At 39.3% G+C, this 71,776-nt stretch overlaps 5 protein-coding genes and 1 pseudogene across 7 annotated transcripts in view; 4 read left to right on the top strand and 2 right to left on the bottom strand.

The window, feature by feature from the left end:
- Positions 1-5,266: 5,266 nt before the first annotated feature.
- LOC103695570 (probable phospholipid-transporting ATPase 4) lies at positions 5,267-10,325 on the top strand. The gene is made up of 10 exons (XM_008776934.3): positions 5,267-7,334; positions 7,431-7,541; positions 7,701-7,977; positions 8,066-8,154; positions 8,239-8,326; positions 8,445-8,654; positions 8,728-8,853; positions 9,033-9,131; positions 9,221-9,412; positions 9,533-10,325. The coding sequence occupies exons 1-10, from the start codon at positions 5,479-5,481 to the stop codon at positions 10,217-10,219; spliced, it is 3,735 nt and encodes a 1,244-aa protein (XP_008775156.2). The 5' UTR covers positions 5,267-5,478; the 3' UTR covers positions 10,220-10,325.
- A 3,396-nt stretch (positions 10,326-13,721) lies between these two features.
- On the top strand, positions 13,722-14,138 carry LOC103695571. The gene has a single exon (XM_008776935.2). The coding sequence runs from the start codon at positions 13,722-13,724 to the stop codon at positions 14,136-14,138; it is 417 nt and encodes a 138-aa protein (XP_008775157.2).
- A 5,555-nt stretch (positions 14,139-19,693) lies between these two features.
- On the top strand, positions 19,694-48,685 carry LOC103711222 (putative hydrolase C777.06c). Its single transcript, XM_039125330.1, has 12 exons — positions 19,694-19,910; positions 23,661-23,788; positions 23,939-24,051; positions 24,534-24,575; positions 27,682-27,737; positions 31,048-31,124; positions 35,003-35,122; positions 45,288-45,364; positions 45,451-45,514; positions 45,620-45,670; positions 45,766-45,814; positions 48,371-48,685. The coding sequence occupies exons 1-12, from the start codon at positions 19,745-19,747 to the stop codon at positions 48,487-48,489; spliced, it is 1,062 nt and encodes a 353-aa protein (XP_038981258.1). The 5' UTR covers positions 19,694-19,744; the 3' UTR covers positions 48,490-48,685.
- A 7,501-nt stretch (positions 48,686-56,186) lies between these two features.
- LOC103711158 (protein indeterminate-domain 7-like) lies at positions 56,187-59,260 on the top strand. The gene is made up of 3 exons (XM_008797189.4): positions 56,187-57,052; positions 57,170-57,566; positions 58,054-59,260. Exons 1-3 carry the CDS (start codon positions 56,887-56,889, stop codon positions 58,943-58,945), a joined length of 1,455 nt encoding a protein of 484 aa, XP_008795411.1. The 5' UTR covers positions 56,187-56,886; the 3' UTR covers positions 58,946-59,260.
- A 4,255-nt stretch (positions 59,261-63,515) lies between these two features.
- Positions 63,516-63,632, bottom strand: LOC113463004 (annotated as a pseudogene).
- A 6,170-nt stretch (positions 63,633-69,802) lies between these two features.
- Positions 69,803-71,776, bottom strand: part of LOC103711159 (developmentally-regulated G-protein 2) — a 13,997-nt gene continuing 12,023 nt past the window's right edge. For all 3 annotated transcript variants that reach the window (XM_008797191.4, XM_008797192.4, XM_017843820.3), the window contains exons 9-12: positions 71,188-71,358; positions 70,861-70,974; positions 70,583-70,753; positions 69,803-70,332 (exon numbers count right to left, since the gene is read on the bottom strand). In XM_008797191.4, the coding sequence (XP_008795413.1) occupies positions 70,237-70,332; positions 70,583-70,753; positions 70,861-70,974; positions 71,188-71,358 (552 nt within the window). In that variant the 3' untranslated portion in view covers positions 69,803-70,236. The remainder of the gene's footprint in view (positions 70,333-70,582; positions 70,754-70,860; positions 70,975-71,187; positions 71,359-71,776) is intronic.

The following is a 71,776-nucleotide window of genomic DNA, read 5'->3' on the forward strand; positions in this document are numbered from 1 at the left end:
CGGGAGGATCTACTTCGGGAGCTCCGAGGTTCAGTGCCTGCTCCCACTCCTGCACCCACATCTTCTGAGTTGGTCCCTTCCTTGACAGCCGTAACTGACATGACGGCCCATGTACGGAAAGAGATCTACAATGTCCGGAGTTTGGTCCAGGCTCAGTCCTCCAGTATGAGTGAGGTCACGGGCATCACTCGGAAGATGCGCGATGACATCCGGAAGGACATGAGCACCACTACTCAGGGGGCCGAGCGCTTGTCGAATGTGCTCATCGACAAGCTGGACGCACTTCAGAAGTCGGTGACTGACCTCTCCACTACACATAGCAGGGCCACCTCATCCATTATCACTCAGCTCGGGCATGTTACAGATGCGGTCACCCTCCTCATGGAGCAGAACAGATTGAGAGGAGGAGCCACATCCTCGCGAGGAGGAGATACATCCTCGAGAGGAGGAGCTACATCCTCAAGGAGACCTTAGCTGTTTTTGTGTTTTATTTTGACATGTATTGTTTTGCTTTACTCTTTTGTATTCTCAAACGTATTTACATACAAATCAATACAATGAGTAGACATGTTCTCTTCAATTCCTGTGCAATTTGGTCTCTGATTGATTGTGTGTTCTGCTTACCTCCTTTTTGATACGATGACAAAAAGGGGGAGAAATACTTAATAAATCAAATGAAAATTAAAGAAAATTAAAACATAATTTGTTCTTAGAGGATTTGGTACCTCGAGGCTCATTATCTCTCTGTTGGGGCTCCTAATGGAGTAATCTCCAGAATCTATTCAAGGGATATTCGGAGATTAGCTGAATCCAACTCAAGAACAAATTGACAGATTTTTCCTCTAAAAACCAAAAATTTAAAGTCAAAAAATTCAATACCTTAAAAGAAAATTCAGAGAATCAAAACATAGTAGAATGCATATGTTGAGGGGGAGAATTTGAATTTTTTTTAAGAAAACTAAATCATTAAATATATATATAAGCCAAACAATTGATTGCATGATATGAAGGCTTATATAATTCCAATTGAAAGGGGGAGCTTTAACTCCAAAATTTATTGTTTCACACCTTTCAAACTTGGATAAATTAAATTACCAGACATTTGAATTCATTTATAGATTTTATTTACTTGGTTATTGAGCAATTTACTATACATATACTCAATGTTTTGTCATCATCAAAAAGGGGGAGATTGTGGAGTGATTGATCATAACCCTATTTGATTTTGATGAGATCAAAGCAATTGAGTATATCTATTGTTTACTAATGAATTCAATTGAGTGTTTCAGTAAAAATCTTGTTTAAGTGGTTCTAGACTTGGTTCATAATATTTTGGATAAGTTAAGAAGTCAGTTTGAACCAAAGTCTGAGACTCGAGTCGACTCCAGAGTATTACGAGTCGACTCCAAGCGTTTCAGGATCACTGGCACGGGCTCGAGTCGACTCCTGACCATTACGAGTCGACTCCAACTGAGAACAGACAGACAAACAGAAAGCATCAACTCAAAACCTGTCAACGAGTCGACTCTTGAAATGCGCGAGTCGACTCCGATGTTCACCGAGTCGACTCCGGGGTAGTATGAGTCGACTCCAAGGAGTTACAGTCAGAAAAGTCAGAGAGCGTTATTTCGACCCTGAGATTCGAGTCGACTCCTGTTGAACGCGAGTCGACTCCGATGGTTGGCAGGTCGACTCCAAAGAAAGCGAGAGTCGACTCTCAGTGGCACACAAAGAAAAAGTCAGAGAGGAGTTTTCGGACTCTGAGATTCGAGTCGACTCCCGAAATACACGAGTCGACTTCGAGGCAGCGCTCCACCAAAAAGACAGAAGGCCAAGTTTCGGAAACTGAGAGCCGAGTCGACTCCAGAGAATTTCGAGTCGACTCCAAGACTGGACGAGCCAAAAGACAGAAAATCGGGAGTTCGGGCTCTGAGCGCCGAGTCGACTCCCAGGAATAACGAGTCGACTCGAGTGGACCAAGTTCAAAAATAGATCCACGGACTCCATGGGATGAGCCGACTCCGAAAATGCCAAGTCAGCTCCAGAAGTTGGCGAGTCGACTCCGGGTCAAGTCGAGTCGACTCCCAGTCGAAGAGGCGACTTTAATTCAAATCCGGAACAGTTGCCGAGTCGACTCCAGAAAAGCATGAGTCGACTCCCGCTACAGCCGAGTCGACTCCTGATCGCGCGAGTCGACTCCAACCCACCAACGGACATATTGTCAGGCTGTGCAGAGTGTGCAGAACGGGCAGAAAAAGGTCTCTAACGGCTAGTTTCCGTGGGGGATGGTTTAAATAGCCACAGAGGACTGTAGCAAGATAGAGAGAACAACTATTCCACTCAAAGAAATCAAGCTTTCAATCTCTGCAACCTGTTCTTCAATGGAAAAGAGGGAAGAGCGGCATTAACTGCATCCAACTACTTCTTCCCAACATTGAAAGAGCCTCCTCCTGCATTCAAGTCGACCACACATTCAAGAGGAGACCCGAAGTTCGAGAAGCCCTACTCAACTCCAACTCAAACGTGTTTGAGGGCTTCTAACTTCTCTTTTGTTTATATTGTTATTTATCTGCTTTTGAGAAGCTCTGTTTTTCTGTTACTCCTTTTTACTTCCATCTTGTTTTTGCTTGGTTCAATCGGGGGATTGAATCAAGGGTATTGAGGTTGGTTGGTGAGCCGAGTGTAAAACCAACGTATAAGGGTTCGATTGTGATCCCGGAAAAACAATCGGGGCGGTTCTAGTCGGTGAGCCAGGAAAAACCGACCGAGTTCGTTGTGAGCTCGTAAAACAACAAGTTTGGTTGTGAGCTTGTAAAACAACCGGCTGTAATCCTAGGGGTTATAGTGAATTCCCAAGTGAGACTTGGGGAGTGGACGTAGGAGCAAGGGTTAGCTCCGAACCACTATAAAACATTGTGTTTGTGATTGTTTGTCTCTCTCTATCTCTCGCATTTTATTCACCGCACATAGAAACTAATTAATCATCTCGCAAAAGCATTAATTAGTTATCCACAAAAGTTTTAATAGCCAAATTATTTTAAAACCCAATTCACCCCCCTTCTTGGGTTGTCTATCTGGGCAACAAATATGCTCAACAGATCATAATGCTGGAACATACAAATCAGGTGTCAATATGCTGAAACATTGATAAATAGCTATCGGAAGGTGGGTCTTACGCCCTAGGCGAACCACAACAACTCCCTACTTGCCATATGCATACATATAATATGACACCACACCAATATGTAAATCAGAGTGTCAATATGTTGAAACATCGATAAATAACTATCGAAAGGTGGGTCTTACGCCCCAGGCGAACCACAACAACTTCCCAAATAAACATGAATGATACATCATGAATATGCTCAACAGATCATAACACTGAAATGTGTAAATCAGGGTGTCAATATACGAAGTCATCACTAGACAACTGTCGGAAGGTGGGTCTTACGCCCTAGGCGAACCACAACAACTCCTTACTGTCACATGCATATGCAGGATAAGACACCATACCGATAATGTAAATACTGGCCAGGATCCAGAACAGAAATCCATAGAAAATCGTGAGACTCATCTCACATCTGAATACTAAATGGCACCTCGCGGAAATTCTACATCCGCAGAAAGTCATACTGCACCTCGCGGGGTCTTACTATGCCCGGCGGCAAGCAGAATATGAAAGTGAATCCTAGGTTCTTCGGTGTTAAGCATGCTGATTTTTTTTTTTTTTAACCATGGCTGAACCTGATTGGGTTGCCTACGTACCCCTTCATAAGGGGGATCAAGCCATACGTAGTTCTTTTTAAGTTTTAAAATGCAGCGGAAAAATCGAATCAAACAATTTAATTCATGCATGCTTACAAGATCAAATCTAGAAATCAGCACCTTAAGAACACATAGGATTATGCCGGAATCGTTTAAACAATTATGCTAAAACTTTCATGCATGATTAACTATCAGATCTGAAACTTAAGAACTCTATTTCGATTAATCTCCGAATATCCATCGAATGGATTCTGGAGATAACTCCGTGAGGAGCGCCAAAGGAGGGTAAAACCTCGGGGAATCAGACCTAGACCCTGACTCCAAAATAAAATATTGATGTGGGATTAATACCTTTTATGATGGAAGAAACTTATGGATCTGATCCTTGACTTCGCAGCCACGCACACGAATGGCCTCTATGAGAAGTACACGCGAAGCCCTAGGTAGATCGTCTTCCGCGGGAGTGCTAGCTCGCACACGAATGCAGATTGCTAGATTCTTCTGTTCAGCAACCAGCTTTTCTTCCCATTTAGCAATGCAACAATTGGAATGTAAAACAATGACAAGGAAATGTCATGAATCTAAACAATGATAAACAAAGAAAGAAGGATGAATACGAACTATTATGAAGAAAACTGAACAACCATCGCTAAGAAAAAAAAAAAAGAACAGTTATCACAGTACAAACACATTTCACAACAATAAATTAACGTTGGCTCCATCATCATTCCTATCAGCCAAACAAAAGTAGCAAGGAATTCTTCATTTTGGCCTCTATTAACAAACAAGCAAGATAAACGTTAGAGATACTAAATTTCCTTTTTTTTTCCTAAAAAAATATTTTTTATTTTATTAACCATAAATCGTGTCCAAGCCAATCCTCAAGTTAGCCCTGATCTACAACACATTTACTCTCTTTCCGATCCAAGGAGTGGGAACTAAAAAAAAAAAAGAAGCTAAAAATAGAAAAAAAAATAATAGAAATATTAATTGTGAAAAAAAAGTTTCGAAAAAAATTAGCAACCAATACCGGAATTTCCTGGCGTCGTTTCGGGACGAACCGCGCGAGCCGCGAAAGCTCTCTCCTCCTTGCTCCTTCTCCCTCTCCTCTCTTGCGCACGAATTCCGAGGCAGGTCAAGCGATGCGGAATTCTCCATGGATGACCAGGGCGGGCCCCGTCCCGTTTCCTCATGATTCTACGTACATTTTAGATTTGTGTTTTCGAAGGATGTCAGGCTGTTAATTTAAGGTATTTTATTCTAATTTTTTCCGCGTTTATTTGCCGTCTTTGTTGATTCCCGATCAATTTGGTCGATTTTCTTAGTTTTTAACATACTTTTCTTTCGTATAAGTTTACGTTCAAAACTCCAAATTTCTAGCCCAGATAATGCATGCATGTGTCGCTGAGATTAGATCTCCAATCGTATGAAACCCTCAATACCTCGTGGATTTCAGAACTTAGTTTATTATTTCCTTTCCTAATGAATCGTCTTGTTCTTGGCGTTGGTTTCAGCAAAACTCGAATCCTTTCTTGTGATTTCGGATTCTTGAAGGCATTTCCATGCATCAAAACCAAGCCAAAATTTCCATGCACCAGTTTGCCCGTCCTTCGAATGCCCCTCTGAAGGAATAAATCGAAGGTGACGGGAATAGTTTTCTTCGGTTTCGAGTCGGAAGTGAGAAAAAAACCAAGAGAAGAGAAGGGAAGAACAATGCCGAGGACGGGGAGGATACGTGAGAAGCTCCGATGGAGCAAGATCTACACCTTCTCCTGCATCCGCCACCCGGAGTCGATAAACGCCGATGCCGGCCCCTCCCTCTCCCTCTCCCTCTCCCTCTCCCTCCCCCTCCCGGGTCCCGGCCACTCCCGCATCGTCCGCTGCAACCAGCCGCGCGCCCACAAAAGGAAGCCCCTCGATTACCCCACCAATTATATCTCCACCACCAAGTACAACATCGTCACCTTCCTCCCCAAAGCCATCTTCGAGCAGTTCCGCCGGGTCGCCAACCTCTACTTCCTCCTCGCCGCTTGCCTGTCCGTCACCTCCATATCTCCCTTCTCCCCTGTCAGCATGATCGCACCCTTGGCCTTCGTCGTCGGGCTCAGCATGGCGAAGGAGGCGCTCGAGGACTGGCGAAGGTTCGTGCAGGACATGAAGGTCAACCTCCGCAAGGCCCTCGTTCACAAGGGGAACGGCCGCTTCAGCAACAAATTCTGGCACAAGATTCGGGTCGGCGATGTCGTCAGGGTGGAGAAGAACCAGTTCTTCCCTGCAGACCTCCTCCTGCTGTCGTCGGGCTACGAGGACGGGATATGCTACGTAGAGACCATGAATTTGGATGGGGAGACGAACTTGAAGGTCAAGAGATCGTTGGAGGTGACCTTGCCCTTCGAAGACGATCGCTCATTTAAGGATTTCACTGCCACCATCCGATGCGAGGACCCGAATCCCAGCCTCTACACTTTCGCGGGTAATCTGGAGCACGAGAGGCAGGTCTATGCTCTCGATCCCAGTCAGGTTCTTCTCAGAGATTCGAAGCTTCGGAACACCAGCTACATATATGGAGTCGTCATCTTCACTGGTCACGACACCAAAGTGATGCAGAATGCAACCGAGTCTCCATCTAAAAGAAGCAGAGTAGAGAAAAAAATGGACCGCATAATTTATATCCTCTTCACCGTCCTCGTCCTAGTTTCGTTGATCAGCTCCCTCGGGTTCGCGGTGAAGACGAAGCTCGAAATGCCATCGTGGTGGTACTTGCAGCCGCAGCGGGGCGACAACAGCCACCTCTACAGCCCATCAACGCCGGGATTATCCGGCATCTTCCATCTCGTGACAGCTCTTATCCTGTATGGATATCTTATACCAATTTCGCTCTATGTTTCGATCGAGGTTGTGAAGGTCTTGCAGGCAATGTTCATCAATCAAGATCTCCAAATGTATGATGAGGAGACCGGGAATCCCGCTCAAGCCCGGACCTCGAATTTGAATGAGGAGCTTGGGCAGGTCGATACGATTTTATCGGATAAGACGGGCACCTTGACTTGCAATCAGATGGACTTCTTGAAATGCTCGATCGCAGGCTTCCCGTATGGTCTCAGTTCTAGCGAAGTAGAGATTGCCGCTGCGAAGCAGATTGCGTCTGAAGAATCTGGTGGTTCAGTGCAGAACGGTGGCGGTATAGATTATTGGGAGAATGGCGGAAGTGGCTTTGGGTCATCGCCAGAGATCGAATTGGAAGGTGGAATTACTTGCAAGATTGAGAAGCCGCGGAAGCCTATGATAAGAGGTTTCAGTTTCGAAGATGATCGGCTCATGCAAGGAAATTGGATGTCGGAACCCAATCCAGGCACGATTCTTTTGTTCTTTCGAATACTTGCGGTTTGTCACACAGCAATTCCTGAGCTAGATGAGGAAACTGGTGGCTTTACCTACGAAGCAGAGTCGCCAGATGAAGGTGCTTTTCTTGTTGCTGCCAGAGAGTTTGGGTTTGAGTTCTGTAGAAGGACTCAAACTAGTGTATTCGTTCGGGAAAGATATCCTTCTTCTGCAGAGCCAATAGAAAGGTCAGAATATGGACCGAAGCTTTTCAGTTGCTGCTATCTCTCTCCCTCCTAAATCCTCTTGGAGTGCTCTCTGTTCTCTGACTACCAATCTTACAGGGAGTTCAAGATTCTCAATCTATTGGAATTCAATAGCAAGAGGAAAAGGATGTCGGTCGTTATACGGGATGAGAATGGACAGCTGCTGCTTCTTTGCAAAGGTGCAGACAGGTCTGTCCATATTTTTTTTTCTGGATAAGTTGTCCATGATAATTAACGCATGATTGCTTGAAATTCTTCATGCATGATAATTAACGCAATTACGGTCTTCTATGCAACTGCGATCGTAAGAATTTTAGAATTTGCATTATGTTTTTTTGGACCACACAGCATCATCTTCGATAGATTGTCAAAGAATGGAAGAATGTATGAGGCGGATACAAGCAAGCATCTAAATGAATATGGAGAAGCTGGATTGCGCACTTTGGCATTAGCATACAGGAAGCTTGAGGAATCTGAGTATTCAGCTTGGAACACTGAGTTTCTCAAAGCAAAAACTGCTCTAGGACCAGACCGGGAAGCTCAACTGGAACAAGCCGCTGACATGATTGAAAAGGAATTAGTTCTTGTTGGTGCGACTGCTGTAGAGGACAAATTACAAAAAGGAGTCAGTTTTTTTTTTCTTCACAGTTTTACATTGTTAAGTTGAAGGTTCCTTGCATTCCTTTTGACCTTCTCCTTCTCATCCTCCGCAGGTTCCTCAGTGCATTGATAAACTAGCACAAGCTGGTCTCAAAATTTGGGTTCTGACAGGTGATAAGATGGAAACTGCAGTCAACATAGGGTATGCCTCCATCCCCATTCAGTTTGCAGAAAATTGCCATTTAGCATAGGCATATCTTAAATGGGAGTTTGTTTGCTCTTGTAGATTTGCATGCAGTTTACTTCGGCAGGGCATGAAACAAATTCGTTTATCCCCAATGAACAAGGAATTAATAACCCAAGACGCAAATAAGGTACTGAGCTGCTGATCTTTGAGTCATATGTATGTCATCAGTTGCTGTATCAGCTATTTTTCTGTGCGGGAAGTTGATTTCATGATAGGCATTGGTTCTGTCTTTGGTGACTGATCAGGCTGTGAAGGAGGATATCCAGAAGCAAATTACTAATGCCTCTCAAATGATCAAATTAGAAACTGATCCTCATGCAGCATTTGCTCTGATCATTGATGGGAAAGCTTTAACCTACGCATTGGAGGAAGACATGAAGCATCAGTTCTTAAGTCTAGCAGTCGATTGTGCTTCTGTAATTTGTTGCCGCGTCTCCCCTAAGCAGAAAGCACTGGTTAGATTTTCAAGCCATTGTTCATGTTTGATAAATACCATGAGTCATACTGGAACTATATATCTTGCTGCAGGTGACTCGGTTGGTAAAAGAAGGCACAGGCAAAGTTACTCTAGCAATAGGTGATGGTGCAAATGATGTTGGAATGATTCAAGAGGCCGATATTGGTGTCGGTATCAGTGGAGTGGAAGGAATGCAGGTTGGTGGTGTGACAAATGCTTATCTAGCTACCTTCAGGATTTATTTCCCTTTTAGATGAGTTTGTGAGTTTTTCAGATGAAAACGTTTATCACATAAGGAGATGATTGGTCAGTAGGTCTTAGTCAGAAAATAGCCTACTTTGTTGTCAGCAAATTCACAGGTCTCAGCATTCTGCAGGCTGTTATGGCTAGCGACTTCTCCATTTCCCAATTTCGGTACCTCGAGCGACTTTTGGTTGTCCACGGACACTGGTGTTATAAGAGGATTGCACAGATGGTATGAAATAAACAGAATATATACTTTTCTTTTGCTTCGTTTCGTTCATGTTAGATTCATATTCCGTAAAACTCTTAAAATGCATTCAGATATGCTACTTCTTCTACAAGAACATAGCCTTCGGCCTCACATTGTTCTACTTCGAGGCATACACCGGTTTCTCTGGGCAATCAGTCTATGATGACTGGTACATGATATTATTCAATGTCCTCCTCACCTCACTGCCGGTGATATCACTAGGAGTCTTCGAGCAAGATGTGTCTTCTGAAGTCTGCCTACAGGTTGGTCTCGCGGCATAGTTTAGGGAAAGCATAGGTTCAAATGTTTTGTTTCACTCATTCTTTTAAGAGAGATCATCTTCCAATACCTGCTCATTTTTTTGCAACTTTCAATGCATGCAGTTTCCAGCTTTGTACCAGCAAGGGGCAAAGAATCTGTTCTTTGATTGGTATAGGATTATTGGGTGGATGGCTAATGGTCTTTACTCATCCCTCATGATCTTCTTCCTCAATATTGGGATATTCTTTACTCAGGCATTCCTCCGAGGGGGACAGACTGCCGACATGGCTGCCATCGGGACTACCATGTTTACCTGCATCATCTGTGCTGTCAACATGCAGATCGCCCTTACAATGAGTCACTTCACATGGATTCAAATAGTCCTTGTGTGGGGAAGCATTGCCACTTGGTACCTCTTCCTTCTGGCCTATGGCGAGTCGTCACCGCTAGTATCTGGGGATGCCTTCCGTTTACTTGTAGAAGCCCTTGCACCAGCCCCCATCTTCTGGGCTGTAACTCTCTTGGTCGCCGCAGCTTGTAATCTCCCTTATCTGATCCACATCTCCTACCAGAGGTTATACAATCCAATGGATCACCATGTGATCCAAGAGATAAAGTACTACAAGAAAGATGTGGAGGATCAGATTATGTGGACCAGGGAACGATCTAAGGCGAGGTGGGCGACAAAGATCGGTTTCACAGCGAGGGTGGATGCAAAGATCAGGCAGCTGAAGGGAAAACTGCATAGCAAAGTCTCATCTTTGAGCGGACAAACTGTGGTAGCGACACCTCCTCCAGATGTGCTTTAGTGTCCATGTTTTTTAAGGATTGAAAGATCTGGCTTCAGTTCTTCTCAAAACACTGTACAATTTTTGCAACATGCTGAATGAATCTCGTGGATACATTTGAGGTGCATGTTTGCGCATGTATGTTTCTTGTATTATGGTTTGGTACTGTTTTGTTTTTTCAGATAATAGAGAATAGAGATGGGCATCGGGCCGTGCCGGGCCCGGCCCGGCCTAGGCCCATTGGGCCACAGACCAAACGGGCCGTGCCTGGCCCGGCCTGTTACTAAACGGGCCGTGCCTGGCACGACCCGCTTAACCTTTAGGCCCGTGGGGTGGCGGGCCATGCCGGGCCCGGCACGGCCCATAATGGCTATTTTTTGGCCCATAACGGCTATTTGTGGCTTTTTACCCATTTTGCCCCTCCCAACAGCCATAAAACGGCTAATTAGAGGGGTATTTTGGAAAAAAAAATTGGCTCGCGGGTCGTGCCGTGCTTGGCCAACGAATCGTGCTAGCCCAGGCCCTTATGGGCCGTGCCGGGCTCGGCCCGCGGGCCAGAAATCCTTAACCCAGCCCGACCCCCTTTTATGAGCCGTGCCTAGCATGGCCTGTTACTGTAGCAAGCAGGCCGTGCCTGGCACGGCTCGCTTCGTACCGGATCGTGCCGGGCCATGGGCGGCCCGGCCCAATGCCCACCTCTAATAGAGAGTGATAAGTTTGTTTGTTTGCTTCCTAAGATTCACAATTTTCAGTAGTCTGGTTAGAGAGACTGTCTTTTGTTCTTTCTTTTTTTTGAGTGAAAGGGAAGCAGGGATAGCCACCCGGCTTTTATTGAAGATTTGGAAAAAAATTATAGGAGAGAGGAGGCAAGATTTAAAGAAGTTATATTACAGGTGGTATATGAAACAAGATAAAAGAAAAAAAAAGAGAAGAAAGAACCAGATATCTTGTATGTCAGAAGATCTCTAAGGAATTTCTAACCTTTGTCTGAACTCACCCCCAAATTCTGATAGAAGATCTTGGTCACATAATGTAGACCGGTCATTGAAGATGTAAAGTCCTTCTGAGGCTATGACCGCAATAGATGAATGTTTGTTAAGGAAAATCTTGGAATTTTATTCTTTCCAACACACCCACACAATAGGCGCAATAAATATAAGAACAATTGGTTGAACCTTTTTCTGAAAGTTCCTCTGAATCTAGTTGAGATGAAGGTAACTAAAAGAGGATTGACGATGCAGCACCTTAAGAGCCAAGCACACCACCTTCCAACTAGATGAGAAGAAGTGGCAGCAAGAAAAAAGATGGTCTGCCGTCTCTGTAGTCTGGTTGCACAATATGCATTTGCTAGGGTTCTTGCCAAGTTTCTTTCTAATCACCTCTTTAGAATTTAGTTTTTTCTTCAACACAACCAAAGGAAATATTTAATCTTAAGAATAATAGAAAGACTCCAAAGAGAAGATGCGAACCTGCATTTAATGCCTCTGATATTAAGGAAAATTTGCCGTTGCTGCTTGACTTCCAAATGATCTAATCCTCCTCTTGGTTTAAAGTGACTGTGGCAAGAAAACCGACAACTAGGTGAATTGTGACTAGACCAGTGAAGAGCTAAAAGAAGGTAACATGATTCTCCAAATCATTTTCCTTTGATTAAAGAGTTCAGCCATCATGCCATTTTCTTTCGACTTCTCGAACATAAGTCAGGGAAGATAGTCTGAAGCGGGACATTACAAATCTAGCTGTCTTTCTTGAATAAAGTACTTTGACCATTGCTGATTCCGAACTGAACCCTATTCCAAAATGCTGGGAGAGCACGAACTACATCTTTCCAAAGGCTAAAACATTTTTGCCTTGATTTTTAACTCATAGAGAGTTTAACTTTCTTGTGATGAGCAAACTGAATTTGTAGCTTCCATAATTCTGCATCAAAAGAGAGCAGTCTCTAGCACTATTTAGCAAGTAGAGGGCGAGGTTTAGCTGAGTGATGTCTTTTACCCCAAGCCCCCTTTATCCTTTTGCGTGCAAGCCGTTTACGAATTCACCTTGCATGAGATCCCTATAGAGCTTGAAGAACTTGACCATAAGAAAGATCTTCTATACTCATCGATTCTCTTGCACACCCAACCTAACAACTTGAAGAGGGGCATGTAGTAGAGTGGAATAAAGGTAAACACTGATTGATCAAGGTGAGTCTTTCACCAAAGGATAAGAGCGTACTCTTCCATGTAGCCAATCTAGACTCAACCCATTATAGCAACAAGGCCCTGTCTGACTTTGGTGGAGTAGTTAAGCCACATGGCACAACCTTCTCCAGCCTGGGATTATTTTCCAATGGATGAGATGGAACTTGAGATAATTGATAGAGAGTCTGAAGGCAAGCTCGAAATAGTAGAGAACAATTTTCAATGCAGCAATATAGTCTTTCTTCGCTTGGTCAAAAATGAGGGTATCATTTGCATGTTGGAGAATTTTTGTGCCTCCACTGATCCAAGGATTACTCAACCCCTCAAAGATTCCAGCAAAAGCGGCTTTGTTTAGCATCCTGCAGAGCTAGTCAATAGCGAGAATGAACAAGAAAGAAGACAATAGATCCTCATGTCTAAATCTCTGTCTGCAAGGTATCTAATCTCTTAGTTTGCCATTAACATTCACAACAATTTTTGAGGAGCATAAGAAGTTTCCACCCATCTAATCCACTTGCTAGGGAAGTTGCGCTGCGAGAGAACATTGAGAAGGTACCTGTGGATGATTCTATTGAAAGCTTTAGAAAAATCAAGTTAGCAAATGGTAGCTTCAATGCCACCTCTTCTTTGAGTGGTGCAGAATTTCATTGGCACATAAAAAGTAATCAATAATTAACCTTCCTTTGATATATGTAGTCTATGCTGGATCTATGAGCTCATTCATAAAACACCGTAGCATGTTGGCAAGGATTTTTTTATGAAAATTTTTATATGGCTGTGTATGAGGCTAAGAGGTCTGAAGTCAGATGGGGATCCGACAACCTCCTCCTTTGGAATCAGAGCGAGAAAGGTATAATTGATCCTAGATAAATCAATGTTACAAAGTTGTGTGAAAAGGAAGAGAAGGTCATTGTTGATAAGATCCTAGAAATGCTGGAAGAAACTATTGAAGTATACAGCAGCAGATCAGCCTCAGTCTCAACCTCAAGCACTATTCAAAGTGAAGCAGAGGAGCGGGAAAGGCTGAATGAACTCCCTTCGAACTCTCTTCCCCTCCTTTTCTGTTCTTTACTGTGTACTATATTGGTACTCTGTTTTTAAGTTTTTTAGTCACGTCGTTTGCTGAGCTGGAATCTTTTCAGCTGAACTGGCAGGACGTTATTTAGTTACAATCGTTTGCTAGTTAGTTACAATCTCATCCAACTCTATATAAAGCCTACCTTTGTAAACAAAAAAAGGTAAGGGGGAGAAATGAAGGAATTTCCCATGTTTGAGCTCTTTGTTTTTCTTTTTCCCACACACTTTCTTACATGGTATCAGAGCAGTGAGAGTTATCAGCCATGGCAGAAATTCCAAGAAATACAAAGCATTCCCCAACACCCAATTCCATTCAAAACCCATCACCAAATTCATCAACTACTTTTATATTTTTGAACTTCAGTGACCCTGCAAATTCTTACCGATTAGAGAATGGTGATAATCCTGGAATGACTCTAGTTGCAGATCTTCTCACCACAGATAACTATGCTACTTGGTCCAGGGCGATGTGTAGAGCCTTGAGAGCCAAGAACAAGCTTGGATTCATTAATGGAGCCATTCCCAAGCCCACGAATACTGAGGATCTATTATTTGAAGCTTGGGAACGATGTAATGATATGGTTGTTTTTTGGATCCAGAATTCTATCAGCAGCACACTCAAATCAAGTGTAGTCTTTGTTGATGATGCTTCAGAGATATGGATGGAGCTCCTGGAATAGTTTTCTCAACAAAATGGACCAAGAATTCTTAAATTGAAGAAAACTCTGGCTAGGTTACAACAGGAACATGATTCGGTGAGCATCTATTATGGTAAGCTCAAAACTCTGTGGGATGAGCTTTCAGTATATGATCCGATGCCTGAATGTAGTTGTGGAAAGTTGAAAATATTGCTCGATCGGTACCAAAGAGATTGTGTTATACAATTTCTGATAGGTTTGAATGATTCTTCTGCTAATGTGAGAGATCAGATCATGCTATTAGACCCTTTACCTCCTATGAACAAGGTATTCTCCTTGATTCAACAACAAGAAAGACAACATCAAATGATTTCAAATATACCTTCTCCTGATTCCATGGCTCTAGCTACCAAAAAAGTCAATGGCAATGCTAAACCTATTTCAAAATTTACAACTACTCAAAAAAGGGACAAACCTTTTTGCACTCATTGTAATGTTCAAGGACATCTACTGGAGAACTGTTTCAAGGCTGGAAATGCTGAAGCTCCCTTTTGCACACATTGCAAAATGACTGGCCATGTTGTGGACAAATGTTATAAACTCCATGGGTATCCACCAGGCCACAAATTCTTCAACAAAGGAAAGAGTTCTGTAGCTTTTGCAAATCAGTCGAGCATCTCTGCTCCTGCCGGTTAGGATGAAGAAAATGATACCAAAGTGGCTTTGACTAAGGGGCAATATCAGCAGCTACTAGCCTTGCTTCAGCACAAAGACTCCTCCATTGCTCCTCACTCAGCCAATCAGATCCAGCCCATTGTCACCCCCGCATTGCATACCCCAAATGTTTCCAAAATATCTAGTATTTCCATTTGCTTTTCCACCTACACACAAGCCATCAACTTCTCATGAAACTCTTTGGATAATAGATACGGGTGCCACAGATCATATGATCTGTGACACTGAACTTTTTACCACTATAACAGCTACTGTTTCTTATTCAGTTAAATTACCCAATGGTATTGAAGTGCCAGTGATGTATATTGGTACAGTCAAGGTGACAAATACTATCATCCTGAAGGATATGTTGTGTGTTCCATCATTTTCCTTCAACTTGCTTTCAGCTAAGAAAATTGCAGAATCTCTTAATTGTTGTTTTATCTTTTTCTCTAATTGTTGCTTCCTTCAGGACCTTTCATCTTGGACAACGATTGGGATGGGTGAAGTGAGAAATGGCCTATATCACCTGCTGAGGATGGAAGTTGCTTCTTTAATTTTAGTAACTACTCTTTCAAAGCTTTCACATAAATATTTTTGTCTCTGCATCTGTTATGAATGACAGATCAGTTTCTGACCTTTGGCATTATCGTCTTGGTCACTTTTTTTTTTTACGATTACGGCTTATTGATGATCCAATTGTAAAAGATTAAATGTCTTCTATCAATGAATTACCTTGCTGTATTTGTTCCATAGCAAAGCAACATCAAATTCCTTTTCCTGTTAGTCAACACAGATCTTCCATTTTATTTGAAATTATGCATTGTGGCATATGAGGACCCTGTTCAGTGGCTGCTTATGATGGTTCTAGGTATTTCCTAACTATTGTTGATGATTTCTTTAGAAGTACTTGGGTCTACTTACTCAATACCAAATCCGAAACTAGGCAGTGATTAGAAGTTTTTTATAATCTGGTTGACAGCCAATTTGGAGTGAAGAACAAAATTTTAAGGAGTGATAATAGAGCAGAATTTCAAATGCATGGGTTTTTTTGCCTCTAAGGGGATCATTCATCAAAGAAGTTGTGTTGAGACACCACAACAAAATGGTATTGTAGAGAGGAAGCATCAGCATTTGCTCAATGTGGCCAGGGCTTTGAGATTCCAAGCAGGAATTCTACTTCAATTTTGGAATGACTGCATCATGACTGCTGCCTATATTATAAACAGAACACCCACTCCCTTGTTAGCCAACAAAACTCTTTTTGAACTACTCTTCAATGCCAAACATACCTATGCATACATGAAAGTCTTTGGTTGCCTTTGTTTTGCTTCTACCTTGTCCCATGGTCGAAAGAAATTTGATCCAAGAGGTAGAAAATGTGTATTTTTGGGTTATCTTTTTGGTGTTAAAGGATATAAAGTCCTTGACATATATAGCAATACTACTTTTCTCTCTCGGGATGTAGTCTTCCATGAAACTATTTTTTCTTTTTACACTACTTTCTCCAATTCTAATTTTAAACAAAATACATCAAAACCTGTGTTTCCTATGTTCAATTCTGCTCCTCCTCCTGATATTCCACAAAATGACATTGTAGCCACTAATAGGATCACCCCTTCTCCTTCTGATACTCAATTCCCTTCAATAGTATCAGAAGATATACTCACCGATACTCCTCTAATACTCAATGATATCATTACTTCTGACTCTCTACATGTTGTTCAAATTGAACCTCTTGAACACATTGACCCTGCTATTCCTTGGAAATCTACTAGAATTTGAAAAGCACCGCAATATCTGCAGGATTATCACTGTTAGCAGGTCAATCTCACTTCACCAGCCTCTTCGTTGGACAAGATGCAATCTTCTTCTTCGGGTACACTTTTTTCTTTAGCTAATTCCTTGTCATATCAGCATTTTTCTCCTGTTTTTCAAGCCTTTTCTTCTTCCATTTCCACTCACCTTGAACCTCAAAGCTATAAGCAAGCAATTCAAAATCCTGACTAGTGCAAGGCTATGGAAGCAGAAATTACTGCTCTTGAACTTAATCATACTTGGAAAATTGTTGATTTGCCTCCAAGAAAAGAAGCCATTGACTGCAAATATGTTTACAAGATTAAATATAACTCAGATGGGACTGTGGAAAGACATAAAGCCAGATTAGTGGCAAAAGGATACACTCAACAGAAGGGGATTGACTATCATAAGACCTTTTCCCCTGTTGCCAAGCTAGTCATAGTTCGATGTCTTCTTTCTATTGCAGCAATAAAAGGATAGCATTTGCAACAGTTTGATGTCAACAATGCTTTCTTACATGGAGATTTAGAAAAGGAGATTTATATGAAAAAGCCACCGGGTTATACAAAAGAAAACCTTACCAAGTTTGCAAACTCCTCAGGAGTCTTTATGGTCTCAAACAAGCTTCTCGGCAATGGTACTCTAAATTTCTTAATTCTCTTCTTGATTTTGGTTATACACAATCAAAGGCCGACTATTGTCTTTTTACTAAGAAGGATGGTAATATTTTTATAGTTTTGCTGGTATATATTGATGATATTATTGTGGCCAGCTACTGTTTGATTCAATTTCTGCTCCGAAGCAGTTCTTAGATAATAAGTTTAAGATAAAAGATCTCGGATCCTTAGATATTTTCTTGGCATAGAAATTGCTCAATCATCTAAAGGGATTCACATCTGTTAGAGAAAGTATGCACTTGATATCTTAGTAGACTTTGGTACATTGGGGTCTAAACCTCTCAAAATTTCCATAGATCAAAACTTGAAACTCAGCAAAGATATAGGCCGGCTTCTCTCTGATCCTACTGTTTATCAAAGGCTTATTGGTAGGTTATTGTATCTGACTATAACAAGACCAGACATTAGTTATACTGTTCAAACTCTAAGTCAGTTTATGGATAAGCCTACCACAACACATATGACTGCTGCCCACAAGGTTCTCAAGTACCTCAAAATAGCTCCTGGTCAAGGCATTCTGTTCTCTTCTTCATCTACATTATAATTGCAAGCTTATTGTGATTCAGATTGTACCTCATGTCCTGATTCTAGACGATCAGTGACTGGCTACTATGTATTCTTGGGAAGTTCTCTGATTTTCTGGAAGTCCAATAAATAATCTATTATTTCTCACTCTTCTGCAGAGGCAGAATATAGGGCCATGGCCACTACTTGCTCAGAATTAACATGGTTGCGTTACATTTTGCATGATCTTCAAGTTCCTCATCCACAAGCAGCCACTCTTTCTTGTAATAATCAGGCTACACACCAAACACATCGAATTGGACCATCATTTGATCCGAGATAAGATTCAAAAAGGCAGCATCCAAACCTTTCATGTTGGAACACAACAGCAGTTAGCTGATATTTTTACCAAAGATTTGCCGTTTTTTCTTCTTCGGTCCCATTTATCCATGATGGGAATAGTCAATCTCTATTCTCCATCTTGGTTGGGGGGGGGGGGGGGGGGTATTGAAGTATACAGCAGCAGATCAGCCTCAGTCTCCACCTCAAGCTGCATTCAAAGTGAAGCAGAGGAGTGGAAAAAGTTGAATGAACTCTTTTCGAACTCTCTTCCTCTCCTTCTTTTCTGTTCTTTACTGTGTACTGTATTGGTACTCTAATTTTAAGTTTTTTAGCCACGTCGTTTGCTGAGCTGAAATCTTTTTAGCTGAACTGGTAGGACGTTAGTCAGTTACAATCGTTTGTTAGTTAGTTACGATCTCATCCAACTCTATATAAAGCCTACCTCTGTAAACAGAAAAAGTAAGGGAGAGAAACAAAGGAATTCCCTATAGATTGAGCTCTCTATTTTTCTTTTTCCCACACACTTTCTTATAGAAACATATAGGCTAAAGACCACCTTTTTTTTATATCATCCAAAGTGAAATCAGAGCAAATCCTACTAAGATCTAGAAGGGTACAAGCTATACCAGCCAAGATTCAGAGAGGTATCTATGGGCACATCAAAAAGATTTATGGTTTGGTCCTGTTTTGTTTTATTTTGATTTGTTGTTGTTGTTGTTAGTTATTATTATTGGTGGTGGTGTTGGTGTTATTCTTCCTCTGCTTCTTCTGTAGCCTAATCTATAAATTTTACAGAATTTTCAGCTTAATATTGTTTTTTTGATGTAAAGAGAGGCAAAAGGAGCCGCCCGGCTTTTATTGAAGATCAATCGAATTTACAACAAAAGTAAAGGACAGAGATGAGTTACATTGTTAAGGAAGGAGAGGAATAAATGCGAGAAAAAGAAAATAAATAGCTCCACCAAGTGTTTGATATTCAGAAAAAAAAATATTGATGCTCGAGAAAAAAAAAACAGTAGAAGAAAGAACCTCATTCAGACCAACAAGCAGGAGCATTCATTGTCTGGAAGTTCCAAAAAGATTAAAAAATTTTAACTCAATACTGTGAAAAAAATCTAAACAGCCTTTTACCCGCTTGCCTCTCCAAAAGCATAATATTGCTGTTTCTAGTAAATGGTAGAAATAAATTAATTTGTTCTTTATTATTCCTCCTCTTGATCACTTATTCTATTTCTAACTTAGTCTTTTGTTAGCTTGCTGACCAACATTTGTCTACATTATGGTCCATCGCAGCCTTGCCGTGGCAATTCCACGACGCGTTTTCTCAGCCCTACGATCCCGTTAATGTACAACGTGTAAGAAGGTTATTGTTGGCCGTGACCGTCCATTTTGGCTTGCCGGGTTTCAAACACCGCGTTTCTGGACCACGGTCTTATATCAGAGCGCAGGTACACCGTCCGATCGGTGTACTCTCCTCCAACGAACGGACGAACCATCCCGCTATCCCGCCCATACAGCACGGAATCTGAGAATCTTCGATCTCCCTCCATATAAAATCCTTTCGATCCCTCTATAATTTCCTTCCGAATTCTTGGGGCAACGGCCGTCTCCATGGGCGCATTCTCTTTGCTGCCCTCCGTTCCGGCCACCACTCGCTCCCTCGTCCCCTCCGCCTTCCGATGGAGCGCTTCGCCGCTCAACTCCGCCGCGACCGCAGTCCCTCGGCGCGGCCTTCCTCCCTCCCGTCGCCGGTTTCTCCTAGGCCGCCTCCAATCCAGTAAGGCCCCCTCTTTGTCCTCAGGTGTTCTTGATCTTCTTTTCGCGTCGTATTGAGCTGTTTGATGTAGTTCTTTGTGCGTCTGTGTCTTTGTTTTGCCCGAATTTTAGGTTCTTCTTTCGAGGATTTGATGCTCTTGCTCCTGGTAGTTGGAATGGTTCTTGATCGAACACTTCTTGGTCTTTCTTTGATGGGAGATGGGAGAATAGGTCAAGGATTTGGTTTATGCGTTGTTGTCATGCTTACCAAGGGATTGTAGGGTGTTTTTTGATTTCGGGGTATGAGTATTTCAAGAATCGGGCTAGAAAATATTTTGAAGTAGTAGAAAATTGTTGGTTTCTTGGATATTAGAAAATTATTGGTTTATTGGGTGCTAACTTCATATATATGTTTTCTTGAAGTATCTGTGCTTATCTTTATATTAACAGTTTACAGATTATTGAAAATGTTCATCAAAGATTTGCTGTTCTTGGTAACGGTCGTTCAAAAAGTTCTTGATTCTCCTATGAACGGACCTGAAAGAACAGATTCAGAACTTAGATTGTTCTTCTCATCATGTCTAGTACTATTGTAGGTTTCTTCAACAATGGTTCCTGAATATTCTTGGTTTCTTGAATGCAAACCTACTTTCTTCTTGTTCTTTCGCTTGTATGCATATATCTTACTCTCAATAGGTCATTAATTCTTGCAAGTTTTTTCTACATTGTTGGTCTGATACCTTTTGTCTATGTGTTCTACATGTATTGCTGTTTTGCATGAAAGAGCTATGTCTCGGCAATCATGGATTATTGGTTTTGAAGGAATTCTTTATCCTTGAAAGCTGGTTCTAAGCATCTAGTAATTCAATATCCTTGAAGGAATTCTTTATCCTTTCAAGGAATTGATTGTTTTTGCATTGTTGCCATCCGTTGGTATGTAGGGCATGGTTGAAGGATTCTTCATGTATTTCAGTATCGTTTTGTCAAACTCATTTTTCAGTTGATGATGGCATGTAATGGTGTACTGTCTTGATGCCTATGTTCATTTACGCACCACTTATAAAAACCACTAATTGATGCTAATTGAATATCGGGGGAATAGGAATATTTCAAAGATGAGGTGGATAATTAGAAAAATAGGAATGGATGATTACAAGAATTTGAGGATGATAGTGTTATTTGATGATTAACACAACCATTGAGGAAATATCTAATCAAATACTACAAGTTAATATGATACATCATTACTGAATTCGACACTCTCGATACATTAGAAGAATGAGATCAAGATGTCTTTCAATGATTAATAATGAGATAAAATTTGCGATAGAAAAGGGATAGTGAATTCTAAATTCTAATTCAGCAAAGTTTCAAGTGAAACGCACTCTTAAGGGCACAATAGTAATTTTCATTGTTAAGAGTATGTAGCACTACCATGGCATACATTCAAAATTGCTTGAAGTATATTTCATTGATTGTATGTATGAGTCTAACCTTAAGATGTAGCAAAGTGTGGAATGAGTCGATCCCAACAAAGGTGGAGTCGATCCTAGCACATCATGGAACTATCAGGCACACCTCTGCGAAAATGACACGGATGAATAGTAGTGGAGTCGACCCCAAGTATGGTTGAGTCGACCCCAGCTTCAAGCCTCAAGAAAACAAGTCTCTAGAATTTATTGAGAGGGTCGACCCCAACCTTTCTTGAGCCGACCCCAGATGGAGCCAACCCAAGGAATACTTGAGTCGACCCCAATGGAGTTGACCCCAACTGAACATGAGTCGACCCCAAGGCTATGTCGTTCAAAACTGTCTCTGGAATTCCTGAGAGGATCGACCCCAATGGAACTTGAGTCGACCTCATTGTAGCTTGAGTCGACCCTAGTGAAAAACAGCTGAAATACAAGGTTCTGTGATCCCTAAGAGGGTCGACCCCACTGTAGCAGGAGTCGACCCCAGTGAAAGTTGGGTCAACCCTACTGGAAGTTGAGTCGACTCCAAGTCTGATGAACAGTGGTTTGAGTCGACCCCAGAAAAGTTTGGGTCGACCCCAGCACGGGCAGAAGCATAACGGCTAGTTCTGCAGAAGTACTTTTTGACCTCCCAACGGCTAGTAACGGATAGTTTTTCAAATCTAACTAATGGGGAGTAACCTAAACATGTGGGAAAGTATTTATAATGACACTATTTATCAGAACAAAGCATCCTTTTGCAAAATATCAAAGCTTACCCAAGAAAGACAATAGCCCTAATTTTCTTTATTGAGGTGCTTCATTCAAGAGTCAAAAGAAAGTGGTTGAGCAGATCAAAAAGAGGCATTAAGAGCTCCACCAACCCTTGAAGAGTGAAGCATTCCTTGACAAAGAAGAGAAGAGCCATATCAAAGCGATAACTATATTCTAACTCTTCTTTGTAGCTTATATTTGTTATATCTGCTCATATAGGAGTTTAAACTTTCTTCTTTCTCTTTTTAATAATCTTGTAAGGTTTGTTGGTGAGCTCGTAAAACCAACGGTGTAGGTTTGTTGGTGAACCCGTAAAACCAACGGTGAAGGTTAGTTGGTGAGCCCGTAAAACCAACATAGGTTTTTGGTGATCCCGGAAAAATCAAGTGTAAAGATTTTTGGATTGTGAGCCCGGAAAACAATCCAACTGTAATCCGCGGGATTATAGTGAATTCCCAAGGAGTCGCTTGGGGAGTGGACGTAGGTGCATAGGAGAGCACCGAACCACTATACTTCTTATTATTTGTATTGTGTATTGTTCTAAGTTCACTATTTGTAGTTAATCTATATTAACCAAATCACTCACTCATCAATTAGCAAGATTAAGGAATCGAAAATCAAGAAAAACCAATTCACCCCCCCCCCCTCTTGGCTTGTCACCTTGGGCAACAGAATTTATCTACAGCAATATCATGAAGTGATGAAAAATAACGAAGATGGTCGCCCCTATGAATGGCCTTGGAGAGGGGAGAGGACTTAACTTTTTCTTTTAAGAAGTAGAAGTTGCATTTGTCACACCCCGGACTTGGACATAATTTATATCACGATCCTCTGCTGTGGCCTCTCCTTGGGCCTGGGCTGAAGTTGGCTGGGACTGCCAGCTTCAGCCCAAAATGGCCCTTGTGGGCTGGGCCTCACAGCATTTATACGATGAAGGTGCCTGATATTATCATGGGAACGAGATAAGGAATTTGAGAAATGCATCCATTCAAGGAATATTTATCTAGCTGACAGGAAGGAGAAGGAAGGATTTATAGAGCTAACTTCCAAATATATGGGATAAAGCTGTATAAATATGGTTATATGTTTGTGGCTGCACTACACTAATTTGTTAATAGAAACAGAAAGAGCTAGACTATCAGTCACCTCTGAGAAGAATGCAAGAATCCAGAGAAGAATGCAAGAATCCAGTTAGCAATTCCAATTAGCAACGAAAAAAGAGACCAGAAAGTGTAATAATTACCTTCAAATTCTTTTTGACTAAACTAGCACAGGGAAAGAGAAAATTAAGTTAGATTCCCATTCTAGCAATAGAGTCTATGATTTCATTGGCCTCCTATGACATGTTTATGATCAGGACCCTTCATCTATATGCCAGATCCATTTTGTGTTTCTATTTATCCCTTATATCGTTTTTACTGCATGGTGAGAAGGAATTAACAATTAAATGAATCTTGTGTAATACTAGCGTAATAGGTATAGCAATTACTTATTTTAATGAGTTAAATGATGTTACTATCAACAATATTATACTTCATCCATTTCAGACATTGCTGATAGAGATGGAATGGCTCAAATGCCTCTGGAACAGTCTGAAATCATTTTTTTAGGCACAGGAACTAGTGAAGGTATTCCTCGAGTGAGCTGCCTCACTAATCAATTGAAGACATGTGGGGTAAGGTTGTCATCTCTCTGGCTTTCTCTATATAGTTTACTAGATGGTGCTAATAATTTTAATTCTTAAGCGAAAGATCACAGTTAATTTTTCAAATATCCTTTTTTTTGTTATTGTGTCTAAAAGGCTGGCTCTAATTTGCCTTTTCAGGTTTGCTCAAAGGCAACTGAGCCAGGCAATAAAAATAGGAGGCTTAACACAAGCATCCTTATACGTTATACCAATTCTATTGGAAGATTTAACATTCTTATAGATGCGGGCAAGTATGCATCATATTTAATCTTTCCTCTCTCTCTCTCTCTCTCTCTCATATTTTATGATCCATGGACGGAGTTACTTACATTTAGGTTTGCATTATACAGTTTCTATTAACAATTTCTTTTCTCTGTGTGCCCTCATGTTTTTTCTCTTCTTTTATGCTTCTTCCTTATCAACCTCACTTGTTCAGAAGGATTCTGCCCTTTTCCTTTTAGACATCTATTAGTTGTACATATCCTTTTTCATTTTTATGCCTTACGTCTCCTTATTATAAGTCAAAGGGTAAGACGAGAAGAATTATCAGCTCGAAGAGTTTGGTATCAAACACTTTTTTCTTTCTTTTTTTTCCTCTATTATATGCTATAAAATTGTATTGGTTTGTAAATTAAGAATTCCTAGTTCAATATGTGCACATAATAAATATAGACACCTTATGTTTTAATTAATTATAATCTGCAAATTCTCACTTCCTGGCTATATTATGCAGATTCTTCTACCATAGCGCACTTCGGTGGTTCCCTAGTTTTGGGTAATAATTCTTTATTAACTTTTTTAACTTCTTTTTTTTCCCCATCAATGTTGTCATTTTCATTCTCTGTGATGAGATATATACATTATATTCATGATCATGTAAAGGAAATGGCAATGAATTCATAGGATTTTTATGCATGGGATGATGTTCGTACTCATCTAACTAATATTTTATGACTTTGAAGTGGTCATCATCAATTATATGTCCAATGTTTCCATGCTTCCTGAAGACAAACATCATCGAGGTGCAGCATATGCAAAATGGCATCTCCTTAGCTTGTCTTTATAAGTTCATCTTTTCTAAAATTTTTCACAATGAGGGAGTGAGTTTGATAATATCGTTATGATTACAGATGAACTAAAGCCTATTATCGAGCATGACATGCTTTCGATTGTTTTTTGAGAATTAAAAAATATTAGATCAAGAAATGGTAATTCTCTTGTGAGCTTTGTCCAAACGTGTCCTGGGCAGGAATCTGGCACATTTTAGAGGGTTAATATCAGGCTGAGGAATGGCAAATAGTCCATCCCTTGATCCTTCAAAGCTAAACATGTAGATGAGGCATGCTAGTTAATACTAAGGTTTCTCTGCATTCATACCTACATACGCACAAGCATTGTGAATTTTCAATTATTTTTTGAGAAGTAAAAAGTATTAGATCAAGAAATGATAATTCTCTTGTACGCTTTTTCCAGGCATGCCCTAGACAGAAATCTGCACATTTTAGAGCGTTAATACCAGGACGAGGAATGGTCATAAAACATTTCAAACTTAGTTAGCCCATCCCTTGATCCTTCAAAGCCAAACATGTATATGGAACAAGGCATGTTGTTTAATATTAACGTTTTTCTACTCTATCCTAGTTGAAATATTTTCCATGTTTCCTTTGTACCAACATATTCCACCAGGACCGCTTTCTTTTATAATGCATTTGACAAGATGATTTGCTTCAATTGTCATTATTAAAGATTGCTGTTTCGGTACTGGAGCCTGGGTCGGTTGCCTGGTGGCACGGTTCGGTATGCCCTCATGCTATTTCATGCCAGGCTCATATTAACACAGTAGAAAGGGCAGGAGAGAGGAAAAATGGGAGAAAGAAAAAGAGAGAGAGAGAGAGAGAGGAGGGAGGGAGAGAGAAGGAGAATACCTGCAGAGGCCGGCGGAGTGCATTGTAGAGCGGGCGGGGGAGAGGTAGAATGGGAGAGAGGAAAAGAGAGAGAGAGAGTGGGGGAGGAAGGGAGGGAGAGAGAAGGGGGGTGGCAGATGTCCGGCAGAGGGCAAGGGATTCGCATGGAGGGGTGGAGGGGTTCCCCTATGGTTCCTCTGTTTCGAACGATATAAGGATCCTGGAGAGGGGCCCTTGTTTGGAACGAAATAGGAGAACTGGAGATGAAGCCCCTTCTCCACCCTTCCGTGCGGCTCCCCGGCCCTCTGTCGGCTTCCGTGGGCCATCCGCCACCCCCTCTCTCTCTCTCTTTCTCTTCCTCCGCCCTCTCTCTTTTTCTCTCTTTCCTTCTATTGTCGGTTTCTCGATTTCATTGCCGGAACTGTCCCAATCCGCCACCAATACAGCTCGGTATGTTTTGAACCGGACGGTTTGGGATGGTTCCACCTTCTTTGGTCATTATCCTCATCATCCTAGTCATTTTAGGTCTCTTTCTTTCTCTTAGACTGAACTATCATACAAGATCATTAGATACCAAGAACATGGCCTGCTTTGCATCCCTAACTTTTTTGATCAGTTGTTCTTGCCATTCATCAATTTCTTGTTGATCATTATCTAAAGTTGGTTTTGTATGACCAAGTTTCTTGCAGATATGCTATCTAATTCCTACTCTCAAATTCCCTAGAAATTTCTCTAGCCATCTGTACTAAATTTGGTCCAATCCTGTGCCACGTTAACTACAACTTGGGTTCTACTTGGGCTCCTTTCATTTATTTCTAAAGGATTCCCTTTCAAATATCACTACCTTCATCATCTTAAGGTGTCCACTTCTTTTTCCTTTAATTGAACGCTTCAACTGTAAATGGTTATATAAAATTAACACGTATAATATCCCACAAAAATAATTGCTTTTGCTGCTATCTCTCTTCAACTGAAATCCTATGTAAAACCAGTTTCCATAAACCTTGTCTAGAAACAATATATATAAACAAAGTGTTATTATTCTACAAAATTGGGAAATTAACTTTTGATAAAATCTCTTGTGAGAAAAGATTGTGGGTTGGATAGCTTTGATTGTCCCGTATTCGAGCTTTGCATCACCTAAGAATATTGGAGGATTGGGTCTTGATGATACATAAAATTTTTGATTACGTTAAATGATTTATGGATTTTCACTCATTTGATGTTTGAGTTTTTGAAAGAGACAGAATAAGATGCTGATGGACCATGGAATTATCAGCATTCATGGAATTACCATGCTAGTTTTTGCTGCATCTTTTGAGTGGTTTCACCTATAGCATAGTGAGAAATATATCTTTGCACATGCATGCTATATGATGCCACACAGATTGATATATGTGCTTGTGCCAGAACTAGAATGAAATGTTGAGATTGATACACATGTGCCATAACTGAATTGTGACTTTTATTCTGTTAAAATTGTAAGACCACCAAACTGTATGTTTTCTTCTTCTTAGCAATTAAAAAGGTGATAACAAAAATATTGAATGCTTGTATATACGCACACACATGCACACATGCATGCACAAGAGGTCCAGAACTAGTAAAAATTGAACTACTATCTTTAGGTAAGCATAACATATGATCTACTTTAGAAAACTATATCTGCATGCATGTGTGCCTGCTCAGAGATTACTATACCTATTCATGTGATCTTGCTTCTTGACTCTTCTTAATTTAGTGTAATGAACTTGTACATACTATATATTTCTTTTGCAGATCACATGTTATGCTTATAAAAAGGCTCTAGTTTAATTTTTTGTAGTTCTAAACCTCTGATCATATTTGGTTCCTTAAAGACTGGTGATGATCTTTATGCATAGATATCTGGCTTTATTGATAATTTCCCAGCATGCTTCTGTATCTTCTTCTTCTTCTTCTTCTTTTTCTTCTTCTGACTGGCTACCTTTCTGTCAGGATGAGAACAATTGATGCAGTCGCTATTACTCATTCTCATGCAGATGCAATTGGAGGTTGTGAACTTGTACTAAAGCCCCCTTTTCCCCTTAGATATAAGCCATATATTTGGTGCAAATTTTTGCATTTATATACAAATCTGTGGATCCTCATACTAATGGTGTCATGGATAAAAGATCCTTAAAATTGTTGTAAAAAGTAAATTGTTTCTTTTACAGTTTAATCTGCTTGAAAATTAAATTGGTTGAGATTTTAGCTAGTGTCTCATTTAGCACAAATAAATTTTAGATTATGATAATAAAGATAAAAAAGGACTGATTAATAATTAAACTAAAGGTGCCTCAAAAATATAAGGCTGCTAAATAATTAATTTTGACTGGGTTTTAGTTTAGTGTCACATGTTGTGGCAGAAAAATCTCCCAGATAGCAACAAGAAAACTAAAAATAGGTAAGGTACCTTTTGAATTCATCATGGCATTAGGGGTTATATCATTGAATAACACAACTTAGTTAGACTATTGCTGCAAATCTTAACATCTGAAGTTGGTTATACTGGTAGAAATAAGTGGTAGGGGAGTTGCACTAGAATCTAAAGTTCAGTCCTCCCTCTGCACCCATTCTTTCATTCAATAAATCCCATCATTTATCAAGCACCATGCATATGATAATTCTGTTATGACCAAGGTTCAAAAACTCATTTACATTTCAGTTTTGGCTGGATTGTGGAGCTTTTGTTTCAGAAGTTTTGCTCCAATCTTTTGGAGTTTTGATCAGAAAATTCAAGGAATAAATTCAAAAATGTTTAGCAATAGGGGGGAAAAGAAGCTAAGAAAAGATATTACACAAGATTTTAAAGTATTTGTTTTGATTGTTTTAAGCTGAAGTTGACATTATGTCTAAGTGAAATTCATTACATATAATAGTATTTTGAACTATGATTATATATTATTTACTTTTTGAACTTTTATTGTTCAAAAATGTTACTTTTGAAGCTTTTTATTGATTTGTGCATTCAAATAACTCTCTTCACTTTTTAGAAGAATTAAAAGTATATTAAATTTTGGTGTTTCTCTCATTTTTTTGGGCCTAAGCAACTATTTGATCAAATGCATATAATTATAGGGCTGCATTTATTTTATATGGAAAATATCATATGGCTGTGAAACATTTTGTATTTTGTTGTTTCTTTATCTTTAAAGGTACTACAACAACTAATAAGAGCCTTTTCGGAGGTGTGGACTCATTAATGATTCTGTTTATTGTCTCTCCCTTTTCAACTGAAAAAAAGAGAGATCGTTATTGAAAATTAATTCTCTATATGCTAAAATAATTGAAAAAAAATCCCGCTGTAATATTAGGCACCAGAAAAGACATTAAAGAACTAACCTATGATTGATTTTAGTGTCGGTCAAATGGGCCGAAACAACCGAAACTAGGGGTCAATTTTGGTTCAATCTCGGCTGAAATTGATCAGCTCGGCCAAGACGGATCGGTTTTGTCCGAACCTTGTTCATGACAAATAATCTAAATTTCCCGTGAATCTATATTTTGTACATGATAAATAATTTAAATTTTTCCTTAAATCTATGTTTGATACATGACAAATAATTTAGATTTTTCCTTGAATCTATATTTTATACATTCCGTTACACATGACATACATGATTCTTTTTTGATGCAAGTGTGCTTGCATAATTGCATTGTCTTGCTATGAGCCACGCCTCTTTGTTATAGCATTCAAATCTAATGCCATCTCTATCTCCTATGGTTGCGACATCTCTAAAGGTTAGAGGCCAACTTGCATGAGGTAATTTTGGATTTGCAATAGGGATTTTTATTTTTCCTATGTTATTATGTAAAGCATTAGAGCCAGAAAACAGAGAAGAACTTGTTTGAGTGTGGTATTGATCCAGGTGTTCCCTTTTATGTATTCAAGGTTGCGCAAGCATTTCTCATTTTGTTTTATTTTGTTTTCATTTTTTCTTTATTTGTTTTACAGGACTGTTTTTAAATTAAAAGAAAAGAACAGAAAGGAAGGTGAATGTGTGCATCTTTAAGAAAAATTCATCCCTTATGGCTTAATGCAAGCATCATTATTTATTTTCAAAGTTTGTCTAGTATGAGGAGATTATATGATGAACTTATGATGGTACCTTCTTTTTAATCGAAGAGGACCTTGTTAATTCAATGGTTCAAATGCTTTCCCCCCTTTGTGATGGGGGTTCAAATGTTGTTTAAAGCATCACTATTTTTATGTTTTTGTCATATCTTGTGACTTATGAAACATGGACATGGATACGGACATGGATACAACATGATATGGATACATAGATATGACAAAAGTTAAGAAGTAAAATGCCATGCAGTTAGAATACATCAATGTGTATATATATGTATGTGTGTACATATTTATGTATTTATATCTTCATACACGCATTCCTATATGTCTATGTAAAAAGATATCCACAATGTATAATAGGCTATCAAAATAATATAGTCCATACTTGACACGATAATATTAACTTTTATACCCTCATCATTTAGTCATCATTCGAATCCTAACTCCAATCCATTGGAATTTATATTTTATATATCGGAATAATCCATTTTGTTATTAATTGATGGGGGTAAAGGATGACCGAAAGAAGAGAAATCAATTAGTTATTCATTAAGGTTTAATTTGATTCAATGACCAAAGTTAGACGAGGATATATAGCTCGGAAATGTCGATCAAAACTTCATTTATTTGCATGAACCTTTATTGGGGCTCTTAAGGCGGTAAGGCGCAGTTGAAACTTGAAGCGTGTGTAACCCATTCTAATTCTAAGAGTAAGGGGCTTAGCGCTTTGATGGTTGACTGCCTCCGCTGGGGGCACCTATCTTTCTTTTATATCATATTTAAATATTAACAATATAGACTACAAAATTGACTCTCCATCATTAAACGGTTAACATCGAAAAGGAAAGAAAATACCCTCCTGCTTGGAGGTATCGGGGAAATTTCTCAAGTGTATCCAAGAAAAATCTGGAGTTTTGTGTTTAATTTTGAAAAATAGGATAACTTACTAGAGTATTGGAGACGTATCTGAGAAGTATCCAACGAGTATTAATGTCGAACGTATCCGATATGGATATGGGAAGTGATTTGACATTCCGTGCTTTCTTGCTTGCAACATGACATGACAACTGATCTTTTCACTTCTTGTCAGACATTCTCTACAAGTACTCTTATGTAGTTAGCATACTATTTGAAGAATATGTTCTGTGCTTTTACACTACATTTGAGGATTTGTATACTTTTCAAAAGTTGTTTGGATTTTTTTTTTCTTTGGTTTGAACAAACATGTTTTTTTATTCCTGATGCAGGCCTTGATGACCTTCGAGATTGGACAAACAATGTCCAGCCACACATACCAATCTATGTAGCTAGGCGTGATTTTGAGGTTTGACTCAATAGCAAACATTTATATATAAATAATTTTTAGTTCTTGTCAGTATCAAGTGAATCATCACGTCTCTCCATGATTATCTGAGTTTTTTCCAAATTGATCACCAGGATAAAATTTTATTATCTCATTGTGAATATAGATCTTATGAGAATTGTAGGCCATACATGTCATAAAGGCTCTCTTGTTTGTTCCAGTGAACTTTTGATGCAAACTGAGTTGCATTTCTCTTACAATTTATTAAAATATCTGGTTTAAGCTAAAATCAAGGAGAACACTATTATACTTAACATATAAGGTATTCACAAGTATTATCTGAATCAAGGTCCGCCGTACCGGTACCGGTCGGCGTACCGGTGGCGATCCGGACCGGTACGAATCGGTCTCGAACCGGTCCGTACCGGTCCAAACCGGTCACGTACCGATCCAAACCGGTCCCGTACCGGTTCCGTACTGGTTGTCCAACAATAAACCACCGGTACCGGATTCCACGCTGATCCGGTACCGGTCCCAGACCGGACCGGTACGTACCGGCCGGTACGGCAGACCATGATCTGAATCTTGTGGCATTTAGTTCTTTGGTAGAGTCCTATGTGATCTAAGATGAGGAAATGGCATATTTATAGTGTTGACATTTTTGATGTCCATCTCTAGGTTTTCTTTTCTAAGACAATAATGACTACTCCAAGTTTTCAGTTATGAATTTTTCTCCAGGAGAGTTTTGCTTAGACATTTGAGTTGTGAATGCAGTCCAATAGTTGTGCAACTTATTGGTCACTAATAAGTGGTATTTGTACTTTATTTAAAAGATTTCAATTAGTCACTTTTGTTCGCAGAATGTCTTCAATCACTAGGCATCTTGTTTATAAGTAAATTTCACAACAGCTTGTACGGTTTCTCTCATATTTCTCTCCATTTTCTCACATAATTCCTACAATTTTGGATATATAACCCCTGTCTCACCCTCTCCCCCCAGACTACCCTTCTCTCTATGATCCCTCTCTCTTCCCCCTGCTGTCCTCTCTCTACTCTTTCCTGTGTGCCACTCACCCACTCTCTCTCATTTTTTAAGTTTTTAATATTCTCATACTTTCTTTATTATGTATTTTGTATTTTTTTCTATTTTCCTATATTTTCTATCTAATATTTTTTTTCTTTTGCACATTCTGTTCTTGTTTAGTTTATTTATTTCATTTAGTTATCTTTTGTGTAAATTATAATATTCTATATTGCAGTTAAGCATCTGTTTTATTTTTAATTCTAACATTTATATTTATCTTTGCTTCTTGTTTCCTATTTTTTGCTTTTATTGTGTTCCTTCTAGTTCGCGATTTTAGTTGCCTGTTTTGGTTTACATTTTTAAAATTATATAATTTGATTTCTATTTTTTATGTGTTTAATTTGACTTGTTTGCTATATTTTTTATTTGTTATTTTATGTTTTCAGTTGACTTATATTTCTCTCTCCCTTTCTGTTTTCAGATTTTTAATGTCTTCAGATTTTGATTTATGTGTTAAATTTTGTTTTAATTACTAAACCTATTACTTTTCTAGTTCATTCACGATTATTAATTTTTGTTGTACATCTTACTATATTTTAGCATCTTTTACTTTTATTTTATAACTTGAATTTTATTTTGTTTTGCTTTCTTGTCTCCTTTCCTTGTTTATTGATTTTGTCTTGTTCATTCTATCTCACACTTTTAGTTGCTTCTTTTGGTTTATATTTTTTGTTTCTATTTTTAACTCCATTTTTTGTATTTGATTTTCTGATTTGTCTTTTTGGTTTGATTTGCTTATCTTAATTTTTTGCTTATCTTTTTTTATGTTTCAAATTGACCCAACATTTCCCTTTCTCTTTCTGTTTTCAAATTTTGAATATATTCATTTTTATTTATCTTTTTATATTTTTCATTATCAATTCTATGTTTTATTTTTGTTTTAAAATTATTTATCTGTATTTTAGCATATGCTTGTATTTTTTTATAATTTTGTACTTTATTGTACTTTGGTTTTTGTTTCCTCTTTTATGACTTTTTTTGTTCTTTCTACTTTACAATTTTATTTGCATATTTTGATTTGTATTATTTGCTTGTTCATTCCATTATTTATTTTATAGTTCCTGATTTCAGTATTTTATAATCCAGCATATTATAAAAAAAGTAATAATAATAAAACATAGAATGACGTTGATTATTTTGCCACATGCCTGTTTGCTAGTGAATGTAAATTTATGAGTTGTTTTTAACCAAGTTTACTGTTAGAAGATCTTGTTTTAGTTACAAGTTTGGGTGAAGGATTCTTGGAGCTTAGGATTGCAATTTGAAGTAGCTTAAAAGCTTCTATATACTCATCTTTTGAACTCAAAACGCTCAGATTGGTCATTCTTTGGTTAGTTAGGAATGGACTCATTAAGCAGAGAAAGGGGTTTTTGCATGTCTGCATGAAGGAAGGGGAAAAGTGGGGGTGGGGGGTGGGGGTTGCTCTTTCATGAGCACAAATCCCTCATTCTGGAGCAAGTGAAAATTTAGCTAGTAATTTCAGCCCTTTTCTTTGTTTTCCTCTGTCGATTCATTCTCTACATCACTGCATCATGGCTAAGGCTACTTCATGACCATACTTTAGTAACTAAGCCTGCACATGCTTTGTTTGCCTACTAGATGATGAAATACATACTCTAAGCATGCTGAGGTGCTTGTAATTGAGCTTTCACATAAAGCTTGATCCTATCTATATCTTTTAGAGAACAGGTTTGATAACTTTAATAGGAAATAATTAATCTTATATTCAGATCAGTGTTGTCATTGCCAGTCTTCTTTAGTTAACAATGTGAACTTAATAGTTAATTCCTTTTATCAAATATCACTTTTCAATTATTGGGAAAAACCACTTAAAGCACAGGATTGTTTTTTTCTTATGAGAAGCATCCGTTGGACCTTTACTCATCTGAAAAATGCTCCTAAAAAGACTTAATATTCTATAGTTTAATTATCGTGACATGTAGAACGGGAGAAATAATTACGCTTATATACATACAATACTAGGTGAACATCTGAGTAAAGTTGGGTAAAAACTCTTCCAACATAGGTTAAGGAGAAGGAAGGAATATTATCACATTGTTTGCACCTATCTTTTAACAGAAAAGTAATCAATAATTATGAAAGTTAAACCCCAACTAGCTGATTTATGCTTGGATAAGTTGTAAAAAAGGATGTTCCAATGCATGAGGTCCCTGCCACTGTGGGGTTTGGGGAGGGTCAGATATATCTAGCCTTACCTCCATGTGTGGAGAAGCTATTTTTGTGTTTTGAATCCATGACATCTAGGTCACATTGGAGCAACCTTATAGTCACACCTAAGCTTGCCCTCTAATAGAAAAGGGTATTCCAGTGCACAAAGCTCCCGCCACTGTAGGGTTTGGGGATGTTAGATGTACGCAGCTTTTAACCCCCAAGTATGGCAAGGTTGTTTCTATGTTTTGATCCGATGAAACTCGGATGACAGTGGAGCAACCTTGCCATTGCACCAATGGATCTGCATGAATTTTTCCTTTCCCTAATGAAAACCCTTGTTATAGTTGCTGATAGCACTTTTTTATGTTTGGATAAGTTGTATATTTTATAATTCTTGTACTGCAAAGAAATTGTTTTTCATTCATCATCATCCTTATTATGGCAGTCTCAAAATTATGATTTATTATTGCTACCACTACTACCCCCAAAAACTTGTTACAACGCTTGATAATCTTTGTTACAGTTATCTTTTTTTAACATGTAAAGAAAATTCTAATATGTTCTGTTTTTCTTTTCTATTTTGTATTTTTTGTTTTCTGTTCTTTTAGGCTTGTTCTGACATCAATTCTTAGGTATGTTTCAGGTGATGAAGAAGACTCATTACTATTTAGTGGATACAAGTGTAGTTTTACCTGGTGCTGCTGTCTCTGCATTGCAATTTAATCTTATAGAGGAGGAACCATTTTTTGTTCACAATCTCAAGGTCAGTGATGTCGAGCATACTTTATACTTGGTTCTCTAAGGTTGAGTGCTGGCCATCAGCTGTTTCTCTTTGTTACAGAAGACAAATTTTCATACCTGAACATTTAGCAATGAGGATGTTGGATTTAAATTCTTTGGATCTGTAACTCTGAGTTTTCCATAGCTGCAAATAAGTTCATGTACTCCTTCTTTCATAAGCAATAATCTATCATGCTTTTATCTATGATTTTCTGTCTAGGTGTTGCTATGTATGAATCCCAGTATAATCCTTAAAACTTTAGTTGAACTATTTGTTTGTTTTACTTAGAGTTTAATATTTAAATATGTTGCTTGTATTTATAAACATTGTTTACATAGAGTTTAATATTTAAATATGTTGCTTGTATTTATAAACATTGTTTTCTTTGTAGTAGCTGCACTGTAATGCAGACAAATATGTTATATGATGTTTAGACAACGTAAGTTCATGTGCTTGAGCACAGAAAAGAGCAAAAGGGCTAGGATTTCTTGTTTATAGTTGGATAAACTAACACAGCCCAAGCCATTCATATAAAATAAGATGGTGCAGGATTCTGAGACTGAATTAGATAAAGCAGTTTTGTAGGACTAAAATTAATTTCTTTGAATTTTATAAAAACACTTACAAACCACTAAAGATCAAGAAATTTCTCTTAAGGGGAATGATGCCCTTGCTCTTCACATGCATTATCCATTAGAGAAGCACCACAAAAGTATCATATAATTTGTACAGAATGCTGATCACATTTACAATGGATTGAAGACCATCCATCCTAGCCATCCTGGAACAGACTGGTGAAAGGAGTGGTCATGGGATGACTACGGGATGTTGGATCCACATAAACTAGCCATCCTTGTTTATCTGGTGGTCTCAGTCAAGACCGAACAGGTCAGTGACCGAGTCAATGGGTTCCAATCATTACAAACCTAGGACCTGGTAAAAAAGAAAGACCTTGAGGCTTGTCTCTAGTCTACATGTTTTCACACGTGGAGGAGAGAGGAAAAGAGGAGGGAAAGGAGAGGAAGAATTGGTACTGGCAACATAAACTCAACCATCAGTCAAAAGACCTATCCTGATCCTAGATTTTGACAAACAAACCTTTAAAACCATTTAAACAATAATTAAGAAAAAAGGCATCCTGGTGAATCATTAGGAATGCGAACCCATACCTAGTGGACAGTATCATCTTGACATGGTCCCTGACTGATACTAGGTTGGAGACTGGGTTACACTAGTATTATTTGTTAAATTTTCACTGCTTCAGATTTGCCATGACTGACACAAATTCTTATTTCCAATATGTATACATGTTTTCCCAAGCTTCTAGGATTTTATAAAAGATGCTCGAGTTTTGATCATTAATGATATAATTAGTATGGTTTTCTCTTTGTTGTCAAGAGAATCAAATGGTTCAAATGGCAATATTCTATCGCCCTCTCTCTATCATGTTCCTCTTTCTCAATTTCTTTTAAGTTCAAATCAACTACTACCTTCTCGTAATCATCTCTCCTTTTCCCAACTATTTGTGGTTGGAAAAATATTACCTTTTGTGACACAGAATTTTCTTAGAGAATCAAATAGCAAATCGTTCTTCAGATGTTTCTTTTTATTGTGAAAAGATGTATATAATGCAAACAAATAGTTAACCTTTAGAAACTTATTTTCGTTTGAAAATTAATAAGTTTTCTTAGCCTTTATTTGGGCACTTCAAGGCAACTCAATGTCACGACCCCTCCCTGATCCGGCGGGCCGCCGCGACGGTCCTAGGGTGCGGGTAGGCATAAGGCCACCAGCCACCGTGTAGAACCCTATTACCTATCAATCATCATAAATTCTTGAAAATTTTGGCATGATATATGCACAAAATAATCACTTTGTTCTATTTTTAACCTGTCAGGAAATATCCACACATACCACAATCTACCCGTCAGAGCTGCAATCACATAATCCTGTCACAAAATAAACCTGGACAATATAAATCAATACATTATCACAGGCACACCCCATCTGCATAAAAAAATCTGGTTCCTATTTCATTCATGGTCAAACCCATATCCACAACAGGATCTATGCCTATAACCGTACACCATACACACTGAGGGTTTATAATACATCAAAATATATAAACCTCTACTCTACACTATATTATGCTATGGAGCGGCACAGCTAGCAGGCAACCACTAATCCTGCTCCTCTCTATATATCAGCTGGCCTGCAACAAAAATATCAACTGGGGAGTGAGTATATAAATACTCGGTGAGTAGAGTGGAGAGTACTATGCATATGAGATAGAATATAATCATGGCTCGAGATGAAATCTCAAAAACATATGAATGGTGATCAATAACAAGATGAACATGAACTCAACATAAAGAATATAGAGTAAATAATCAATATCACCATAATCAATATCAACTCATCTGAAGTACATATGGAATAATCAAGTAAACATATATGCTACTCATGAATATGCTCAATAGATCATAATGCTGGAACATACAAATCGGGTGTCAATATGTTGAGACATCGATAAACAGCTATCAGGAGGTGGGTCTTATGCCCCAGGCGAACCACAACAACTCCCTACTGTCATATGCATGCATAGAATATGACACCACACCAATAATATAAATGCTGGCCAGTATCCAGAACAGAAATTCATAGAAATCCGTAAGAATCATCTCACATCTGAATACCATCGGCACCTCACGGGAATGCTACATCCGCGGAAAGCCATACTGCATCTCGCGGGGTCTTACTATGCCCGACGGCAAGCAGATATATAAGTCGCAGGACTGGCCGATCCTACGCCTAGGGCCGTGTCCCCCTAGGAAGGGACTGGGCTCCGTCCACCTAGAAGGCTACTATGTGCACACAGGCCGATGTCTAATCCCATCAACTATGGTGTCCTGTACATACTGCCAAGCCATGCATGAATGATATAATGCACCTTTCCAATACTCAACTATAAAGGAGTATAATCAAGACTACCACTCACTCGACCACGACCCAATCATAAACTAACATCAGGGTTGGGAGTGAAGAGTTAAGGAAGTGCAATGCAACTCAATATATCACTGAAAAGGCTCTACAAGTCTTTGAAATAGAGAAAATGAAATCAATTTACAAAAGAAGTCATTTCACAACTCGGAACCAATTTAACTACTCTTTTACCCCTTGTAATTTCTCTTAATGTTCCCTCAAATGCATGTCCAAATAATCAAGCATGGAGAAACAAGATTATAGAGGAATCTACTACAATATCAATCAATATGCTCAAGTGGAATCAATTCACACTTGGCGACATTCATGAAAATGAATTAAGAATGCTCATGGTGCAAAGTACATGACTCCCACTCACCTGCCAATCCGGCACGGTCTTGATACACCTCCAAAATCTATAGTAGACAGTGGGGGACTTCTTCCTCTTGTTCCCTAGCTTCTTGCCCAACTGTGACATGCATTAATCATACATTCAGTCTTGTATCAAGGACTCATAATCTATGTATCAATTATAAGCATAGAAACTTTAATTGACTCAACTCCCCCCTCACTAAATCTTCCTTTTTTTATTAATTAACTTGCTATTTATGTGTATTTTGATGCAGGAGCATCTCACTCACACCTTGGGCCATTGCTGTTAGGGTAAGGTGCGATAAAAAATTGAATTCTTTCTCTTTCTAAAATTTTTCTGAATCCCGAGCCATCTCCGACTTCCCGAGTCGACTCCGCTGAGCTCGAGTCGACCCCAATTTGCCCCAAGTCGACTCCAGTTGATCACGGGTCAACTTCGGCGCGTTTTGAGGCGACTCCCATTATTTTTCTCACCCCCTTCATCCCGGATGAACAGTAACCCAGACTGACATCCGGTTACTTCACCCCGGATTTGATCCACTTTCCAAACTCTAATTTTTATGAAATTTATACCTAATACTCTACACTCATAGGGGTTTCCAGAATGGTGACATGCATCTCCATCGGAGGCCGATTGACCCTCGAAACAATTCACTGAAATCAGGACTTCGACACAGATTTTCCGCAGTCCCGAAAAAATCTTGTCGAAATCCGACTCCTCCTCTTTTAACCTCCTCTAACACTTCTATCTAACCTCTCTAGACCACATCCACCCTTTGTATAGCCTAATTTCATTAGAAGACTAAGTAGGGATGGGTATTTACCTTTTTCTCTTCGGAAAATCGAGGTCTTTGCGTAAAGGGGAAGGAGACTAGCACTTCTCCTTTCAGTCGGCAGCACCACCGACTCCTCTTCCGCCTCTGCGATTCCCCTTTCCCTTCTTCTTTCTTCTTCTTCTTTTTCTTCTTCCTTTTTTTTTCTTCCACCGCCTGAGACCCAGCCATTTCCTTCTCTCTGTGTCTCTCCTTTTGTTTAAATCCTACCGCCACAGCCAAACCAAACCCCCATTTAAGTCACATCACATTATTTTTTTTGTTTAAAATTATTAATTTTCCATTTTGCCCTTGCCACTTCAATGCATCTACTGTTATGCCATTAACTTTTGATTCCTTCCAATTTTACCCCTTATATCAATTTTAAGGACTATTCTATCCTTCTTTATATAGAAAAAAAATTTGGAGTTATTACATCCTCTCCCCTTATATAAAATTCGTCCTCGAATTTAAAAGAGTAAATTACCTGATTACTCAAAGAAGTGAGGGTATCTGCTCTTCATAATCTGCTCCGACTCCCAAGTGCACTCATCAACATTGTGCCGGTGCTATTGTACCTTCACCATGCATATTTCTTTATTTCTCAGCTTTCTAGTTTGAGTATCAATGATAGCTACAGGAAGTTCTTCATAAGAAAGGTCTTCTACTGTAACTTCCTGCACTGATAGCACATGAGATGGATCCGGCATATACTTTCGGAGCATAGATACATGAAATACTGGATGCACATGGCTGAGGTTTGGAGGCAGTGCTAATCTGTAAGATACAGTGCCAACATTGTCTAATATCTCAAAGGGGCCATTGTATCGGGGACTAAGCTTGCCCCTCTTTCCAAACCTCATTACTCCTTTCATAGGAGAGATCTTTAAGAAAACATGATCCCTCGTGCCAAACTGCACATCTCTCCTTCTGACATCTGCGTAGCTCTTCTGCCTACTAAACACTGACCTCAGCCTTTCCTGTATCACTGACACCTTTTCTGATGTCTCTCTAATCAAATCTGGCTCTTCTAGGTGCTTCTCTCCAATCTCAGACCAGCACAAGGGAGATCTACATTTCCTCCCATAAAGTGCCTCATAAGGTGCCATACCAATAGTTGAGTAATAGCTATTATTATATGCAAACTCAACTAAAAGTAAGTACCTGTCCCAGCTACCTCTGAAATCCAGTACACATTCTGAGCATATCCTCAAGGGTCTGAATGGTCCTCTCCAACTGCCCATCTGTCTGAGGATGAAATGCTGCACTGAAATCAAGTTGAGTCCCTAATGCCTCATGGAGTTTCTGCCAAAATATAGAGGTAAACTGTGAACCTCTATCTGATATAATAGAAACTGGCACTCCATGCAAGGACACTATCCTATCCACATACATCTCGGCATATTGAGCTACTGAATATGTGGTCTTCACCGGTAGAAAATGGGCTGATTTTGTCAATCTATCCACAATCACCCAGATGGAATCATATCCTTTCTATGTTCTGGGCAGCCCAACCACAAAATCCATAGTTATCCTTTCCCATTTCCACTCGGGCAAAGGTAACTCTTGCAACAGTCTTGTTGGCTTCTGATGTTCAAATTTCACTTGCTGACAAGTCAAACAAAAAGCCACATATTTGGCCACATTCCTTTTTAATCCGTTCCACCAATACATGCTTTTGATATCATGATACATCTTGGTGGAACCAGGATGAATGCTATAGGGAGTGTTGTGTGCTTCATGCATAATCTTCTGTCTCAGATCTCCCACATTTGGCACACATAACCTACTGCCACACCTTAACATCCCATCTACAATCTGAAACCTTTCTGACTGTCCTGATTGCACTTCTCCTTTTAGTTTCACAAGGACTGGATCTAAATCCTATGAAACCTTAATTTCATCTATCAACCTCGGTTTCACCTGAAATTATGCAATCAAAGGACGAACCTCTGATACCTCAAAAAATAGTCCCTGACCAAATAAATCTGCCAGATCTCTGACCATCTCTCTCCTCTGGACGGAGATGTGAGATAAACTGCCCATTGACTTTCAGCTTAATGCATCTGCTACTACATTAGCCTTGCCCGGATGATACAGGATTTGGCAGTCATAATCCTTCAACAGCTCTATCCATCTCCTCTGTCTGAGATTCAAATCTCTTTGTTGCTGAATGTACTGGAGGCTTTTGTGATCAGTATATATTTCACATTTCTCACCATATAAATAATGCCTCCATATCTTTAATGCAAATATGACAGCAGCCATTTCCAAGTCATGAGTGGGATAGTTTACCTCATGCTTTCTTAGCTGTCTGGATGCATATGCAATCACCTTGCCATTCTGCATTAACTCACATCCTAATCCCACTCTGGAAGCATCACAGTAAACTACAAACCCGCTTGTATCTGTGGGTAGAGTCAAAACTGGAGCTGATGTGAGGCAATCCTTCAGCTTCTGGAAGCTCTGTTCACAAGAATCTGTCCAAGTGAACTTAACTTGCTTCCGAGTCAGCTTTGTCAATGGGGCAGCTATTTTTGAAAAGTCCTTTACAAACTTTCTATAGTACCCAGCCAGACCCAGAAAATTTCTGATTTCTGTTACATTTGTAGGTCTCGGCCAATCCATAACTGCCTCAATCTTCTTGGGATCCATCCTGATTCCTTCCTTGCATATTATGTGTCCTAAGAATCCAACTTCCTGTAGCCAGAACTCACATTTGGTAAGTTTGGCATACAGTTCATGTTCTCTCAAGGTTTGTAATGCTATCCTCAAATGCTCTTCATGATCAGCCTGACTCTTGGAGTATATGAGGATGTCATCTATAAAGACTATCACAAACCTGTCAAGATAGGGTTTGAAAACCCTATTCATTAAATCCATGAATGACTCTTTGAGACATCGATAAACAGCTATCGGGAGGTGGGTCTTACGCCCCAGGCGAACTACAACAACTCCCTACTGTCATATGCATGCATAGAATATGACACCACACCAATAATGTAAATGCTGGCCAGTATCCAGAACAGAAATTCATAGAAACCTGTGAGAATCACCTCACATCTGAATACCATCGGCACCTCACGAGAATGCTACATCCGCGGAAAGCCATACTGCACCTCGCAGGGTCTTACTATGCCCGACGGCAAGTAGATATATAAGTCGCAGGACTGGCCGATCCTACGCCTAGGGCCGTGTCCCCCCTAAGAAGGGACTGGGCTCCGCCCACCCAGAAAGCTACTATGTGCACACAGGTCGATGTTTAACCCCCTTGACTATGGGTGTCCTGTAGATACTGCCAAGCCATGCATGAATGACATAATGCACCTTCCCAATACTCAACTATAAAGGAGTATAATCAAGACTACCACTCACTCGACTACGATCCAATCATAAACTAACATCAGGGTTGGGAGTGAAGAGTCAAGAGAGTGAAATGCAACTCAATATATCACTGAAAAGTCTCTACAAGTCTTTGAAATAGAGAAAATGAAATCAATTTACAAAAGAGGTCATTTCACAACTCGGAACCAATTTAACTACTCTTTTACCCCTTGTAATTTCTCTCAATGTTCCCTCAAATGCATGTCCAAATAATCAAGCATGGAGAAACAAGATTATAGAGGAATCTACTACAATATCAATCAATATGCTCAAGTGGAATCAATTCACACTTGGCGACATTCATGAAAATGAATTAAGAATGCTCATGGTGCAAAGTACATGACTCCCACTCACCTGCTAATCCGGCACGGTCTTGATACATCTCCAACATCTACAGTAGACAGTGGAGGACTTCTTCTTGTTCCCTAGCTTCTTGCCTAACTGTGACATGCATTAATCATATATTCAGTCTTCTATCAAGGACTCATAATCTATGTATCAATCATAAGCATAGAAACTTTAATTGACTCAACTCCCCCCTCACTAAATCTTTCTTTTTCTATTAATTAACTTGCTATTTATGTGTATTTGGATGCAGGAGCATCTCAGTCACACCTTGGGCCATTGCTGTTGTGGCAAGGTGCGATAAAAAATTGAATCCTTTCTCTTTCTAAAATTTTCCTGAATCCCGAGCCATCTCCGACTTCCCAAGTCGTCTCCGCTGAGCTCGAGTCGACCCCAATTTGCCCCGAGTCAACTCCAGTTGACCTCGAGTCGACTCCGGCGCGTTTTGAGGCGACTCCCATCATTTTTCTCATCCTCTTCATCCCGGATGAACAGTATTGCGGACTGACATCCGGTTACTTCATCCCGGATTCGATCCACTTTCCAAACTCCAATTTTTATGAAATTTATACCTAATACTCTACACTCATAGGGGTTTCCAGAATGGTGACATGCATCACCATCGGAGGTCGATTGACCCCCGAAACAATTCACTGAAATCAGGACTTCGACACAGGTTCTCCGCAGTCCCGGAAAAACTTTGTCGAAATCCGACTCCTCTTTTAACCTCCTCTAACACTTCTATCTAACCTCTCTAGACCACATCCATCCTTTGTATAGCCTAATTTCATTAGAAGACTAGGTAGGGATGGGTATTTACCTTTTTTTCTTCGGAAAATCGAGGTCTTTGTGTAGAGGGAAAGGAGACTAGCACTTCTCCTTTCAGCCGGCACCACCACCAACTCCTCTTCCGCCTCTGCGATTCCCCCTTCCCTTCTTCTTTCTTCTTCTTCTTCTTCTTCTTCCTTTTTTTTTTCTTCCACCGCCTGAGACCCAGCCGTTTCCTTCTCTCCGTGTCTCTCCCTTTGTTTAAATCCCACCGCCACAGCCAAACCAAACCCCCATTTAAGTCACATCACATTATTTTTTTTGTTTAAAATTATTAATTTTCCATTTTGCCCTTGCCACTTCAATACATCTACTGTTATGCTATTAACTTTTGATTCCTTCCAATTTTACCCCTTATATCAATTTTAAGGACTATTCTAAAATCTATATATAGAAAAAAAAAATTGGGGTTATTACACTCAATAACCTTTTATTATGGATGGCAAATTCAAATATGTGAATGTGTAATTTTTTTTAAAATCTAGTAGTAGATAAAGATCTGATAGAAACTACACATTTTCGTCCCTCATTAGTCACATCCCTTTCTACTCTACCCTTATGCTAATAGTGTCACCAGGCTCTCCATATATCAGGAGTACCAGTGTGCTGTGTCAACATTGAAAGAAAAGAAGGTTCGATCCCAATGGGAATAAAATGTAATGGGTCTCTTCTCTCACACATCGTAATAAGTAATGGCTCTGATAAAATCTACATGCCAATTGACCTGATTATAACTCTAGAGCTTTTCTTAGAATTAGAGAATGTGAATTTTAAATTGAAATCTTGATTGTTATCTTGTTAAACTCAATAAAAGTTCCATTCAGTAAATGATTAGAAACTCTTTTTGATGAAAGAAATTTCAAGGGTAGAAGTCAATGAATTTCTTACTGGATGTCCTAACAAGCTTTTCTCACAACTTTCATAAAGTTTGCATCATCTATTTGGCGGCGGAGATGTCTTTATAACTGCATTAAACAGTATTAGCTTACTTCCAGAGCAAAGTCCATGGAGTAATACTTGAAGTCACTAATCTGTCTTTGTTAGTTAGTTCTTCTCTAGTTAAGTTGGAAAAGGCAACGAGGAAGAGCAGAAAAGATGAAAAGACCTGGATATAAGTAGTGAATGATTCTCCAACACCCTGATTCTGAACTGGCTACAGGAGAAACAATGACAAAGCAAAATCTGTAAAGCCATGAAGTTGAGAAGTCTTAATAGATCATACATGTTGCAATAGGAAATAGTCTTACTTTATTCTTATCAATTTTCAAATGTTTATTCGTCCATTAGTGTTTTCTTGGTTGATTCAATTTACTGTTCATGTCTAAACCAAATATGTAATATAAAAATAGTTTATGTCATTTTTTGGTAAATTAGAAATGTTTTTTAATTCCTTTTCCTGATGTTGTTGCATGTCACTGTTTCAGATTACTCCTTTACCTGTCTGGCATGGACATGGTTACCGTTCCCTAGGTTTTCGTTTCGGGGATATATGTTACATAAGGTAACATACTAATAGCTATTTATACGATTCCAATGAAATTTATTGCATTATATTTTTCATTATTAAATTGTTATTTTTGTGTGCAGTGATGTTAGTGACATACCAGAAGAAACTTACGAGCTTCTCAAAGATTGTGAACTTCTGATTTTGGTACAACATAATTTTTTTTTTAAAAGAAAGCAATTACTGGAGATATTTTTGTTTTAATTTCCTTGCTAACGATACTAACAATGCTTATTTCAAAAATTTCTTCAGGATGCACTAAGACCAGATCGTTCATCTCCAACACATTTTGGACTACCAAGGGTTGATGTCTTTATTGTTTAGTGTATTCGTCCTTGGTAACTTTTGTTCTTGTTGGGACTTTTTACTGAAGTTTTATTTACTTTATTCTTGATCAGGCTCTAGAGGAAGTCCGGAAGATTCAACCAAGGAGAACACTTTTTACTGGTATGTCATATACTATGTAGAATAAGCATTTCGTATAATCATATGTTATACTGGTATCTTTGTGCTTCAGAAGCATGGAAATCATTTAATATTATATATTTTACACAGAAAAATCACTTTATTCAGTTTTCTTAAGTTATAAACTATTTTTTATGTTGCTAGGGTTAATTCCTATATCTTGTAACAAGAAATTCTACCTATTTACCTGTTCTAGAAAGACCACTAATGCATTACTTACATTATATTCTGGGGCATCCAAATACCCACTTTACATGCATAATTTTTTCATGTTTTTGAAGTCTAGAATTTTAAGAACTTCTTTCCTTGATTCTGAAATTGATGGAGAGGTAGTATTCAGTAGGTGTTCACAGAGCAAAACTTGTGTTTCAGTTCTTTAGATGTAGGTAGTTTGCTGCTAGAGACCTAGACAAGTTTTGACAACTAGCATTGTATGGTTTAATGCTATTCAAAGTCACCCTTTTAAGAAGGTGAGTTTTTCAATGATTTGCTTATAGGCTGCATTGAAGAATCCTTAAGTCACTGCAGCACTGTTTATATTGTTAGGAGTGTTAACACGAGGATTCTTGTTCATGAAAATTACTTAATGCTGAAGTTATAATTATTAGATTCCTGTTAATTGTATTATCAAATCCTTTAACCTATTTTCTGATTCTGGTGCTTCATTTCTCTATTAGATACACCTTCACAATCAAAGTTTGCTTTATAAAATATGCACATAGATTGCCTCGCCCATTTTTTTCGGGCAGCAAATGTTTGAGTAGTTCTTTTTTGAGCTTTTGTTTGTATTATCAAATCCTTTTAACCTATTTTCTGATTCTGGTGCTTCATTGCTCTATTAGATACACCTTCACAATCAAAGTTTGTTTTATAAAATATGCACATGGATTGCCTCACTTCTTTCCAGCAGCAAATGTTTGAGTAGTTCTTTTTGAGCTTTTGTTCTTTATAATCTTCTCGGCGTTAGTTGAATGTTACTGGAGTCATCCAATATCCTCAGGTTGTTCTTTTTTATTCATCTTGTGGGTTTCATTACTGAGCAGCGATTCTATTTTTAATCACATTTTTGTCTTTTACATTTTTCAAGCTCTATCATCATGGAAGATAGAAAGTCCATGACAAGAGCATATGCTGGATCTATCCTATGAAATTAAGACATGCCCATTAGGAGAAATCCTGAAACCCTCCTTTTCCTTATTTGTATTCTATGGATAAGCTTCTTTCCCAAATAGACTTGGACGTACAGCAAATGAATTGACTTGGTTATGGAGCAGGTACCAAGGCCAAACAATTGTTATGGGCGGTTGCCTAAGCACCTAGGCTACCGCCTTGGTGGTAAATAGGCCTTTGAATGCCTAGGCGAGCCTCACCTAGACCATTAATCATGAATTCATACATATTGGCAAAGATTCATATAATACACACATATATTAATGCAACTATATCAATGTTATGTATAGATATATGTATGACGTATACTGTATATGAATGCACATACAAGTGTGTCATTAGTTTGTATACATAAATATAGGTAAAAAAACGTATGAGCACACTTATAATTCATGCACATATGTATCTAAATATAGCATGTTAAATTATTTTCTTGCAATCTTTTCTCATGTGACACATATCTACCAATAAGGTTGTGAGAAACTTTAGACTAAACCTCAAGGAAAGTTTGTAGTTTGAAAATAAATTAACTTAAAAACAAGAGCTAAACATGTGATCACAAAAAGATTTTTCATTCGATAATATCAACCTTAGCTCCAATCTCTAACAAGATAAGCGACTAAGAAAACAGACTCCACCACTTGAGGTGAAAGAACAACAATATATGTTATTACTTCTGTTATATTTTATGAATTAATAAAAGTTTAAAAAATTAGAATATATCTTGAAAGAGGCTTAATTGTTTATGCTTACTATGTATGCTCAAGGTATATTACAATGTAAATTATTGAAATAGCTCAAAAATCTAATTGTGAAAGTGAAGTACTTGAATCGAGTAATGACCGAGTGAATTTGTACTAGGTCTCTTGCCTTGGTGGGTCCCCTAGGCCGCCACCTAGGCTATATGCTAGTCTAATGCCTATTGTCACCTTGCTATTTGAACTCTCCTCGTCAATATATTCTTATTTTGCTTTTGACTTTGGATGAGGGTGATAATGTGTGAGTTTTCTTTTGTAACCCAATTTTTGCAAATTATTTGATCATTTATAAGCTTGATGATCTGTGAAAGAGACTTTTTTTTTTCCCCTTTGCATTTTACCATCTCATTACCCAATAAAAAGGAGGCTAGTTCAAGAACCCGAGATCTTTCTTGGAGTTCTTTCAGTTGTCATTTCTTGTAGAGATATGTATTCTTTGCGTGAAATCTTGTTTCCCCCTCAATATAAGTGTCATACTCAGGTCCTTGCTGAAATGCCCCGACTGATACCATCTTAGTTGGCAAAATACTTTGGTAATTAATTGGCTATTGCATTGCATCGATGCTTGAGTAATTTGGTTTAAGCTGCTGATACGATTGGGATGTGCCAGGTATGATGCATTTAATGGACCATGACAAAGTAAATGAACAGCTTTCTAAGTTGATGGAGACAGAGGGTCTGGATGTTCAGCTGAGCTATGACGGCCTCCGTGTACCAGTAAGCCTCTAGAAGAGTTGTTTTTTTTTTTTTTTGAAACTCTTCACCATTCATTTTCTCAACAATCATGTCTAATAAATTGGCACTGCAATCCTGCTGCCTTTTAAGTGGGGTCGGGATGCTGTAGCAATGCGATGCATCTCCATGACTAATTTTTGGATTGTTTGGTGAGGTCAAATAAAACGCCAGCATAGTAATCTCTTTTTTTTTTCTTAATTCGTTCTGGCATGATATGGATGCAGACAGATTCTCCAGTTATTCTGACATCAATCGCCAATAGTGAACTGATAGGAAGAATTTTGACGAGGAAATGCGCGTGTTGCTTTTATCTGCCCACACTTGCAGAAAACTGAGTGAGAGAACCGACTTTTTCCGCATGACTCTTGGATGTTGCCTTGCACAGCCATCGTGCAACGCACAAGGATACCCTTCTCTTCCTGACAATCGGGAAAAGTCGGTGCTCTTTCGACGTGTTTTTTTGACTCCTCGCATGTTGGATGTGATGTTAGGGAGGGGAACGACGTGACGCATGGTTGGAAGCATTTTCCTTAGAATGTAGCTTTACGGGGGAGGACGTCTCTTTCCAGTGCAGGATTCCTCTTGATTTAAGAGAGCTAAGAGCCCTTGGGGTCCATTGGCCATCTAATCATCCAGTGCAGGATTTCTGATCCTAAAATTAGGATGGTTTTAGAGGAAGCTGAGGAGACCTCGGATCAGGAAAAGCATTTGGAAAATGTTTCCTGGCATCTGACAGTTTCAGGCACAAATGCCTTCAATCTTTCCATCTTGGAACAGGTTGAACTTACCAGTAGTGTCGAGCTTGCCCAAAGGGTGGTTTGCATCATAGGTCTGGTCCTGGCAATGACCGTTCAAGCCAGACGATTTCTTTTGAAAATTTATTTCTTAATTTTTTAGAGGAAAAGTGGGAGACTACATTTGCTGTAATACAATAATTAGTAATTAATTCCGTACCAAAATACAAATATGCCATTCAAGGCTCGAACTCAGGATTTTTGGTTGCTAGGTGAGGGCACAAATATTAACAGGTCATTGATGATTCCATATTCAACAAATCTTGATATTTGAAGTTAAGTAATTTTTATACTAATATTTAATTTTACCCTTCTTTTTGCTTCTCGGTATTATTGCAACAAAAATCATTATTTATTTAATTGGAAAAAAAAAGGAAACATCGGTGTGCTGTAAATATACATCTAAAGGGATTTTTTTTCCCCATTTTTATTTTTCTACACTTTCAAATTAAATATGTATTACAGAAGCATCCAAATTAGGGGTGGCAAAATATGACCCGGCCCGCCAACCCGACCCGTGTTCGACCCGCCATAAACAGGTTTGGGTTTGGCTTAAACGGGTTCGGGTCATAAACAGGTTGACCCATTTAACCTGTTTATTAATTGGGTCGGATACAGGTTTAAGATGTCTAACCCGTTTAACCTGTATAACTCGTTTAATATATGGGTTAGATTGGATAAGGGCCACAGCCCACAGCCCACAAAGACCCATCAGTCATCCGTTTAAAACCTTCTCTCAGTTCTCTCCAAGTTCACTGTTCATCTGGGCACCGCTGCCCTTTTTTTTCGGTTCAGTTCAACCTGAGGTCCTGAACCCCACCCTCGAGCCCGCCGCCTCCGACCACTCCGACGGCGCCGACGACCCCTCCCGCCTCTCCGACCTCCTCTTCCGCCCCCGCAAGCCGGCTTCCAACCTCCTCCCTCCCCTCGGCATTTCCTTTTCGGCTTTTCCGCTCCGCGATAGGGATTGGGGATCAAACCCTAGAGGCCTAGATGCATTCTCCGCTCCGCGATGGCCGATGGGGATCCATCTCTTCGACAACTCCGCGGCCTTGCCAGCAACTTCGACGACTCCGACGAGGATGAATCCTCGTCCGACGACAGCAACGACGATCCCATCGACTCCGGTAAGAGGGACCTCTAGTTTTTTTTTTTTATTGCCAAAAGGGGAACTTCTAGTTCCGGCCCTCCCCCACCCCCCACCATCGTCCTCCCCCTTCCCCTCCACCCATCGTGTCTGCCCCTTTCATCGTCACCGACGCAATGCAAAATGGCGATCTGGCGGTGGCGCAGCACCGCACCCTTCCTGGAGGCCGCCGCCGCCGCCGCCGACCCCAGCGTCGCCATTCACGGCCGCGAGCGGCCCCTCTTGTCGGACCCCGGGCCAACCCCACCAGTTCCCTCTCTGTCCTCGAGCGCCTCCGCTCCCACGCTCGAATCCCTCCTCGCCACCCTCAAGACCGTCTCCTTCCTCCTCGACCAGCAAATTAATGGCAGATCCCGAGCTCAATCTAAGCCCCCGGTCGATAGCAAGGAGCAGGAGGAGGGCCTCAACTCTCAATCAAGGCATTTCTAGAGGTGGCGGAGAAAGAGGAGGGCAAACTGCAAACAGGTTAGTAGGTTACCTGTTTAACGGGTCCGGTCGGGTTAAACATAATTCCTGACCTGTTTATTAAACAGGTTAAACGGGTCGGGTCAGGTTACCCGTTTAATAAACAGGTCAGGTTCAGATTGTAATTTCCTGACCTGTTTAATAAACAGGTCGGGTTCAGGTTGACCTGCATCTGACCCGACCTGTTTATGTCCAACCCGACCCGATTGCCACCCCTAATCTAAATATCCATTTTGAATCTAATATCTAGTATCCGCGCTCATGGGTTTGATGTCTGCAACTAATTCTTGTGCATTGGCAGGCACTACAAATAGTTACATCTAGAAGCATGTGCATATAAAATGTATGATCCCATACTTGTTACTAAATCCGAGCGACTGTTAATCTTTTCCCTTTTCCATTTTAACAAAATTAAGATATTTTCTGTCACCAGATTTTTTAATCTCTAATTTTGGTGGACAGAATTTTGTTAGTAACTTTTAAGGATCTTAAATTTGTAAATAAATTCTTATCATCTTTTTTTTTTTGGTAACCAACCTTCCTATTTTCAATACAAGTACTCTATGATACCAACGGTTTTTTTTTTTTTTTTTTGCTGAAAATCTCTTGTTCATTTCGTGGATATGCTCGCTCAAAGGTCTTGGAACTCCCCTCGAGGGTAGCACTGTTTCTCTAGAAGGTGGTCTGGGACTGTCTTCCGACAATAGTAGTACTTAGTGGATGAGGACTGAGGATTCCTCCGGTATGTAGGGACTGTGGTGTGGACGAGCCGGTGGACCATGCCTTGTTTCAATACACATAGGCTACGGCGACTGGGATCCTACAGGAGGTTTGGGGCTGGAGAGACCAGTTCTTATAGGCCATGCGCCGATGTTCAGAATCCCTATTGCTTCGCCAGAAAGCGGCTGGAGAGATTTGCAAGTCCTACCAAATCTGGTTAGCTAGGAATGCGCGAACCTTTGGCGAGCGCAGTGCGTTGCCGAAATTTATGGTGGAGAGTGCCCATGTGCAGGCGGCGGAGCTCAGTCACATTATACCGGACATAGGAACCTTAACATCTCGGAACATTTGGGGTTTCCATTTTGCTTCGGCGGTATCCCATATAGTGTTTTTCACCTAAGAGCCCCCACCCCCGAGTTTTCTCAAGGTCAACTTCGATGGGTCTGTATTGGACGAAGGTTGGAGGGGTGGCGCGGGTTTGTTATTTGGGACCCATCTGCCAGGGTCGTGGCTGCAGGAGGCAGTCAACTTTTCGATGTATCGGTTCCAGATGCGGAGCTAAGGGCTGCGTGAGCGGGCATTTGTCACGCCAGTGTGTGTTATAGGCCAGTTCCGTTGTCCTAGAAGGAGACTCGGCCACCGTCATCAATTGAATCCGGGGGAGCCTTAGGAGTAATGATTGCGTCCACCCCTTGCTCCGAGATATCTGGGTAATGATGAGGGATGGAGGGGCCTTTCAGGCCAAGCATGTTTTTCATGAAACTAACCGGGCTGTGGACTGAGTGGCTGCTTATATAGCCAGTCACTCCGATAGTACCCTATAGGCTGGAGATGGAGAGTTGCCCGCTCAGAAGTATTTTATTTTTTGATTTTATTGGGTGCATCCGTACTCGTCAGGTATGATCCACCCGCTTTTAGAAAAGAAAAAAAAAGGAAAAAAAAAAGGTTTTCCAAGACAACAATTACTACTCAATGATCCAGCTATTCTTGTCTTGTAATGCTTGTTTCCTTGCATTGCTCCAATAAATAACTTTATTCTCCGATTCCAATTAAATGCAACAGAATGTCTAACATCTTATCGTTTTTCCCGTAAATATATGCGTGATTGGAGGTAATAACTGTTATTTAATCTCATTAAAAACTAGATTATAGCAGTATTTTTCATTTTATGAGTGGAGTCTGATGAGCTGGGAGAGCATGTTTGCCGGGTTGTGCACGACCTTTGCCCTTAAAATAACAGCAGACAGTGACAAACAAATGAATGTAAAATATTGCTGGTTGTTGATATATAATAGTAGGGGAACAAGCATCCATTGGGAACATGAAAGCTCCAAAAAGCTGCAGCCCCACGAGATTTCTAGTTCTTTGCCGCAAACAATTCTGTGGTGTTTTCCTTTGCTTGTTGGGTATGGTTCGGCTCTTTAAATTTTCTTCCTCTTTTTATATTTTCGAAGCTCGATCGACGACCATCAGAAGGACTGTCAAGGCTTCAGGAACTTCGCTCGCTGTCGAGCCGCCTCCAGTTAGTGGCCTCTTGGTGGGAAAAAGTAGGCATAATTCTTCCAAGGGACTAATGGTGAAGCCGTGCATGTATTCCTTTGCTAAAGGTTATATTCTGATAAATTCCGGCTTAAACAAAGCAGTCAATGACCTCATTTCAAGAATTCAATCTCTTGTCTGGCCTTCAAACCAGACGTGTCCAAGATGTACAACACTAAGGTATATAGCTTTAGTGAATAGCAGGTTGGAGCAACCTGGTATGTGAGTGGAATTTATTTCGAGCAAAATGAAGGATCCTTTCTTTCTTTCTTTCTTTCTTTCTTTTGGGCGTCCGGAGGGGGGAGAGGACAATCGACAAACTTATTTTGCTTCTAGACATTTTGGTCATGATGAACCATGTCACAAAGGGCATGAATCTAGTTGAGTTGAAGCTAAAACAAAGATTTGGTTGTTTAAAAATAAAGGAAAAAATGAACAAAATAACGTACTAATTTAAAATCACAAGTCATGCTAGAGCACTGCATGGGTTTAATTTCAAGTGTTTGAATTACAAAATGGTATACCTTGGAACGGCGAGCGCAATAACCCAGTTGTGAACACTCAATTGTAAGGAAAAGTATAAGTTGGAGGAATTCTAGGGCAGGAAATTAATAAGATGGAGGCAAAACATATGCTTTGGTTTTATTATGCTTGTGTCCCTAACACAATTTGAACAATTGCATGGTCAATCAAGTAGTTGATTCACAAACGTAAGCAACTATTTTTGACCATGGGAAGTTTTGTTCTTTCTTTTTAGTAATTTTGCTTTTTCGACACAACATGAAGTCATGCCTTCTAACCAACCATATAACTTAGAGATTCAGATGTCCCAATCCAAGGACAACCGTCATGAATCACTAAATTAGGTTATTTGCCGACAAGTTTAGAATAAGATATTATCCATGTGCTTAAGCCAACACCACGCAAGCTTAAGCTTGAGGGTTAAAAAATCTTCTTGGTAATTTTGAATGAGTACCTCAATAAACAAAGATCTACTTGCAACTTCCTTGTTTCTTGTAACTAGTGTTTGAAAACATTATTATAATCGAAGGCTTGCATGCATTGGGTGAGTGTTTTGCCGTCTGGGTTGTTAGAGCAATGGGGGAGAAAAAAATGGAAAGCCTGAAAAGGGTATGGCTTCAAGGCATGTAGCACTGCCACTCACCTTAAGGCTTTTATTCGCTCCCACCAATCAAGTATACGAGGGCTATATGTGATAAGCCTTTAGGATACAATAAAGCCCAATATTTGATTACAGTTTGCACTAACAGGTCAAATCAAGGGGAAGGAAAAAAAATAAAAACTTGAAAAGACGATGGCGTCGAGGCGTGCAGTAGTGTCACATTCTTTAAAGCTTTATTTGGCCGCACCAATTAAGTATGCAAGAGGAATATGCGATAAACCTCTAGGACACAATGAAGCCCAATATTTGATCACGTTTTGCACTAATGGGTCCAAGCAATGAGCATTCATTGGTGTCTACATAATGAAGTTGATCTGATAGAGTTGTGCTGTAGTGTGTTAAATATGTTAGATTACATTTGCTTTTTATAGACTACTCCGTTTCTTTTTCAGGATAGACATTTTCTTTTCTAAAGAAATATAGGAATATGTCTTTTTTCTAGAAGTGCGCCTCTCCATCACACACATGCTAACCAGACACTTTTCTTCTCAAATACGACAGATAAATACTTCTTTTCACAAAAAAATAAGCCAGCCAACCGACCACGACAGCGGTTGGCTGGTTGAGTTTTAAAATAAACATTAATCTTTATTATTTTGAAAATATCCAACAATGATTTTCCGACATTGATCACTATCTCATACACATCAGAGAAAGTGATTAACACGAGGAAAAGGCAGATGCAAGTGATGCAGCAATCCAATACGGTCGTTTACATAAAATAATTACTCTGTATTTGGAGATTTGTTTGTCCCCTTGTTTGCTCCAAAAGTATCAACCTTGCCTTGGACGTTGTAGTTAGCAATTTGTTTTTCATAAATATGGTGAAAGCATTACTATTAGGTTAGGTAAAAACTCTACCAACTTCATAAAATTAACCTCGTTCAAAATGATATGGTTTTGAAAAGAAAAAAAAAAATCAGCTTTGCCTAAACAGCAATTATATACTCTTTGTTATTGGAAACTCCATAGTAATCTAGATTGCCTACACCAGCACACAGAAGAGGCGGTAGGTGTTCCCGTTCCAGGGCATTAAAGAACAGGCGAAAAGGAAGACTAAGAAAATTAGGCATAGTTCGGGCTTATCAATGTTATGAAAAAGAATAAGAAGAGTGGATGCCTTTTTCTTTTTTTTATATACATATATTTAAAAAACTTGACTGCATTTAGTTCAATCAATGAGCCAATCATGTTAGTGTAAGTGCGAAAAGCAGTGACAGAGGTGGTTTCTTTTACTATTAACCCCATGCCTTCCCCCAATGTGAAATAATCAGGAGCCCATCATTCTCCATAAGATCAGACCCTCCTTTTGAAATCTTTACTTTACCCCGTGAAAGAAAAGGTACTAAGAATAGTATAAAAGCTACACTTGAAAGATAAGTTCATTTTTATACTATGCCCAGCTTCCCAACCTCAGAGAACAAAGACGTACCCCTCGAAATGGTGGCCACCTTTGTATGATGCACCCCTTTACTCCAACCAAAGATGAAAAAGCCTGCATTCGCTTGTGGGTGCAGCTCCTCTTTGTGATGCACTGAACCGAGTGCAGAAATATCGGACAAAATCTTATCAATGAAAGTGACTCATTACTCTTAATTTCCATAGACTAATGAACCAGTCCAGGCTTTTACACTTTAACTTCAGCTGGAGTAAATACTGTTAAAAATAAGAAGAAACCAAAATCCAAAACGCTGATAAGGGAAAAGAATAAAAGAAGATGGAAGAGGGGAGGAAGAATTTATTTCTAGATATGCGAAGGGGACAAAGGAAAAGACAGAAAGCGCAACGTCAAAGCATGGTTGTAGGGTGTGGGTATCGAATGGGTGGACAATTGCGCACTTGGTTTCTTCCCTCATCCACAGGCTTACACCTCTCTCTCTCTCTCTCTACTTTGGTCCTCCATCCCTTTCCTTTTCCTTTCCTTTCCTTTCCTCCCTTCTAATTTTCCCCTAAATTCCTTAGGCTTTCTGCAAGTACTTGCTATCTGAATTATCGAGATTTCTTGCCTTTGTTAAAAATATCGACTCCTTGGGTTATTGAGTTTCTGTGGTTTTCCTTGTTTTCGATTGTTTTACACCTTGGTATAGCCTGCTAAGGTCTCTTCTTTGAGGTATCAAAGCATATACAGCTATTGAAGCATGAGAGATTCTTCCTATTTTCTCTTTTAAGGAGGGTTTGGTGCAGTTCCATTTAGCAGCGTCACGAAGGCCTTTTCCTGTTGCTCTATTTCTTCATCTTTTTTCTGGGAAAAAAATTATTGGAATCTTAACTTGAACTGTTGCTCTTTTCCCTTGCCTATTGAGAGTTGAGATCTCTTGCAAAGTCTTGTGGAGATACTATTATTACCCTACTGCATTTCTTCATCTTTTTTGTACGTATTTTATATAGAATCGTGGTATGTCAATCATAGATGCATGTTAGTCTTGTGATTGGTTATGCTTCAATTATTAGCTCTTGATGCTGTACATGATTCCCTTCTACTAGTTTAAAGTAAGACATAGATCTCCTTTGAGAGGTTGAGCCCTACAAATTAAAGCAATTTGATGATGAAAGGGTTGGGAATTCAGCAGCACCAAGTGTTGGAGGAGATTATGTCCAACCTCACTTCTGCCTCTGGTGAAGCCAGTGTCTCTTCAAACCAGCAGTCTTCTTTTGCCTCTACTACCCCAAATCCAGTCAAGAAAAAGAGGAGCCTTCCAGGAAACCCAGGTCTCATATAAGCCAAATGAACTGAATGAGATTTATTTCTCTTTTATGTTATTTCTCTCAATTATTCATTGGTATTATGCTTCTTTTTAAGTAATATTATTGGGCTTTGGTGTTTAGACCCGGATGCTGAAGTGATAGCACTGTCCCCCAAGACACTGATGACAACAAATAGGTTTGTGTGTGAGATCTGCAACAAAGGCTTCCAGAGGGACCAGAACCTCCAGCTCCACAGAAGGGGTCATAACCTTCCATGGAAGCTGAAGCAAAGAACCAACAAGGAGGTGAGGAAGAAGGTGTACATCTGCCCAGAGGTCACATGTGTGCACCATGATGCCTCCAGGGCTCTTGGGGACCTCACTGGGATCAAGAAGCACTTCTGCAGGAAGCATGGGGAGAAGAGGTGGAAATGTGACAAGTGCTCCAAGAAATATGCTGTTCAATCTGATTGGAAAGCCCACAACAAGATCTGTGGCACAAGGGAATATAGATGTAACTGTGGAACCCTCTTCTCAAGGTAACACCACCAACCCTAAAGCCTAACTAAAATAAGAAGCTGAAAGCAATTAAATAAGGTCACAAGCAGTTCGGTTTTCTTTATTAAGAGTGCCTCAAGACCATTAAGCATTAAATTTTAGCCACCACCGAGGAGGATCCATCCAAACCTTTCAATCTTCTTCTTTTTTTTTTTTTTTTTGAGGGAACTGGGAGGAGAGTACCTTCTCTACCTATTGAGTTATAATCATGGAGCTAGCTATAAGAAAAAGGAAGATGGAATAAGGGTGAGTGAGAAGGGAACACAGTTGGAGAACAGCTAAATATACTTATGGACAAAGAAAGAAATCATGAGAATGAAGCCTACTTTATTCATTTCTGGCCCCTTTTTCCTTTGCTTCTGTCTGGAGTTTAGCAAACTTTTTAGAATTGTATCTCCATCTTTGTGATGTTTTTTCTCTCTCTCTTTAGCTTTTTATTTTGGTTGCTTATGCTGCTTGCGGTCGCAGAAGGGACAGCTTTATCACCCACAGAGCCTTTTGTGATGCATTGGCTGAAGAAAGTGCAAGAGCCATCACAGCGAAACCTATGGCTAATCACCATCCACTGCCATGCTCTCAGCCCACAGCACCCCATGACCTCTCTACTCCATATACCAGCATACACCAAGCCCAGTTCCCTCACCTGATGAGAACTGCAGAGGCCAGCACCAGCACTGCAAGCAGCCAGGGTCTCCAAGAGCTCTCACTAAAAGGAGAGCACCAGCAGCAGGACTTCGGGATCAGGCGCGAAATCCCACCGTGGGTAGCCTGTCAAGGCCCTGGCCCACCTCCTGACCTCCCTCCCTCTATTTACTCACCAAGGTTGGGACCTGAGTTCAGAAATGAGAACCAACCCCCTCACCCACAGCTATACCAATCCTCGGCAGCCACCCCTCACCTGTCAGCCACTGCACTGCTTCAGAAGGCAGCTCAGATGGGCGCAACCATGAGTAGAACCCCTCACACTGGTCAGATCAGTGCCCCTCGTTTTGGCCTCGGCTTGCCATCGCACAAAGAGATGTGTGGGGGTGGAGGTGGTGCTCTTGTGCTCGAAGATATGATGATGGCTTCTATGCCATCAGCTCCTGGTCTTGGTGGATGGTCTTTTGAAGGAGCTTTGGGTGGAATGCTGGAATCGAAGAGAGAGGGGAACGGTGTTGAGGGCCTCTTAAGAAGCCATGGAAGGAATGAAGGAGGGGGAGGTGGCGGTGGTGGTGCAAGTGATGGAATGACAAGAGACTTCCTGGGTCTTCGGGCCTTCTCCCATGGGGAGATTCTCAGCATGGCTGGGCTGGACCCCTGCATGGCCTCCTCTTCATACGAGCAGCCCCCGCAGAACAAGGAACCATGGCATGGGTAGTTCCTCAGAAGAAACTGGTATGAATGGCTTTTTCTTTCCTTTTAATCCTTTCATAAGAAAAAACAGTGGCTTAGTATTCTTTTACTACTTCTCTCCTTCTCTCTTCTTCCCAAAGGGAGGAATCTTTGTTTCCACATCTTTATTTTTAGTAGTAGGATTAGTCATAAGTTTTACATACTGCAGCAGTGCATTCTTGTTGGTTCATAAACGTGCCTAGTAATCTTCCTCCTGTGCTTCTATGTTGAAGGTGAATCCTTAATATGCCATGCAAGTTTAGTGCTGGTGGAATTATTATTTTGGGGCAGTTTGGCTTTACTCTATTTGCTTTGACTGTTTTTCTTGCTGATCTTTTTTTGTTGGGTTTACAATGGTGGATGGCTTTGGGGAGAATTTGAATGGAATGGGATACTAATAAATAAGTTCTTTCTTGTTCTTTTCTATTGCAAAGAGCCATGCTAGCTTACCCAAGTAGCTAGCTTAACTTCCCCATGTCCAGATTTTTTATAAAAAAAAGGATGAGAAATCGAAACTTGAACTAAGAAAATAAGTTGAAAAATACCTATTAACAGTGAGCTATGTAGCCATTAATAGAAATAGATGTTGAATATTGATCCATTAACAGTGGCTTTTCGGTAGTCAATGTGCAAACATGCTTCAACTTTCTTTAAATATCTTTATGGAAGCATAACACATACATACATATCTATCTATCTATCTATCTATATATATATAATTTATTACCGTAGCAAGCATCCCACTTCCATATTGGTTATAAACTGCACATTTTCCTAATGTTGTTGTATAGAGATTAAACTCTCTTAAATTATATCAATATGTTTAGGATGAGCATGCCTTGCCTCGTGCTAAACATAACATTTTTGGGGGAAAAAATACTGCAGGGCATTTTAGAAATTAAATATCTAATTTAGGATTACGAACATATTTTCTTCTTTATTTTTTAAGGCCATTTTCCCCACTTCTTTTAATCTTCAATCAATGAGAAAATACTGTAGAAAAGGGCCATTTGCATTGAAGTCCTCCCATCTTCATCTATCTTTCGTGCAACAAAACCATCTAATTATCTTAGAGAAGGATTCAGTCCACAGATGGTGCACAGATGTGACGAACATTAATTTTAAGACATGAAAGTAGTAGCTTTTAGTAGGGAGGATGAAGAGGTAAGCAGATACTGTAAGGGCGAAAAGAAAAGGAGTTCCTGTTAGGTGCTGAATTAGCTTGTCTGTATCACTGTATGGAATGTTAGCATAAAGATCGATGCGATTATGTTTTTATATATGTAACTAAGGAGATAATCAAATCCAAAATTTTCCTCAACTACTGCTTACCAATCGAGGTGCTTGAAATGAATGATTAGATACATGGCATGGCAGTCCGAACCATAAAAACTTCCAAGTTTTTGGTGTAATTAATTAGGGTTTGGACTTGTTTAAACTATGTATTGAGCTTATCCGAGAGAAGATAACCCGGTGGACATCAATAATAAATGATAGATACTGAAGTACTATTGGCGAGGGGAGCAGATGATGACATGGGCAAGAAGACAAGAAAGAATCAACACGCATGATCGGATGATGGACCATTATGGCCGGTTCCAGCACAAAACCCTAAAATGGCAGAGAGATGTTTGTTGTACAAATTGTTGATAGGGGGTTTAGCCAAAAAGATACTAAATTGAGGGGCTTATGATGCATTAATAAAAGGGCACAAAAGCCTCTAAAAATAGGAAAGAAAATGCTTCACAGAAGAAAGTAATTGAGTACCTCCATGTATATATTTGTCAATCATGATTAGCCGTGGCTCAGGATGCCTTCTCTCAGTGTTTTAGGAGCCCTTGTACTTTCTAACTTCAGCTTGTTACCCAACCGACACAAAAGAAAAAAAAAATTTTTATGTATATACCCTTCTAAATATTAAAATTTACGTGAATATCCTTCTAAAATTAATATTTACATATGTATCCTTATAAAATATTTGTTTTGCATGTATGCCCTTTATTTTTCTTATTTCTTGCATATATGCTTCATCATCTAACGCTGTCAAAAAAATTAGTGGTTTACAATTAAAAATGACTGAAATATCCTTAATAGGTAAATATGCAAAAAAATATATTTATAAGAATATATATGCAATTAATACTTTGCGAGGGTATTCATACAATTTTATATATTTAGGAGGATTTACATGCAAAAAAAAATCTAATTTTATTTTTTTCTATTTCAGCCTATTTTAATACTCGAATTTGTCTAGGATGGCCTTCTACTATATGGCTATGAAAGTTGTTAATAAGTCCGAAGAATTCGAAGTCCAATGATTTTGCGTAGGGATGATTGATGTTGTTCTTCTACTTATAAGTATAGCAGTAGCAAGGAAGCCTAATCATTACAATCTATTGTGTGTCTTTAAAAGATTCTAATTCTTTTCTATAATCTAATGTATGCCCTCATATATGCATTTATAACAATAAATATTATAAGCTATGTTTCGATGAAATAAGTATAGAGGTTGTTATAAATGAAGAGGAATAAAATAGAATAATTTCATAATTAGTGAAAGAGCTTTCATAACACATTTTTTATCTAATTGTCGAATCAATAATTTTTTTAAACAATATTTTTATAGAAAATATTCAGAAGCAGGCATTAGACAAATCTGAGCATTAAAACAGGTTGAAATAGAAAAAGATTAAAATTAAATTTTTTTACATGTAAACCCTCCTAAATATATGAAATTGTATGAATACCTTTGTACAGTATTATTTGCATATATATCCTTATAAATGTTTTCTTTTGCATATCTACCCATTAAGGATATTTCAGTCATTTTTAATTTTAAACTGCTAATTTTTTGACGGCGTTAGATGGTGTGGGCACATATGCAAGAAAGAAGGAAAATAAAGGATATACGAGCAAAACAAGTATTTTATAAGGGTATACATGCAAATATCAATTTTAGGAGGGTATTCATGCAAATTTCAATATTTAGGAGGATATATATGCAAAAAATCCAAAAAAAAAACATGCAAAGTTATATAAGATATTGCACATCACTCGGTAAATGGCTCTATAATTTTCTAGTGGAACATAGATTACCTCAGAAGCAGAAGTTGTTAACTATTTTTGAAAGCACAGATGTTATAGAAGATATTTCTTCTGAGGAAATAATCCGGCATTCAGCAGATTAAAAGCATCGGTTGATATATACCATCCATATTTGAATTGAGTCAAGCTGTTTCCTTCTCCAAGCACTCCAGAACGCTGATAGAGTTGGGGGTTCAGTGTCTAAATAAGCACACTGTGCAAACCAAATGCTCTTAGAGAAAGAGCAATTGATGCATAGACAAATGATTGGCTGCTTCATCAGATGATTGACAAAGAGAGCAACCTGAGTTACTGGCCAACCTGATGAAGAGTAATGAGAAAGATCTGATTTATCTTCTTTCTTATTTAATCGATCAATCTCCTCTAAAATTTTGGCCTTCTATTTTTTGGTACAAATGTAACAACCCAAGACCTCACCCAAAATGGCTAGCCATAAGGTATTATATAGGTTCCTTAGTTCTGTATAAGTACTCAAGATCTTCTTGGCGAATAAACCAATATGTGACTAAATACATGCCCGCAAGGATCCTCACATACTCCTCCTGTTTAAACCCTGACGTCCTCGTCAGGCTAAGAGTTTATATCCATTCAAATCTAATCACATACACCATGATAAGCTCATGGTCAACGTTCATTAATCTGTGCTGCAATGTCCCCTAGTCCATATAGACTATGGACCGAGTTTACTCTAATACCATTTATGACAATCTAGGATCTCACCCAAAATGGCTAGCCGAAAGGTATTATTTGAATTTCTTGATCATGTATAAGTACTCAAGATCTATCCAGCGAATAACCAATGTGAGACTAAATACACGCTCGCACGGGTCCTCACATACTCCCCCCGTTCAAATCTTGACGTCCTCGTCAGGCTAAGGATTCAAATCCATTCAAATCTAATCACAAACACCACGATTGGCTCGTGGTCAGCTCCAATGGATCCGTGCTGCAGTGTCCCCTATTCCACATATGTTATGGGCTGGGTCCGTTCTAATACCATTTGTAACAAACCAGGACCTCACCCAAAATGGCTAGCTGGAAAGTATTCTTTGGATTTCTTAGTCATGCATAAATACCCAAGATCTCGTCGACGAATAACCGATATGAGACTAAATATACGCCCGCACGGATCTTCACATACTCCCCCCATTTAAGCTCTGACGTCCTCATCATGCTAAGGGTTCATATCCATTCAAATCTAATCACATGCACCATGATATGCCCGTGGTCAACATTCATTAACCCGTGCTGCAGTGTTCCCTAGTCCATATAGGCTATGGCTGAGTTCGTTCTGATACTATTTATAACAATCCAGTATCTCACCTAAAATAGCTAGTCGCAAGGTATTATTTGGGTTTCTTGATCCTGTATAAGTACCCAAGATCAATCCAACGAATAACCGATGTGGGACTAAACACATGCCCGCACAGGTCCTCACATATAAAATAAAAAGGGTGCAACACGAGAACTTCCCAAGGGGTCACCCATTCTAGTACACTCTCGCTCAAGTACGCTTAACTGCAGAGTTTTATGGAATCTGGTACATTAGTGCTGGTATGATCGCACTCCTATGACCCCTATGTAAGAATCCGTGCGGGCGTGTGTTTAGTCCCATATCGGTTATTGGCCGAGGAGATCTTGGGTACTTATACAAGACTAAGTAACCCCAAAAAAATACCTTCTAGCTAGCCTTTTTGGGTGAGATCCTGCGTTGTTATAAATGGTATTAGAGCAGACCTGGCCCATAATCTATGTGGACTAGGGGACACTGCAACACGATCCATTGAGGTGGACCACGGGCCGATCGTGGTGTTTGTGCTTAGATTTGAATGGATTTGAACACTTAGCCTGACAATGACATCAGGGCTTGAACAGGAAGAGTATGTGAGGACATATGCGGGCGTGTGTTTAGTTCTGTATCGGTTATTCGCTAGGTAGATCTTAGGTACTTATACAGAATCGATCAAAGAACCCAAATAATACTTTCCAGCTAGCTAAGGTCCTGGGTTGTTATAAATCAAAGTAAGGTTCTAAATGAATTCGAACCCGAGCCTGAGCTAGGTCGAGCGGGCGGCGACGGCGCGCACGTGTGTGGTATAACCGATTTTGTGTAAGTCCTCTCCCTTCCACAAAAGTGGGTAACCACAAGGGGACACTATAAGCACGGGTTTATAGAGGCTGAGCACGGGCCTACAATAGTACTTGTGATTAGATATGAATGGATTTAAATCCTTAGCCTAACGAGGATGTCAGGGCTTGAACGGAGAGAATATGTGAGAATTCGTGCGGGCGTGTGTTTAGTCCCACATTGGTTATTGGCCGACGAGATCTTGGGTACGTATACAGGACTAAGGAACCCAAAAAATACCTTCTGGCTAGTCATTTTGGGTGAAGTTTTGAATTGTTACAAATGGTATCAGAGCAAACTCGACCCATAGCTCATGTAGACTAGAGGACAATGCAGCACGAGTTCATGGAGGCTGATCACGGGCCTATCGTGGTCACAAGAAAGTCAGAGTTTGAACGGAGAGAGTATGTGAGAATTCGTGCAGGCGTGTATTTAGTCACACATCGGTTATTGGCCGAGGAGATCTTAAGTACTTATATAGGATTAAGGAACCCAAAAAAATACCTTGTGGCTGGCTATTTTGGGTGAAGTCCTGAGTTATTGCAACAAAGCATACTTCTTAGTAGACCAACATTTAGGTGATACAAAAGGAGTCCTTTATCTTACTTCAATTTTCAAAGATGATGTTATCATTGTCATGCTCTAAAGTCCACCAACCATTGCTCAAATCTAAATACCTTATGGTGCTGTAGGATTTTGGCCCTACATCCTTGAGCTAGGAATAACAGCATTATGCATCTCTCGGCATTAAGAATACTCTGCAAATTCCATTATAGAAAATTCCTAAGGTAAATAGCATGTCTTTATCAGTCTTCCGTAATGAGCCTTGGATCAATCTTCTCTGTTGTGTCTTGTCAAATTCATTCTATGCAAATTCTATACTTGGGTGCATGTGTGGCAAATTTTTATTGGATGCGCGACTCTGGCTAACATTTGATTCACTATTAAGCTTGGTTGAAAACAGGTATCCCTAGCTACTCTCCACCGAAGAAAAATGAAAAAAAATTCTCACAGTAATTCTTTGTACGTAATAATTTTTTTAATTTCTTTAGATAATTTATCAAGATAATAGATTTAAAGTTCTGCAAGTGAGAATCTAACCCAGTTTATTAGTATCCAAATCCCAGTGTCATTATGGTAGAACCAGTTTATACCCACTCTGAGCAACAAAGAAATCTTTATGCATAAAGTTACACATCAAATGATTAAAGCTTCCACTCTGATCATCACGGAGAGTGATAGCAGGAACACTCATTATATGGGAAATACCTATCTATTGGAATGTGAAGGATTCATTGCTCCAACACATTTTTTTTTTTTTAAAAAAAAATACAAGCTGATTTGTCTTAATTGGCTTCAAACCCACTAGAACATGAGTTTCCGTGAGCAACATATGTTGTTAAATCCATGATAAGTACAAGAAACACTCAAACTCTATGATTATTCGACCCTAGACCCTCCTACAATAAGTTTCATGACCAAAGACCTCAAAGGATAGGTTAATATGGGCAAACATCATCAAAATTGAAGAGAGAGAAGCTATAGATGATAGAAAACTGTGCTAAAATAAGTTCGAGGATCAAGCTGCACCTTTCACTACCATACGTCTCTTAGGTGGCTCCAGACCTCTCAATGACTTCATAAAAGAAAGAGACAAGGTGACACTCGACTCAGAAGTATCCAATAAGCTTAAATTTTACAAATAAATAAATATTAGGTCAAATTGTTGTCTAGCGTATATTAATCCCAAAGATACCATCATCATAGCTAGTATAAGTTTAATTTCAATATCAAACTACTTCTAAAATATCTGGCGCCAAGTAGCTTTCTATCGCATTCTGAATTATTTAAATTAGAGTTCGAATTAAGAAGTTATGATTATTTTATCAAAACCTATCATACCTGTGCGTTGCTGATGATGTTCAACTTAATTATGAAAATGTCATTACACAGCCTTGTCGAGTTAAGGATGATTTTTCTAAAGTTTTGGTCAATTTTTTTTGTTTTTCTCTTCTAGAAACACTTGTTGCTTGGTTTAGAAATCCGATGGAGCCACAAAAACTATTTTCTATTATTATCTCTTTCTAGAAAGTTGTATCAGTATGGAAGTAAGAAAACTATGAAATATATCAGCTAACCCCTCTATGTACTCAATTTTGATCATTGAAAATTAATTAATAGAAATATGTCAAATAACCCCCCAATGTACTAAATTTTGATCATTGAAAAATTAATGGCTCGCTTCCTTTGTACCGAGTACACTCTGGTATTCTCTTTCTACATGATGGATAATGAGGGACCCTTTTGGATTTTAGGAACTCTTAATCATAGAGCATCTTAAAGGTATCAAGTGGTGAAATCCTTAATGACAACAAGGCCCACTTGGACACGGGGCAAGAAAATACTAGTTACCTCTCTTCCAGTTTCTTTCTTAGCATCTTTATCTTTTATTTTCAGATTTAAAATCCAATAATTGCTTTCAAAATTCTAAGCTCAAAACCATGAGGTAAGACAGGTAAATTCCTCCACAGGTCCCTCCAAACGATAACTAGGGTCCTACCATGCACTTAAGACCAACCTTGGCGGCGAGGCCTGGAACCTTGGCCTCCTTGTTTGACCTGAAGGACTATATTTAGGAAAACAGACCATCAACTATGATGCATCTCTTGACTAAATACGACTTCACTAATACAAGCGTCCAACGAATAGAGGCTCGATCGCATTGCATGCTTTGAAGGAACTATTTTTGGTACAATACAAAACAATATGCTTTGAAAGAACAATCATTGAGGAGGAAAGAGCAAAAAAAAAAAAGGAGAGAGCTAATTCTGAGGTTCTCTCCTGTTGTTGTTTTGTGTCGTTGTCCTTACATCATGAACAGTCCATTCAACCAAGATAAATAGGATTCGTAACAGTCTGAGTGAGAGAAACCGAACCAGTTTGAGGTTGGTGGACTGCACTCAGATAGCTTGTCGAGATAGAAAAAAGAAAATAAGCAGTTCGTAAACTTTTTTCTTAGAGATGCCAAGCTTTAACTCCGAGGTAGCCCGTTTCCAGCAATGTATATCCAAAGCACCCAACAACCATAACTATTAGCTCTCTAAACTGAAAGAAGAGTACCACATCTATCAAGAGAGGAGTATTTTTATCAAATGCATAGACTTTTGTCGTGTAAGTTAGGTCTAGTGTCATTATTTGGCCGCCTCAAGAGAGATCATACCAATTAATCGAAGACCTTGGACCATCCGACCACCTAAAACACCTTTTTTTTTTTTTTTCTTTTGTCCTCGAAAGCTACCTACTTGAATAGAAATTCAGCAATTGTCAATCACCATTCAGATTGCCTTTATGTTATCTGTCAAATTAACCTACTTATAAATAAATCAGCGTAACAGTTGGGACGACAGTGACATTGATATCTTGTGGTGAGATTGAACATTTATTGGTTTTATATTTGAACATCTGGATCAGCAAAAAATAAGCTTCTCTAAAAGCATTTACCTGATCATGTGGTGAGACATAGTCAAACATACTTGTAAATAGACAAGTCTTTTTTACTGAGATTGTTCTCCTACTTCTAAAATGAAGAGCCAATAAAGTAAATGGGTTGCGTAAATTACTTCCACACATTATATTTAATATGTTTGATAGTGAAACCATTCCCAAACTCGGCAAGAATGTTATATATTCTGTTGTTTTCTTGTGTATGCCTGCGCTTTGATTATTACTTGTGAAAACTACTGTGATCATATTTGTCCAAACTTTGCCCAAGAGCTGATCGGAGATTCCCGGACTGATCAATTGGACTTACCTGGCTCTTGGCTTTCATCCGAGTCCATTCTTCTTCTGTCATTTTGGGTCCTCCCACCCTCTAAGCTATGAGATGCAGCATTGATGGAGTACTGCTTTCAGTCTAATCCACAGAAAAACCGCATGGCCAGCCCGCATGCTTGTGTTTAGGTCAAAAGTCTAGCCCGTAGCATTACCTAGCTCCTACTTAATTTCTAAAGCATGCACCGTCTGTTTCCCACCTTTCGCGGCCTCACGGGGCCAACTTCATTCACGTGTGGGCCTTCCGACAATTGCTCGCACGTTGGGACACAACTGCCCACGAGACCGGACCACTTGTTTTAAGGGTGAGACCCACACAATACGACATGCAAACATTCTCGATATATTACACCACCTTAGGTTTACCAACTACAACTAATATGATTCTCTTATCTCTTTTTTAAAGTTAATGTCCTTCTCCACTGCAGCTCTGTTGTTAAGGAGGACGAAATTATTAATTTCAAAGCATTTGTTATGGTTTGGTGTTTGGTGGTAGAGTAGAGGGTTTAGTTCTTACTTCCCTGCAGCATTCGGCTCTTTAAAAAGAGGTGTAACATGAGCCTAGGATGCCCTCTGGCTTGAGGCCCCATCTTTGTCTCCTGCTACCTGCCAGCCACTGGTACATGGAAGGCTGTAAACCACCCATGCATCGCTTATGCTCTTCACGTGTGGTAGCCGCGCGCAGGCCTCTTTCTTTTCCTTTTTTTTATTTTGGGACTTACAATACGATGGGTATTAATTTAGGCTGACCCAATCATTGTTTCGTTGTTTGATTCCAATAACTCCTCTCTTACTCAGCTGTCGGTACTAAGACCTTAAAGTAGCAAGCCCTCAACCAGGGAAAGATAGGTTTGCCTCTGTGTGGTATTTATCTCTCCGTTACAAGGGAAAAAGAGAAGGTATTATTTTGTACAAATTAACCTGAAACAGTCAGTCTGACTTGTTATTATCGGAGATAGCTCGATCATGTGGGCAGTAGAAATGGTATGTCTTTTTTTTTTTTTTCAGGTTGGCAAGGTAGCGTGTGGGTGAAACGGACCAAGGAGTCCATTTGTTCCCCATGGGATTGGAATAGACTCCATTTTCCTGCGTTTGATTTAAACCATATACTAAATAATTTCTGAAAATTCCCTTTGTTTTATCTTCTTTTTTTGCGGAAAAAACAAGGACACAAATTTCACTTGCCTAATCATGTTGGAAGATAGCAATGTATGTCGATTACAGATCAGCCTTGTAAAGTTGATGAAACAGGTCATGACCGTTGGAGCTTTCCTCCTAATTATCTTCCCATTTCACCTCCATTCCTCAACTAATCCCTGATCAAGATGGATCCTGTGTTTTACTTTTAGCATTCGCAGCGTGCTTCATTTTTGTTCTTTACATCTTGAAGAGCCACTTCCCAGTTAATGTTTGCTTTCAGTTGTCTCCCACTTCCATCAAGGTAGTTCAATTACATGAGTTCATCCTTAGTTCCGCTCGCCGGTCCCTTGGTTTTCAAAACTCGATTAAGATGAATGTAGCTCTCATCTCATTTTGGCCATGAAGGTGAGCTAGAGATGTATAAGATGGCGTCAATGGCCAGTGTTATCGGTATTATAATACTGCACCATAATGGACCTCAGGAGATTTTAATCAAGTACATAGCAACCCGATAATACCCCAATTTTTCAGGCCATATAAGCAGCCGAAAACCCAAAATTATTTTGGACAATTAGGTAGGAAACAGAATCCCCAACTAGAGATACGAACTGGGGTCTCGTCTGAGATGAGATCTCGCCTGGAGGAACCAAACATTACAGCACTAACCTTTATAATACCAGTCCTTAACATCCATGATAAATCATGGGTTCAAGCACGGCAGTATACATATATCCAATTACAAAATTCTACTCCATGGCACCATCCAACAGGGTCAAATGTCTGCACCAAGATCATATAATAAGGCCACAGTATCAAAAATACATCTTCACAACACGAGAGGAGGTTCGAGCTAATATGCGGATTTTGTCTCTCAAAATATATTTTAAGATGGTTGTACTAATTTATCTGACTTCAGCTTCCCTAGGATGATTTCATCCACAAGGTGCATACGCCATTCTATTCAGGTGGATGCGGAAGATGCTTTGACTCTTAGAATGTTGACAATTTGGAGCCAGAGATGATATCCCAGAGCTGGACATGCAATCGCGCACTGTGTATGAACACCTAAAAAATCATGTTTTCAAAGGAGCCTTCTTCTCTCTGTCAGATATACGAGCTGGGGCCGTGGAATGTGACTTGAACCGACCTCTAGCCCCTTCTTCGATTTCCTGAAAGTAAATTAAAAGTGCAGTAAGTTTCATAGTCAGGTATGGATGGAGACAGCAAAGAACAAGCATTGATTTTGCAAGTAGGTTCCGATACCATACAGGATTCTCATTGTGATAGGTTAGATGGTTTCAAGTAGCCAAAAACAGAGGGAGTAGGTTACAAAGACCTTTTAACAGGTAAAAGACGGGTCATTCAAAGAATTATGACTATTTGGAACTATAAAGAGTGGCAACTAGAGCAGGATATAACCTTCTTCTTTACAATCTGGACAACGTCTTCATCATGAAGAACGTGTGAATGCCCACAGTGCTGTGGATAATGTCTTGCACTAGTTCCCCAAACAAGCGCATATTTCACCTGATTGATTAAATTCTTGTGTATATGGTTACAGAAGTCTTCTACCGTGCAGCCAGCTCTATCCTGATTGAATGTCACAAAAGTAGATCATGAACTACTGGAACTTTAATAGCAAGAGCCCCGTTGCAGATTCCAAAGCATCAGCATTGTGTGTAAGAAAATGCACTGACCTTGGAAAGGACAAAAGGATCTGTAAAATCAGGTTGTTGGCCCTGTGGCTTTGAATAAACTCTCACAAGCCCCATCTCGTCCCACATTTTTGCTAGTAATCTGTCTAAATTCAGCTGTAATATATCATGGAGATAAGTAGTCACAGAGGTGTTCTGATAAAAGTATGCAAAAAAGTCTCCAATGAACTAGAGTTGGTTGGTAGTCTTGCATTGTCAGATATATAAAAATGTGTATGAAGTTTGTGTTGTCAGTACTAATGACAGTTTAAAGATGCAAGCTTTTGCAGAAAGAAACAGGCCAAAATTAAAAAAAACAAAGCAACTTGCCTTCAAATTGCAGCTAATGACAATTGAATTTGGCTGACGGGCTAGTTTGTCCACATCATCAATACCAATGACATCAATCTTGTTATAGACATAAATACACTTCATGTACTTCCGATTCCCCTCAATGACATCAATGAGATCATCCACTGTAGCATCCTCACGAAACAAGACCTACAAGTAAGGAAATCAGACAGGAAATCAATCCATGATAACAATGAAATCCAGCAGCAACAAACTATAGAACATTCTTACAAGCATATAGCAGAAGCATAGTACTAATTAAATTATTATTAATGAATTGAGGTGAGAAAAATGGCATTTAAATGATTTGATAAAATGTGTTTTTTTTTTTTGGCATTGACGTTAATATAAAGATGAGATTGTGTCAATTCTTCTGCAGTATAGTGTATTATAACATCTGCTTATTTACATATAACAATTATTAAAAGGTGGGATAGTTGATTCAAGCTTAACCAATATGAAATTTGCAAGTGGTTTAAATGACCGAGTAATTGAACAAAACTTCGAAAATCACAAAGCACCAGAAGCTTGGACAGTAGCAGAAAAATTTTCAGAGATCATTCCACAG

Source organism: Phoenix dactylifera, chromosome 4 (genome assembly GCF_009389715.1).
Source record: "Phoenix dactylifera cultivar Barhee BC4 chromosome 4, palm_55x_up_171113_PBpolish2nd_filt_p, whole genome shotgun sequence".
Lineage (NCBI taxonomy): Eukaryota > Viridiplantae > Streptophyta > Magnoliopsida > Arecales > Arecaceae > Phoenix > Phoenix dactylifera.

Coding starts and splice junctions, on each gene's coding strand:
- LOC103711158 (XM_008797189.4), top strand. CDS start 56,887: ATGATGAAAGGGTTGGGAATTCAGCAGCACCAAGTGTTGGAGGAGATT. Junction 57,053..57,169: donor GAGCCTTCCAGGAAACCCAG/GTCTCATATAAG, acceptor TTTGGTGTTTAG/ACCCGGATGCTGAAGTGATA. Junction 57,567..58,053: donor TGTGGAACCCTCTTCTCAAG/GTAACACCACCA, acceptor TTGCGGTCGCAG/AAGGGACAGCTTTATCACCC.
- LOC103711222 (XM_039125330.1), top strand. CDS start 19,745: ATGGGCGCATTCTCTTTGCTGCCCTCCGTTCCGGCCACCACTCGCTCC. Junction 24,052..24,533: donor ATTCTTATAGATGCGGGCAA/GTATGCATCATA, acceptor TATATTATGCAG/ATTCTTCTACCATAGCGCAC. Junction 45,365..45,450: donor GGGGATATATGTTACATAAG/GTAACATACTAA, acceptor TTTTGTGTGCAG/TGATGTTAGTGACATACCAG.
- LOC103695571 (XM_008776935.2), top strand. CDS start 13,722: ATGGCAGAAATTCCAAGAAATACAAAGCATTCCCCAACACCCAATTCC.
- LOC103695570 (XM_008776934.3), top strand. CDS start 5,479: ATGCCGAGGACGGGGAGGATACGTGAGAAGCTCCGATGGAGCAAGATC. Junction 7,335..7,430: donor TCTGCAGAGCCAATAGAAAG/GTCAGAATATGG, acceptor CCAATCTTACAG/GGAGTTCAAGATTCTCAATC. Junction 8,155..8,238: donor GAAACTGCAGTCAACATAGG/GTATGCCTCCAT, acceptor TTGCTCTTGTAG/ATTTGCATGCAGTTTACTTC.